The sequence below is a fragment of the Haliotis asinina genome, chromosome 4 (assembly GCF_037392515.1).
Source record: "Haliotis asinina isolate JCU_RB_2024 chromosome 4, JCU_Hal_asi_v2, whole genome shotgun sequence".
Taxonomy (NCBI): Eukaryota; Metazoa; Mollusca; class Gastropoda; order Lepetellida; family Haliotidae; genus Haliotis; species Haliotis asinina.
In genome coordinates, this window is record NC_090283.1 from 2,513,904 (window position 1) to 2,585,992 (window position 72,089).

At 39.5% G+C, this 72,089-nt stretch overlaps 2 protein-coding genes across 4 annotated transcripts; both read right to left on the reverse strand.

Moving 5' to 3' along the window:
* Positions 1 to 16,493: 16,493 nt before the first annotated feature.
* Positions 16,494 to 52,143, reverse strand: LOC137280701 (uncharacterized). Of its 3 annotated transcripts, none has more exons than XM_067811918.1 (14): positions 51,998 to 52,143; positions 50,078 to 50,139; positions 48,742 to 49,134; positions 41,279 to 41,623; positions 39,499 to 39,554; positions 39,018 to 39,114; positions 38,577 to 38,642; positions 38,227 to 38,283; positions 37,776 to 37,831; positions 37,388 to 37,496; positions 17,982 to 18,014; positions 17,689 to 17,738; positions 17,358 to 17,406; positions 16,494 to 17,063 (listed from the first exon to the last, which is right to left on the reverse strand). In XM_067811918.1, the coding sequence occupies exons 2-14, from the start codon at positions 50,136 to 50,138 to the stop codon at positions 16,648 to 16,650; spliced, it is 1,788 nt and encodes a 595-aa protein (XP_067668019.1). In that variant the 5' UTR covers position 50,139; positions 51,998 to 52,143; the 3' UTR covers positions 16,494 to 16,647. The 3 variants fall into 3 exon arrangements, with proteins under 3 accessions (XP_067668019.1, XP_067668021.1, XP_067668020.1); XM_067811920.1 differs by having other exon boundaries at positions 50,065 to 50,139; positions 51,998 to 52,141; XM_067811919.1 differs by lacking the exons at positions 17,358 to 17,406; positions 17,689 to 17,738; positions 17,982 to 18,014 and having other exon boundaries at positions 16,500 to 17,063.
* A 4,861-nt stretch (positions 52,144 to 57,004) lies between these two features.
* LOC137280715 (putative ankyrin repeat protein RF_0381) lies at positions 57,005 to 66,440 on the reverse strand. Its single transcript, XM_067811936.1, has 9 exons — positions 66,296 to 66,440; positions 64,877 to 65,920; positions 62,443 to 62,490; positions 60,696 to 60,971; positions 60,362 to 60,406; positions 59,954 to 60,089; positions 59,553 to 59,566; positions 59,207 to 59,245; positions 57,005 to 58,738 (listed from the first exon to the last, which is right to left on the reverse strand). Exons 3-9 carry the CDS (start codon positions 62,474 to 62,476, stop codon positions 57,402 to 57,404), a joined length of 1,881 nt encoding a protein of 626 aa, XP_067668037.1. The 5' UTR covers positions 62,477 to 62,490; positions 64,877 to 65,920; positions 66,296 to 66,440; the 3' UTR covers positions 57,005 to 57,401.
* Positions 66,441 to 72,089: the final 5,649 nt, after the last annotated feature.

Here is a 72,089-nt window from a genome sequence, read left to right on the forward strand (position 1 = left end):
TCCAAATAATGATACTGTTATATTTTTATAAGTTTCCACACTAGTTTTAATATTAACTGTGATGGTCTAGTGGTTTTACTGTCCTTCGTCGACAGGTTCTACATAATATGCACACATATATATTTTTTATGTCACGTATGTTCTCGTCACGATATGGCTGACGTTAAATCGTAACTCACTCACTCACTTAAACTGGTTTGCTACATATTATGTTTTCATCTCAGTCTGTGCATTTGTTTTTTTGTAACATTACACGATAATAACATTCATTGGAAAGAAACACATTTTTATCATCTAAAATTTGCCAGATGAATAATACAAAGATGCCGTATTTATAGCTGGTTCAGACATAAAGTATTATCTCACAAACAGGTCTACAACATTCTCCTGTTCTGGGAATCTGAACTTTAACCGATATCATCTCAGTCATATTTCATTCAATACATCATTATCAAGACATCAGTTCACACAGTAGATACCAGGATTTGGCTTCAAATAGCTCAGTCTCAAGTGCACTCAAGGAAATCTAAAGAGTAAACGTATATCGCTTTGCTGACAAAAGTATATATCGTCTTAAGAATCGGATACGTGACCAGTTATATGTATGTTGGTATGTTTCAGTTGTTTGTAAATTGATTTCAAAGCAAAAAGAAATATGTGGGTCAGTGGATTCATTTAAATATAAAGCTACTTTCAATGTGATGACACAGTCACTTACAGGATAATATGAAAACATTGATGGCAAGGAACATGGTGAAATGGAATTCTGTAACAGAAGAAATGTTAAAGAGGTAAGAACACCATTTGTCATGCAGCATACTTTGGGCACTGGGAAGTGGAAAAGAGGAAACAATCTTCTCTGCAGTGCAATAGCAACGGGTGTTGTTTCCTTACTTGCCTATACCACTTTAGTGTGATTTGTTCGCTATGATCATGGTCATTGCCATCTGTGTATGCGTTCAGTATAGGGAGTTGAAAGGACCTGATATTTAGGACAGTTAGGAACAGTAAGCTGTATGTGGTGGAGTGTTTTCAAATAGGTTAATGTGGCTTGTTTTAAAGCCATAAAACATTTTGCTACACTGTTGTCCACGCACCAGGACCGATAATCACAAACAATTACATTTAGCTGACACCTTTTGTGGGCCTGAGATAACAAGTCTGAGAGATCAGTAGAAGAATCCACGAAACAGGAACAGATGTACAAGGGTCACACTGATACTCCCTCGTCAGGTGGGAAAGTGCATATGTATTGAAAATGTCTATTTTTCCCTGGTAGCGTGGGAAGAAATTTATTTTTGGTAAAGAGTGGTTTTCTTTTTCAAAAATACCAAAATAAATGAAACGTTATGATGGTCTGAGTTTCTGGTATTTGCCTGAATTCTCACCTTCGTGATGACATCCTCATGCAGTAACAGATATAGCACACGTACACTGACATCAAGGTGATTTGTTCAGTCAGGAGAGAGATGATAAGGTACACCAAGTATGCTGACGACTTGATTTCTGGTTTGTTGCTGTTGATTCCATCATCTGTGAAAGAGAACAAATTTAATTTCCTTAAAATTGTTAGACTTTACAATGGATATATCATTCCATCGTCTGTCAAAGTAAACGCTCAAGAGGTTCATGACATTATTAGAATCAACACGTGATATACCACTCATGAAATGTACCATTTGGTGAATCATTTGCTGTTCAATTTCATACTCTGAAAATGGATTACGGATCTCCTTTCTGAAAGAATAAGTTTGGCTTTACCCCGCACTCATCCACTGAACAGCTATATAGCGGCGATGTGTAAATAATCGAGTCCGGACTAGACATTCCAGTGATCAACAGCACGAACATTGATATGTGCAATTGGAAACCGATAATATGTGTCAACTACGTCAGCGAGTCTGACCACCCGTTACCGTTAGTCGCCTCTTACGACAATCATACTCGCCTTTTATGGTAAGCACGGGCTGCTGCAGACCTATTCTGCCACGGATCTTCACGGACCAGGTCCTGTCTGAATGCGTTTAAAAAATATTTCCATATTGAAATACTTCGACAATCGGTATCTGTTGTCTTGTAATGGCTGCAAAAAACTGACCAACTTGGTCTTCGTATTAGACATTTAAACACAAACATCTCTTCGGTCTTAAGCTAGTATGTATTTTGAAGTGAATTAATAATCTACTTGAAACACACTTATGGTGACATACCTGTAGTTAACACACCTGTAGTACATGGCTCTGAGATGCACGTCTCTGTGCTGTCTCCAGTTTCATCACAAACATTATCGGTTCAAGTGTTACAGGAGTGGCCACACTTCTCTCCGTAGTATCCTGTGATGCATCCAATGAGATCCACTCTGCGAGTCACAAGTACCACCTGCACAGTTGATGGGGTATGATCTGCGGTAAGGTCCAAAGTATCCAGGATTACAACCTTCTAAACATGCACCCGTATTACTGCATCTGCTGAAGCAGTTCCTGCAGGACGAGCCGTAGTAAGAGTCAAAGCATCCTGACACACATGAGAATCCCTGGTAGCAGTATCCCCTTCAAATCAACCTTGACATCGTTTAAAGATACTTCCAGGTTCTGTACAGTTATCACCTCAAAAGCCCGGTATACAAGCCTTCGTGCATCTCCAGATCCCAGTACTTGTTGCTTTACACGTGTGATTTTGGCAGTTCCTGCTGCAGCTGCTGCTACAGTATTTATCAAAATATCCCCACTCACACTCGGTGAGGCATATGCCGTGGTCTGTATAGTGCTGGTTATTCTTGCACGACGAGGCTGGAAAGATACAATAGCAGACGCTATTCCCTTATATACTATGATATACTTTTTGTAGATTCTTGTACTCGGAACATCTTTATATTTTTCTCTATCTTTTCTCTATCTTGCAAGGCCCTTAATGGAAAGACAACGATTTAGTTCTACCTTGGGCGGATGTTACTATATGTGTCACACATATAATCTCCATAACGATCTTGATATTCCTGAAAAGAGACAGATATTACATATGAGTGACAGTGCATCCACAACGGTTACATTCCAATCTCTACACCTACATTGCATTTCAAAAAGTAATACCTGTCATTGTTTAATCCTCCAGGAAGATAACCGATCACATCGTCTATGGATTAATGTTGTATTTGCAGTAGCTGCCGAGGTGTCAAGCAAAGAGACACGCCAAGGCCTATTATTTATAATTGTGTTGCTTTGTCTATAAAGTGACATTAATTTTATACAAATTATTTTAGATTTAATTTCACTTTCCTACAATGAAGTGCCGTGTCTAAGATTTGAGACGAGATTTACATTTGGATATTTTGCTTTAGATAAAATCAGTTTCACACCTCGAATTGTAGGATTTCTTTTTTTTTATCAAGTTATCTAAAGTTCCCCACAGCTGAAATTTCACAGCAGAAACTCAAGTGACATTTTGAACTTTGACCTTGGAAGTCTGATCTTGTTCTCAACATGGTGAGGACTTTGCACTTAGACTCGCTGGTTGGTGGCGAAACTTGAATAAATTGCATCACGTGACCACGACATATCCACTTTAATGATGACCGTTAAAGTTAGTGCAAAAGAACAGCCTGAATATCTCCAGATACCAATTCTGTTTGTGAACATTGTGCAAACTGATGATTAAAAAAGTGTGATGACACCAGGCGTTCGAGAAGAGTTTGGGCATGACTTGCACTACCGGTAGCATCCACACATTCATTTTTTGACTGAAACGGAACGATAGTTTGCCAGACTCTCCATTGTACCCGACACATTCGAAGGGCGGCACATAAACAGTGTTTAACTGTGTCTGATCATCAGTTCATAACCTCATGTATTCTACCCCATTTTTCTATGGTGTTTTGTCATATGTCAGCAATATTCCAGCTACACATATGTAGCGGCGGTCGGTAAAGAATCGAGTCTGGACCAGACTATCCAGTGATCAACAACATGATCATCGATAGGCGCAACAGGGAAGTGATGACGTCTGTCAGTCAAGTCAGCGAGTCTGACCACTCAAACCCTTTGGTCGACAAGAATGAAATAAGCTGTATTGAAAATGGGCAGTGCGATGAGGTGGTCAATATGGGCGATTACAGTAAAGACTTGTCTAACCTGAGGCTTCCCCATGAGAGATAAACAATTACAAATGTTGAACGTGAGTGCAAATTGCCCGCTCCGGCCTAGCCAGTCTACGTTGGGTGTTGCACGTGTCACACAGAGCAAACAGAGGTCTGGGCATGTTATCCACAATACCCGCTCACTAAAGATCCACGACAGGTTGTGATAAGCAGTCTCATGTTTATTTCACAGACTGGGCTTTGTGTTGTTGACCATTTCATTCATTCCTAAATAGCTTTCTCTTCATTAAACTTTAGAACGGCATGCAACATTATGCACCATTCAGAATAAACATTAACACATATGTTGGTGGATGGTGCTTGTACATAGACCTTACCACATCTGTTGTGGATGGTACATGTAAATCTATTTTCATTTCAACGGACCAGGGACTAAATTTCGGCATTTGTGGGTACATTTACCATTGTTTTCAAATCTAGGCTTCTATTTCAGGATCAGGTGTCAAGTAACTACTTGAAATAGTTTTCATTAATTAATGCTCGTGGGGACAAAGTATAATTCCATGACAGCGACTTAATGTTTATTACAATTCAATATTTGTAGCATAGTGTGCAGATCCCACTGACTTGAGTCATATTTGAATCAGTTCCTAGTCAATGTAATGGCACAGTGCAATGTGCAGTTGTCAGCCCATGTCGCTGGTAGAGCAAGATTCACTTCCTCTATCGTTGATATCAGTGTAGACATACATGGACAAGGATTATTCCTCACTCAATGTCTACATGACTATCGCAGTTTGCTACCTGCATACATGCATGTCCCATTTCCTGTCACCACTAAGTTAAAACCATACTATACTGGTAGCAGGAAAACCTGGTATCAGTCAAGGTATTATGCTAATTGTTTGCCATGTTTGTGGCTACATTTAGCTCAACTGTAATACGTTCTCTCCTTTGAAATTGTTTTGACTATTGGTAACAGGTGATTTGACTTTTCCTGTCCCTTTCGAAATGTTCAATGCACAAGGTGTTTTTCAGCTTTGAATTGGCAGTAATAGTATGAGCTCAATATCCCGCGTGCTTGGATCCTTTTCATCTATGACGCACATGTTGGCAAACAGCGTCCAAATAAAGGTAATGGTATCTGACACTGTGAGGGCGTGGGAAGCATGTGGCTGCATGCTGTATGTTTTACTGTGTGACCTACCAGGGATATTCCTACAGAAAATATCAACGAATTAATAATGATAACGAGAATTCATATAATGCGCTAATGTCCACACAACAAGTCATGCTAAAAGGGCTAACAAACAGATCATGATTTTTACCCCGGATAACCCAAGCTGCCTCTTAGGCTAGAACGTTGTAGTCACATGACTTTATTCAAACGGGTACCTATTTTCAGCTGGATGAATAGAATAGAGTGAGTGAGTTAACATTTAACGTCACATCGGCAGTATTGCAGCCATATCGTGACGAGAGCATTCTTAAAAGAGGAATCTATGCATATGATAAAAACCTGTCGACGACGGACAGTAAAACAACTAGAATAACACAATAAGAAATAAAACTAGCGTGAAAAGTTAAAACTAATATCCATATTCAGAGAATACAATATAAAAACAGGCTATATGGATCACCAACAACTGAAGGTAGATCACCATACTAGGGGCCATGGGGACTTACAGTACTTCTGCTACCTGCATGGTCCCTAGCTGGATTTACATCATCCCCTCAGCTGCTGGTGATTGTATGCAAGATTAGCCACAAATTAAAATGACACATATTCTACGGCTAAGACAAAATGGAAGATCAAATTTGACTTGAAATGTTTTGGGACTTACGTACCCTCTCAGGAGGACAATAATTTTACAGTGCTTTAACCCCCCTCGAGGATACAGCCACTAACACTCTAAGTTACTAATTCAAACTTCCAAGCATAAAATATTTATATATTTACAATTCATTTAGCAAATCTAATTCTTTTAAAAATGCAATAATTAAATGAGAGCTAACAGAATTAAAAATATCCTTCAAAGTTCGTGAATTAAAATATTTATCCCTTGTGATGACGTGTAACTGTGCTCTGGCATTGCGTGTCATTTTGCACTGACAGTATGTGTCACTGTGCTCTGACATTACGTGTCACCGTGTCTGACATTGCGTCCCACTGTCCTGACACTTTGATGCCTTGACCTGACATTACCTGTCACATGCCCTGATAATACGTGTCACGGTTTACATCATGCCATTGTGTCCTGACATACATCGATACACTGACAGTATGTGTCACTGTGCTATGACATTACGTGCCACTGTGCTCTGACAGTATGTGTCACTGTCCTGACACTTTGATGCCTTGACTTGACATTCCCTGTCACATGCCCTGATAATACGTGTCCAGGTTTACATCATGCCATTGTGTCAGGAGTTCATTGTTCAAGCTGTCAGTCACTGGTTTGTTTAGTGCGGGTCACTTGTGACAGATCAAGCTGCCATACGGTCAGCGGCGGCGTAAAACGATATTCCCTCACTCACTCATTCTTCCGAATAGACCGGTCTCTATCAGTCACTCCACATCCGTGAAGGTTATACAGAAACTAACATGACTTGTGTCTTGTAATGGACATATACAAGGTTCTCATGGAGCAACGAGACACGCAGTGTGTAGTGTTCACGTTGCACAAACCAAATACCGAAAGTAAGGTAGCTTATGACCCTTGGTGATGGTTGACTGGGATAACATACCTAGTGGTACATACAGTGACCATATCATTGATCTACCGTGTATTTCAAACGGCTACCTTCCACCTGTATGCAGTGACGTAAAGAGCAGCCAAGTGACTGACATCATGAGCATTGACCAGTAACAGGTGGCACGGCTGGGATAGGAGGACAATACAGATTCAGCCATGTTCTCTTAGAAAAGCAAACGTAAGGAAATCGCCGTTGCATTTTCTGTTGCTGTGGATCTGTTACATCCTCCATTGTACTGGATCTGTCATACCTTCATTTGTGTGGACCTATCCCATCATCCATTATTATGGATCTGTTAAATCCTGCATTGATGTAAAACTGTTAGATCCTCCATTGTAGCGGATCTGTCTTATCGTCTGTTGTTGTGAATCTGTCAGATCCTCCATTGTTGTGAATCTGTCAAATCTTGCATTACTGTAGATCTGTCACATCCTCCTTTGTTGTGGATCTGTCCCATCTTCAGTTCTTGTAAATCTGTCACATTCCCCATTGTTACGCATCTGTTACACACTGCTTTGCTGTGGACCTGTCACATCTTCCATTGTTGTAGGTCTGTGGCATCATCCATCGCTGTGGATCAGTCACATCCTTCATTGTTGTAGATCTGTTTTATCCTACATTTTTGTTTATCTGTTACATCCTACATTGACGTAGACCTGTCAGATCCCCCATCGCTGTGGATCTATTACATCCTTCATTGTTGTAGATCTGGCACATCATCCGTTGTTGTGGATCTCTAAGACATTCTTCCTTTTTAATGAGGATTTTTTTGTTGTTCCTTTTTGTTTTCCTGCGGTCATTTTTTTCAATTATGGTTTAGTTTATATGGGTCACAAAAGGATAAAGCGCTCAGGTTCCCGATCCACCAAGTCGCGATAGGTATAGGGCTCAACGCGATCACTGCGACCAGTTCGATCTCAGCTGGAGTTTTTGCGACCGATTGTGACACATTTTGACTTCTGATTACACCAGGCCAGCTGTGCGATCCCACTACGACCACAAATTGTTCACGGGTCATTTCTTGGAGCGCGCTGAGACCGAGTTGAGGGGGATGTGATCGGTCGTTTAGTCGTCGCAATATGGTAATACTGTGGTACGTCAATATGGTCATACTGTGGTACGTCAATATGGTCATACTGTGGTACGTCAATATGGTCATATTGTGGTACGTCAATATGGTCATACTGTGGTACGTCAATATGATCATACTGTGGTACGTCAATATGGTCATACTGTGGTACGTCAATATGGTCATATTGTGGTACGTCAATATGGTCATACTGTGGTACGTCAATATGGTCATACTGTGGTACGTCAATATGGTCATACTATGGTACGACAGTACTGGAGATTTCCCATGCGAGCAGCCACAACTGGGTTGCGACTGACCTGTGACCAGAAGACTATGGAAATGTCTTATTGTAGTGCAGTCCAGTGGGGCCACAATGTCTTCCGTAACTGTAGCAAAAGTTGTGTGAGTGTATGGAACCGTTTCATACACACGCAGATCCCCCTGCGACTGAGGTCGAGCGAGTGCTAGTGAGGGAGATAGTGTCGAAACGACGAACTCAGTGCGAGTGTGCGTTAGTGAACGCGACAGAGAGGCAAAAACCTGTCGCAGTGAGGTCGCAAGCTCGATGTAACGGTGGTATTAGTGTGGATATGAACTCGCACCTTGAAATAAGGCTGCGGAATTTTGCCTGCTAAGATTAAGTTGAAGAACTATGATTAGAGTTACCTGCGCTTTCTTGATCTTATGTTCCGTTGACACAACACCAAATGTTTTCCCACACAGTTCTATAGTAACGTTGTATTTTCTTAAAAATCATACGGACTATCAACAGCCATTCCATGTACACACGGGCACAGTCTGGCCTCTAAGCTACAAAAAACATACGTTGCGGCCAACTTGTCCGGCACATTTGCCAAGCACAGGAAGCGGAACACATCAACCCCCAGCTCCGCACCAAACGTCATCTTCTTCAAAATATATGCACATACATAAGCATAACCCATGGTGATAAAAATGACAGTACTAAATACTTAAAATTCTGGTCAATTTTAATAATAGGGTGGATGTGCGTTTAGAACACATAAACATCTTACACTATTTCATCCAATCACAGCTGTCACAGGCCTCTGTCCATTTGAGTTGTTACGGTCCTCGCTCGGGGAGCATGTGATATTGACATAGTGTAGTGGAACCTGTAGAAAAAATGGTCTTCATCTGCACTAGGCCAATCTGTGATTTATGTACTGTATATACATGTAACTTCTCAGAAAAAAATAAAACTGCATGAAACTTCAATATTTTTTTCTGTCCAACATATCTATTATGGCACAAGAATAAAGAGATTTGCTGCACTGATAGAGGTGTAAGAGTTACATCATGTCTATTTCATCAAAGCTTTGCATTTCTGCTTTCATAGAGAGAGTTTTCAAACCATGTATATGCCATGGGAGTTTGCTCCTATTTCACAAAAGAAGGGGGTCATGGGTTGATTCCATACATGACTGGGGCTGTCCAGATCATATCAGCCCAGAATATATTTTGAATGACAAACATCATGGAATGCAGGCCAGAAATTGGAGAGATTTCACATGAAGCAACTTTCACAAGAACATCTTGAAATGTGTAAGGCTGGTTGATGAAGTTTGTCAGAACGTATTAAGTGAAGAGATGCATAATGCCTAGCAGTCCGAAACACTGATCGGAGTACCCTGCCGCCTGTTCGTCGATCAAGGCAAATGGCCCCTTAAACAGATGAAATCTCTTTTAGATCACAGCATGATAGGAACTTATGCTTGAATCAATTGATTAATCAAGCTAAGACTTTACAAAACTCCCAGGAAATCAAAACTATTTACTGTGTATTGTTTTGAGGTTGTTAGACTTGACAGTTTCATATATAAGTCAGTTTAAAGGGTACAGAGTGAAAATATCCTCATAATTTTGGAAATGTATTGGTTACCCTGCCCTAAACTGAATATTTATAATCACAGTTAACAGTATGTGACAGTATCAGCTAAAACAGTGTTTCTCTGCAATAGTGGGTTAATGGGTGACAGGAAGACATATTGTATTTGAGTAAACACTAAGATAATTTAAAGACATCCCACACTCTCATGTCAATAAAATGTGAGGTCAGACTCATTCTACAAGGGTCAGTTGTTATTATTTACATCTAATCAGCTTCTTGGGTTCATGTACAGCCCTTAATTCATGTCTGGCAAAGAGAAATACTGCACAGTGAGGCATTAAGATAGCATGGTTAGAAACTTCTAATGGATGACGATGACCGAGTGGTGGAAGTTGCCAGTCAGACATTGTGGTGCTTTAACTGGACTGGGGTACTTAAATGTACTGTATGTACCTAAATGTCCAAGTACTGCAACTTCTACAAGCTGCACGTGGTAAGGCATATCGAAGAAAAGGACGTGTGCTTGACTAGACGCAGTCAACAACAGACTTCAGACCGGCTTGTCGAAATACCACATTGGATGTGAAGGCTTCTGTTTCAGTTGTATGTGTGCATATACACCTCTCCATTCACCAACAGGCATTCTGCAAGCTGAAAATAATGTTGAGACTATATTACATGTCAAATCATAAAATCCAAAACAGCAATGAGACAGTTGTAGATGAAACAAACCATAATTCTGAATATCATATGTGTTACAAAAGGGGCATTTTTAAACACAGGAAAGCATGTAAAGTATGAATTACTGAAATGTGCTCGAACCCTACAGGTTACACAACACCAAATGTTTTCCCATAGACTTCTATAGTAACGTTATATTTCATATGTTGATATAGTGTAGTGGAACCTTGTAAGACTATGGGATTTATTCCATAGTTTTATGTAAGGTCGCAGTGTGGTCGCAGTGTGATATAAGTGGTCTTTTTGTATGTATTGTGTTGTCAACAACCGTCAGTCTATAAATGGTTTTGTTTACCGGAATACCAAGATTTTATTGAGTTTATATTTTAGATGTGTGATTTGTATTCCAGTTGTATTGTATGAAGAATCTGTACTCTCATTCATTGTACATAACGCTTTGGAAGTCCTTTACCTTCAAATATGATCTGTTGACAGTAGAACCGTACCCATGAATTTAACTTTAAACCAAAACGTCAATCGAAAAAAAGTGAAATTAAGAGTGCGAATATTCATACTTTTACCTTGCCAACTGAACATTTAAATCGCAGAATTTTATTCAGCTCAGGATAAAAAATCTTTAAGAAAAGATCACAGAATCAACTCGCTATTATTGGTTTGTATTACAAGGGGTATGCACATTAAATGAAACACCGAGCTAGAACATGTCAGTTTGGTCCAAACGCTCATCACGTACCTCGCGTGCATATATTTTACTGTTCCAGCTATCGCGCTTACCCCCCTGTAACACAGACCAATAACAGTGATTTGAATCTATGATGCTATCTGTGATGGTGGACGACTTCCAGGTCTCGTCTACGTCTGCCATTGAGCTGGCCATCGTCCACATAATATTGTCGCTTATTTGTTCCATGAAACCATAATGTTTTTTCAGACAGTTTTCAAACCGGTGAATCATCTTTCAACAATAAATCCCCATATTGGGTGGTAACACACACCTCCAAACGCAAAAAAAAATACCTGGACTGATTGCTGCTAAAAACGTTGGGCAGGCTCACTATCTAAATATCGTCGCCTGAGAACCAGAGTGTTCTATCTACACTTTTGGTGAAAATTAAGATAGGGTGTCTAGGATAATTACTGGGGTGTATTCTATCTCCAAATAAATTTTCATGGCTGTATGTGCCTTAGAAAGTGTTTTTCCAACAAATAGCATAGGTTCTATCTCCAGAAATAAAACAGCTATTTAGTTCCAGAGTGTTCTATGTCATTAACTAATTGGAAGGCTCCATTTTATCACGTGACATGGAGATAGGACACTCTGGACCTAAGACCTTATCTAGACACAATGAAATGTTGAGTAACATTTTGACACTGTTTTCTTAAAACATTAAATATTAAGTAAAGAAAATGCTGCACAAGTAATACTTAATATTCAGGATGCTTTTTAACTTTTCATAATTATTATTATCAATATAAGATTTTCATAAATATCATGTTAAGTTTTGAAATGGAAATGGAAGACTCTGGTTCTAAATAAATGAAGTGTTTATATTACTGTGTACCAAGGACATAGAACATCATTTTCGGATATCAAAAAAATATACATTCATATCTTTTGCAGTTCTGAAGTAATGCTGATAAAACTATCAGAAGAGATCCTCATTCAAATTTGAAGTTTTATACAAAAACAAGATTTACTTTTGAATGTGTGTAGAGTGTGCAAATACCTTAATGAACTAATCCAGAACTCCTCACGGATTTGGAAAGATACTGAGTTTCATGGTCTCAAACTGACATATACTGAGTTGCAACCTCTCTTTTCAAGGTCACGTTACTTCAGGTTTTTTACAAATTCCATTCACTAAAGTTGACTGCCCACTATCAGTTACAGATTTCATATTTGTAACAGGTCTGCTGCAGGCTGAAGCATTACGATGGTTGAACATAAATCACATGTAGATTTCAATTCTTGGCTTTCTTGTGAGTCTACCAAATCTGGAACTATTAAATACTGAACACTGTACCCATTTATGTGATGCAAATTTCATCATTATAAAATCATGCAAAAACCTGGAACATCTCAAAGTGAATTACACACATGACACGCCGAGGAGCTTGATGGCAATATTCAGTTCAACAAGAAATACAAACTGGAGGCATTTGGAGTAAGTTCACTCTAGATGATTGCATTAAATTTTTAAGCATTGCATACCTCTCTTCTCTACAGTTTTTGTCTTTTTATCTAAGATTGGACGACACATTTACTGAAGCTGAGTGTGCATACTTTATCGTGGAAGAATTCGTTGATTGTTGGTACAGGCTAAATCATGTCTGAAGTATTTGACGTCTATCACGTTTTTGCGCTGGTAACTGCTGCAGAAGATGTGCAAAGTAATTCCGATGATAGAGCTCAGACATGAGGTCAATGTTAAAGTTCATGACACCCACAGACAGAGTGTTCATGAGCAACTGAATATCATAATCATAGTGAAATGCTGACACTACGGCAGAGAATGTTTGTTCAGATGATGAGTGTTACTGATGTTACAGTCAAAGATTCAAGTTTGTGTTTTAGAGGAGTTCCAATACAGTTACAAAACGAGTAAACAATGATGTTTCTCTTGGTCATTAAGCTAAACTGATGAAGTTTATTGTTCCAAGATAATGTAAAGATAAAGTTTGATGTTAGTTCACATCTATACATTTGTTATTGACAGCTCTTGACTAGATACATGTCAAATCCACTATGTATACATGTTTTATTGAGGGCTATTATGTGAATGCCAAGATGAATAACGCCTCAAAATGTGTGATCCAAAGTAAAAGATGTTGCGTTAGTTTCTCGTTAACAAATTTGCTTATCAAATTCTTAGAAGCAAATTTTGGTTGTGCCTTTTGAAATGGTCATGTTTTCAAATAATGGTCATTAATTTTGTTTGGTCTTTGTGTCATTCATAGTGTTATTTAAACACACATAAAGATCTCATTAACTGGTTTGTATAATTTTGTGTGTTTTTCCTGGCCTTTAATGCCTTTAGAGCCACATAGAACACACTGGAACTAAGTAAAAGTCCCGTTGAATTTAGATAACCGTTCTATCTCCAATCAATATTTTGGTATTTTAAGGCTTTTGTCATTAATGTCAGCGATATGTGATGATTTTACTGGTTCTACATAACATACTGCATCTCTATACAAAGTTTCAAACAATTAAGTATAACATTAGTCAAACCACAGACATACAAATCTTTAGGGTCGTTTCTCTCGAAACAAGGTTTTGGGGACTTAGAACACTCTGGTTCTCAGGCGACGATATAAAGTTTTGCAACCTAACGAGTTTTCACGAATCAAATTGGCTTGCTATGCGCCTGGTCTACTCTCGACTGTTCAGGCTAATAACGTAGAAAACAACGGTCAGATTGACCGACATCCAAACGCTCTCAGACATGCAGCCAGAATGGAGACAGCACGCATGTGCTTATCTCACGTAGATACTAATGACGTCAGAGACGAAGTAGGGTTAGTATGCATCATTATTCCATGTAAACATCTGGAAAAAAAACCACTTGTAGAAAACACAAAGAACACAATGTTGCAATTGTTTGTAATGCTGTAACTACAATGAATGAGTGAGATGAGTTTTATGCACTCAGCAATATTCCAGATGTATGGCGGCGATTTGTAAATAATCCAGTCTGCACCAGACAATTCAGTGATCAACAACATGAGCATCCATCTGCGCAGTTAATGTAAAATTCAAAAAACAGAAAATACATATGTACTACTATTGAACGACCAGTGAAGCCTGTTGACAAAATTCCATTGGTTTCTATGGAACTATTTAGTCTCGCGTAATATAATGCCTGTTTAAGATAGCAATAATGCAATGAAATTCTTGGAAATGAAGCCACATCACACGCGTTGGTATATGGGGAATTCCCCACGTCGCAGATTCTCTCACAGAGAAACTGCTATTTTCATTTTAGCGTTTTTAGATCGAGAGCTAATATGTGCAATAAAATCAACACCCAACACCACCTTTCCCATATAATATTAAGTACGTGATTTTCGAGCCTTGGCGATAACCCGCTGCGAGAGAATTACCTAATTAATATAAGATAATTTGGAAAGATGATCTGTCATTCCCCGTCTTTCGCTTTTGTCCAAATCCACACACCAATGTCGTCTTTCTCCGACGTTACTTATACACAAAACACGCCATGACGCTAACTAACGTGGTGTCTCAGTAGCAGCAGTACACGTGATGGTGATGCTGGTACTCTGTTGATAATGGTGCAACATTGGTCAAAATACATCTTCACAGTCAAGACAGTATGGAAGCATAAGAAATAGTTTACATGGTGAATAGAACCATCCATTTAACTCGCCACACCCTTCTCGTGCTTTCTATAATTGCTTATAATTTGTGACACTTCGTATTCGGTTACAATATGAATTTTTGTATTGGTTACTGTCAACAACACATTACGAAAATATAGTGTGCGTGTGTGCGTGCGTGCGTGCGTGCGTGCGTGAGTGTGGTCTTTGTGGACGTTTGACGTCGGAGAGGAAAATCGGGACATATATGTCCTTCCTCTACATCCCTGACTTTGAAGTCCAATAAAATTGTACATATATACCACGCATATATAAACACTTCACACTTTTAAATTCTGCGGAAAATTCCCAGTTTCTTGATACTATCCACTATTGTCTCAGACCAAGCAAAAATGCTTAAAAGTGCCTTTCAAAATAAGCTTCAGCGTAAATGACGTCACTTTTCAAACTGCACAAAATTGAGATTCACAGCGTTATTTGCAGTACTATATGTTTTGAAATGTGAAAATCGGATAATTACTGGGAGTAATGAATTTCAAAAATAACATATTAATGGTCATTGATATCAAGTTTTCCTGTAACCAGTAATGATAATTCTGAAACGTCGCCGATGAACCCAGAATCGGTTGGGATGTTTTCGAAAATACACTTAGACGAACGCCGAAGTGCGCTTTCCGCCATATTCGTTAGTGTTTACAAAATCACGTTTCGAGAAGGCCTGTATTGAGACGCCTATAACATCACGTATATTTCATAGTCAGCTGCGACAAATGCATCATTGAATTCCCCACACATCTTAGAATCAAATCACAAATGGTCTTTGTCACCAATACGAACTGTCTAGATAAAACGAAACGAAAGATAATTGGTATGAAAACGAACGCTGTGCTCGAAAGACGGCGCTTGTTTGAAATGTAAACAAAGAAACAATCCAATTTTACACTGCATAGCATTTTCGGTAATATTCCAACATCCAGCCGTCTAATCATTGCTTACAAAGGCTCAATACGCTTAGTTTATTTAGGGGATCGTAGCAAAAGATAGCAAATTAAAAATAGATACAATGAAATAATTTGGTAATTCGTAAGAAACTGTCAAACTTTTAGTGCAGCGTGACGCCATGACTGACGCAAAATCACGCAGACTTTAGGAAACGCTTTATGAGTTTGGTTTTCCGCCGGCCTTATGAATATCCCAACAGTATTACGGCCTTCAACATCGGTAATAGGCATCACACATCGTATCCATGGGAATCCAAACCAGGTACTCGGCGTGATTTAACAACAAGGATACCCTGATCCGCCCTGTGCTGCTCTGCACAGGTGCTACCGTAACCCTGGCACTAAGCAGCCCTGAAACACAAGGCACAGACAACACCTGGCCACTTCGGTACCTTGATCACAACATCGTGACGTCATCAGCAGTGTGACGTCACTGTACATGTGGCACCGCGCCAGCTGGGTGAACCTCGGCTCAGTCTGAGGTCACAGAGTGCAGCCAAATGTAAACAAACATTTTGTTGTCTGTTTCACGATTAACGAGGAAATTATGACACATGATTAAAACAGAACTACATCACGAGATGCAGGGTTCATATACCGACGACATATCATCAACATTTACAGTCAACAATGTCCTTACCTGATTCTGTAAAGTTCCATAAACAACAAAATGTCTGAAAATATTCTCAACAAATTTTATTTCTCCTCAAACACAACAAATATTCTCACCTTGATAAAGAATTATAAACAACGCAACGACGTGAACGGCACAAACCACGACAGCGTCAGTAACGACATGTCCTCCATCATTGTCTACATCAACACTACCGTCACTTCACTGTGTACCACGTGACACCAGGAGATCCGACAGTTGACGATGTCCCCAGCGTCTTGCCACGTCGGCGGCGGTCTGCCCGTCGTTGTTCCTGGCGTTGACGTCCACCGCGTCCAGAGACAGCACAAACTCCACCGTCTTCATGTCTCCTCCCTCACAGGCGTAGTGAAGGATGTTGTTACCGCCATCAGTCACCAGTGACACATCAGCGCCTCGACTCACAAGCAGCTCCACCACATCTCTGTGTCCCCGCCATGCAGCCCACATCACCGGCGTCCTCCCGACTCCATCTCTACTGTTGACGTCAGCCCGACCTGTGTCCAGGATCCGCTTCACCTCCACCAGTTTCCCCTCCCTGCAGGCGTCATGGAGGTCGGCGTCTGCCCAGGCGTCTCTACGTGCAGGAGTCGGTGTCGCTGTAACACAAAGTAAACTCTGTACTCAGGTCGGACATCTTTATCTTACAGCTGCGTTGTTCACATCTTACACTGATGATACAAAACTCTTGATACATAATCTATACATGTATCATGGCTGACGACAAACTGTCAGGGAATGACAAGAACTAGTTCATACTTTTACACGTTAGATGCCTACATCATTAGAATGTTAACATCGTGAGAATGTAAACTGATTGTTCTAACACAGTTTTGTGAATATGTGGAGAGTTGTCTCCCCACTACAACACACGTGACATTGTCTCCACCCACCTCGTATGAGTTGATGGAGTCCCAGACTTCCGTGTGTCCCTGCTCGTGGCTGTGGAGATAAACATGAGGGTTAGAATAAAGACCAAATTCATTACATTATGTTAATTACATTACATTGATTGCGTTGTTTCTTAATTACATTTATCATCGATGGTGTTAGATTACAAATATATAACATATATATCAATGAGCAGAATGTATGGTACAGTTTTCGAGGAGATGACACCGGGATTGTGTTTAGAAAGGACAAAGGTTTCTGACAGATCTGAGAGCCTGACACCATGGTATACTAGTGACTAGAATATCTGCATCACCATACCCTCCCACCTACCAGGTACTTCGGTGTTCGTCCAGGTTTCAGTGCTTCCATCTCGCTCCAGGCTGTAACACACAATATGTCATGTAGTAGACTTCAACACAGAATATGTCATGCAGAACACACTTCAACACAGACTATATGTCCTGTACTAGATTTCAACACAGGAATCATATATTGCCCAGGAAACAACTTACACAACAATGTGGAAGCATAAACATGTGTTGACTTGCAGTGGTATTATTATTTATGGTGGTTTCACCTGAATTGACATCATACATCAACTTATATATAATGCTGCACGCTACCTTGGCTGTCTGCCTTCTTCCCTGTGACTGGACCTGTAAATAACAAAACAAACATCCAGTCAACTGTTATATGTTTATATGTATGACACCCAGTCTCCCGGTCGGCAGTCTCCCTTGACAACATACATCTAGGGTTGAGTAGGTTTTATTCTGGTAGAATGGGTTCCGTCAACCCTAGTGCTTGTGTGCTTGTCAGAATATTGGCGTATTGTTTTACATACAACAGGTTCACATAGTTCACATGCATTTGCCAGGACGTTCATTTATTGTTCATTACGAACAGTGATATAGAAAACAGAGCGACGGAGGTCAAACTGACTCTACTGTGGTATATACCGTTTAATATCTTGCCCCTGGATATAGAAGCAAAATTGTCATACCCACCATAACCAGGGCATCCACATCGGAAAATAACTAAACATGGGGTTCCTTTGTAGCCTGGGAACGTTTGTTGGTGGCAGGTTAAAGTGGAATTCAACACGCTCTGCGACATCTGCACTTTACGGGTCCCTGCTTTCGTAATTATTACAGGATTACAGACAACAGGTGTATTCTACAGTGCGCTGTGTAGACTTTCACAGTTCCATACTGAAGGTGTTAAGACTGAAAACATCACCTTCTTGAAAACCCGACTAGCTAACACTATAAACTCACCGCCGTGTTTGTAAATCATATATTGCTACGCTTTACAAAATAACGACGCTACAATCGCCGTCCAGTGTAAAACATGCACACGTAAATTATTTTTGTCTTGTTTAGTCAATGTAAATGTAGCCTTCTAAACATTTTATTTCTAAAGTCTATCAACAGTACTAGTCTATCAAGTTACATTTATTATTTTGTAAATGCTTATGAACAGAGCAAACTGGAGAAAGGTAATGGTGGCGGCTGTTTATTGGTGTTAGGAGTTTCTCCACGACCCCACAAGTTTCACAGCAATTTCTACTCATGAAGCTACCATGCACACGAACACTAATCCAGGGTTCCCAGTCAGGGCAGACCAAAATTATCTGACTTTGCCCTGACCTTTTCCTGATAAGTACAGATCTTCTTCTGACAATATATGCAAGTGTCAAACACTATCCCCCTTCCTCCCCTGCAGCCAGTCCCAAACACTTTTCCCTTCATACGTGTTATAAGTTCATGCAGTAGATTCTACTAGTTTTGTTAATTTATTACATTAACCATGGTATCCAGCCACATTTTAACATGCAAGTACCTGTTGCCTGTATCCTACAGTAGTATTGTCCACTCAGCTCTGTTCATAGCTGCATCTGTTTAACTAATGGTTGGAAAGACAGTGATAACAAACTTACCCCGCTACCGTCCTCACACAACAGACACCTCTCACTGCCAGCCGGGAAATGCCCAGACCAGCGACACTGGTCGCGCTGAGGTGCGAGTTATGACGTCATTGTGACGTGTCACGAGAGGAGAAACACCGACTTTGGCGCTCGATTGCATGTGGTGCTCGGTAATCCCCGCAGCCCGCCACGCTAATGAACGACCATACCCGCCCCCTTCCCCACACCGCCACGCCTGAATCTGCCCGATATACAACAGTCAACATTTACTGTGCTGCTTCATCATGTATTGCAGATGTTGGTGACATTTATAATAATAAGTTGAGAGATCTAAGGCAAGGCTGACTTTACGTTTTACAGTCACTAGACAGGTGCACACGCCAATGGACTGAATAACGAAAGTAGCGTGGATTTGTCTGCTGAAGTCTACATGTTACCCGAGATATGCGCTTATATGTATCTCTGTAGCAGTTATTGTCAACACCTATACTCATTAATTACTACCGCAATTTTAAGACAGCAGGTCATGTAACTTTGATGTCAAAACCGCCTATCCTTGTGTAATACGAGTTTAAGGAATTTTTAGTACAAACACCTCCGCGAAAAAAATGATAGCTCTGCCTTCAAAATACTATGGACATTTTCACCCCAGTCACATGGGACAAACAAAGGTTATGCTGCGTTCTATGTCTTAGTTATCTGGTTGTACAGATTCCATATGGGGTAAAACTGATCATTGTCTCTACAATATGCCCAGTGTAACGGAAACACAGATGCAAAGGTATAAAACACATCAAATGTCGTAAAGATTTATCACCAGGTATAACTGACTTCAAGGTTGTGACGTACGTTCTCTTACATTCGACACGTGCTGACGCGAGGTGCACACACCACACAATTACAGAAAACATAGTAACAATCAATACAACAACATATATGTATTTGGTGCTCTCGACGGTGTTCCTGACATCAATCACAGGATTGTCTGATCAAGTCACCATTATTTACGCATTCAAAGGCGTTATGAATGAAGATCCGGGTTAGAAATGATCTTCAGTAACCCATGTTTGTGGTTAGGGGCAACTAACCTGATCGGGTTGTCAGGCCGGCTGACTTAGTTGACACATATCATCATTAACCTATTTGCGGAGATCGAAGCTCATGCTTTTGTTCACTGGATTGTTTGGTCCAGACTCCACTATTTTCAGGTCGAAGCCTGGAAAATATTGATCAGTACATTTAAGTACCCCAGTGCGTTAAGCAACAGCCAATACCAAGTGATGGATAAGTCATTGAGGCTAAACCTAACTGAACCGCAACACCAGCATCGTGTACTAGCACTGTCTCCAGTAATTTGTGTTGTCAGATAATATTCTGAAACTGTATTGGCTGTAATCAAAACTCAAACGCGCATTTCAAGTAATCAAAACTCAAACGCGCATTTCAAAACGTTTTTCTTTTAATTCTTTCCTTGTATGCGTATTTCTCTGGGCGTTAACGGTGAGAGAGATAACACCTTCCCTCCCCACCTTAACGTTTTCTTAACCACCAGACTAGTGCAATAGTTTGACAAGCGCCCGGCAGTTACATGTATACACAAACTATATCGGTGCCTTGTGTAAACACAGATTCAGGAAAAGTACGTGTTATGGTGTTAAGATGATCAAAACCTTTTCCCGGGAAGGGGAGGTAACTCGTGACAGACCACACTGAATTTACAAGATCAGATAACGTACCGTCAGATCATTCCTTACTATCCCGAGAAAAAAATGTTTTGCATCATAAGCAGTTCTTCAGTTTTTCTTTCACAAAGTACTCACACATTGCTAATGGTAACCATAGAACTATCGTTTTACAATCTTCCGGATATTAATACATCAATAGAGTACACAAACATAGATATTGACTACAATCCTGTCAATTTAAAGACAATTCATTCCATGAATTATGTGTGGCTATACAACTGTTCTGTATTGGGGGTCTGGTGAGGTACACAGTATCATGTGGTTATAAAGCTGTTCTGTATTGGGGGTCTGGTAAGGTACACATATGATGTGGTTATAAAGCTCTTCTGTATTGGGGGTCTGGTAAGGTACACAGTATCATGTGGCTATAAAGCTGTTCTGTATTGGGGGTCTCGTAAGGTACACATATGATGTGGTTATAAAGCTGTTCTGTATTGGGGGTCTGGTAAGGTACACATATGATGTGGTTATAAAGCTCTTCTAAAATTGGGGGTCTGGTAAGGTACACATTATCATGTGGTTATAAAGCTGTTCTGTATTGGGGGTCTGGTAAGGTACACATATGATGTGGTTATAAAGCTCTTCTGCATTGGGTGTCTGGTAAGGTGCACATATCATGTGGTTATAAAGCTGTTCTGTATTGGGGGTCTGGTAAGGTACACATATCATGTGGCTATAAACCTGTTCTGTATTGGGGGTCTGGTAAGGTACACATATCATGTGGTTATAAAGCTGTTCTGTATTGGGGGTCTGGTGAGGTACACATATCATGTGGCTATACAGCTGTTCTGTATTGGGGTCTGGGAAGGTACACAGCATCATGTGGCTATAAACCTGTTCTGTATTGGGGGTGGGTTGAGGTACACAGTATCATGTGGCTATAAAGCTGTTCTGTATTGGGGGTCTGGTAAGGTACACATTATCATGTGGCTATACAGCTGTTCTGTATTGAGAGTGGGGTAAGGTACACATTATCATGTGGCTATACAGCTGTTCTGTATTTGGGGTGGGGTAAGGTACTCAGTATCATGTGGCTATAAAGCTGTTCTGTATTGGGGGTGGGGTGAGGTACACAGTATCATGTGGCTATACAGCTGTTCTGTATTGGGGGTGGGTTGAGGTACACAGTATCATGTGGCTATAAAGCTGTTCTGTATTGGGGGTGGGTTGAGGTACACAGTATCATGTGGCTATACAGCTGTTCTGTATTGGGGGTGGGTTGAGGTACACAGTATCATGTGGCTATAAAGCTGTTCTGTCTTGTGGGTGGGGTAAGGTACACAGTATCATGTGGTTATAAAGCTCTTCTGTATTGGGGGTGGGGTGAGGTACACAGTATCATGTGGCTATAAACCTGTTCTGTATTGTGGGTGGGGTGAGATACACAGTATCATGTACCTATAAACCTGTTCTGTGTGGTGCTGGGGTGAGGAGCGGTGAGGCACACAGCATCATGTTCCTATAAAGCTATCCCAGGTTTAACTCTCTAGATGCCACAGGGATATGTTCGTCCTTCCTCTGCAACCCTCAATTTCAAGTCCAATAAAATTTTAAATATACCACGGATACAAACACACCTCATACTTTTGAATTTTGGGGGAAATTCCCTGTTTCTTGACACCATCCACTAATATCTCAGACAAAGCTAATGTGCTTAAAATTACATTTCCAAATAGGCCTCATCGTAAATGTCGTCAAGTTTTACACAACACGAAATTACGGGCCAGTTCAATTACTGGGTCAGTTGAACTTCAAATATGGCATATTAGTGATATCTGATATCGGTTGTACATAATCCCACAAAAAATAAATCTGAAGCGTCGCCGATAACTCTAGAATCGTTTGGGATGATACAAAAATACACGTACAGGAACGCCGAAGAGCGCTTTCCGCCATGTTAGAAAGTGTTTACAAAAATACTTTTCGCGAAAGACGGTATTGAGACGCCTATTTCATCATGTATATTTCATATTCAGCTGCGACAAATGCATCATTCAATCCCCCATAAATTTTAGAATCAAATTACAACTGGTCTTTGTCACCAATACCAACTGTCAAGATAAAATGAAACGAAATACATTGGGCGTGAAAACGAAGGGCTGCCCTTGTTTCAAATGTAAACAAAAATAATCCGATTTTACATTTTCTGAATGTTTCCGACATCCCGCCGTCTGTTCATTGCTTTGAATAGCTCAGTACCTTTGGTATATGCATGGGAAGAATATCGTAGCAAGATATAGGAGATTAAAAGTAGATACAACTCACTGATTTGAAATTAAAAAAAAAATGTCAAAGTTTCCGAGCAGCGTGACGTCATGACAGATGCAAAACCACGCAGAATGAATACGGCAGATCTATATAACAATACACAGATAGTCAGAATCATTCTGATTACTTACATCTCATAGTTATCTACAAACGATCGTCGTATCAAAGGAAAAGTGCTCGCAAAATCTTGTTTACCCTTGCTAGCAAAGCCTCCATTTTGTAAGAAATCGGTCAGCGGTAGTGACGGCAACATTGTTGTACATACTAGGCAATTTCTTTGAGGTGAAGGTCGGTGGAACCATGACATTATTACATAATTATACATCTGAAACCAGCATTAGGGGGAACGTATGTAAAAACCAGCATTAGGGGGAACGTATGTAAAAACCAGCATTAGGAGGAACGTATGTAAAATCCAGCATTAGGGGGAACGTATGTAAAAACCAGCATTAGGGGGAACGTATGTAAAAAAACAGCCTTAGGGGGAACGTATGTAAAAAGCAGCCTTAGGGGGACCACGTGTATATTCTGTTGTTAAACAACTTTTATTGACAAACAACCAGAATTGTTAGTGAGAGAGCTGTGTACGTGATGTATGTATCATGCAGATAGCGTTATACACGGATATACAGATGGTATATGTTATTTGCGCTCGCGTGGTCCTGGATCTACGTACGGCTATAAAATTGCACAGAAGTGTAGAATATTTAATTTCCTAACCGTTGGTATAAATATAACTGCGGCTACCTCAGGGGTTTGAGAAATAGACTCTGCTAAAAGTTGTACAAAACATTTGTGTGTGTTGAAAAACAGTAAATTTCTCCGTTTTTAATCGTGCACTTTTTTAATTTGGCATCTTTACGGAAAGTGTGAGCGAAGAAAATACAGCTTGGTATCTGAACGACATAGGTGTATATGAAATGGATGTGTGTGCTAATGCATAACGTCATACTCACAGAATCAAACATTACCTGCAATAAATGTCAAAAATCGATTTTCTTCTATGACGTCAAAAGTCGACAGAGAGGTCATGCACGTATAAAGAAAAGGGCGCATAACTCCGCTATGCTTTACATTAGGTCAATGTAACTCAGATCACATGGAGAGAATTTGCTGTGGATACGGACAGTATATTTCCGTTATGTTTTGTTGACAGTGAACCAAACTATTCCAATACAAAGTTCCCCTATGTGAGAGGATACGTTTTGGTAGTTTCACAATTTGTAAGAACAGACGCCAGTGTACTACATGAAAAAGCAGGTAATAGCGATTTGGATGGCCCTATCCGATACATATTTTAGTTCTTAGATTCCCATATTCTCCTGTTTGTGTACTTGTATTTGTATTAATTTTGTATCATTATTAACGGAGTTACAGCCACATTTTCAAATGTAATGAAATAACTGAAAATAATGCGACATTTTAGTTGACGTTAGGGCATGTTCTGTGCATTTCGTGTCGTCCTAATATGCACTCAGTGTGTAAAAGACCTCGGCTTTTGTGTCAGAATTCAACACTTTTTAGCCAGAATATACAATGAATGGTTTTATCACTGAAATAGTGTCCTGAATATATCAACAATTAGACGGTTTTACTACATAACTACTACACGCGCACTGTCTAGAATCAGTTTAGCGTAAATCACATTTTCACGACACCTGAATATTCATTGAGTATTCATTTAGGAAACAGACTTTTCTTCTTATGATTATGAAATCATTTCACTTCATAAGTATGCAATGAAAGGTACAAAGAGATCGCTTTTTCAGTACAGTAGTAATAGAATATGGACGTAACGCTTGTCCAAATTAAGGCATGACCTGGTTCACATATTCTTAACAATTTTCGTATAAATATTGTTTGAGTTAGATATTCTGCCATCAGATATATTTTAATCGAATTTGAATTGACTTTATTATCGAAAATAAATGATAATGAATCATGAAACGTTTTTGACAATATAAGTTGGAATTAAATCGCTGTTTATTAACCTGTTCATATGAAACTGCAATATTTGTCCCAACGTATTGAATATTGTACACCACGGGAACTAAAGCACATGTTGCAGTAATGGCTACGTGTGATCTTCCAACACTTGTGTAGAGGTTTAAAATGTGGTATAGTACACTTACCGAGTCAATTTCCCATGTAAATATTATTCAAACAATTAAAAGCTTACAAAGAATAAAAACGCATACCTTATATCCTTATGTGATACGGTGCTGAACATGGATATATGTACATACTGAAATCAGTTTCATGAAAAAATATCGGAACGATACGCAAAATAGACATCACAGTATTAAAAGTGCAATCGGAATGGTATGTGCATTGTGTTTACTCTTGTTCAACCGACGTTCACCTCCAAGAAATTGCCTAATATGTGCAACAATGTTGACGTGTGACATCACTACCGATGACCGATTTCTTTCAAAATGGCGGCTTCGCTGACAAGGGTACACGGGATTTTGCGAGGACGTTTTCCTTGATTCAGGGATCTTTTGTACATAAATGTGAGATGTAAGTAATCAGAATTATTCTGACTATCTGTGTATTGTTGTTATATGTTTTTATGGTTTACATTGTAAATGACGGAAGAAGCCAGAAATGCCGATAAGTACCGTTGTCGTTGTGCGTGATTTTGCGTCAGTCATGGCGTCATACTGCACTAAAAGTGTGACAGTTTCTTATGAATTACCAATTATTTCATTGTATCTATTTTTAATTTGCTATTTTTTGCTACGATTCTCTTCCCTTGAATATGCTAAGCGTATTGAACCATTGTAAGCAATGATTAGAAGGCTGGATGTTGGAATATTACCGAAAATGCTACGCAGTGTAAAATTGGATTTTTTTCTTTGTTTACATTTCAAACAAGCGCCGTCTTTCGAGCACAGCGTTCGTTTTCATACCAATTATCTTTCGTTTCGTTTTACCTAGACAGTTGGCAATGGTGACAAAGACCATTTGTAATTTGATTGTAAGATGTGTGGGGAATTGATCGATGCATTTGTCGCAGCTGACTATGAAATGTACGTGATGTTGTAGGCGTCTCAATACCGGCCTTCTCGAAACGTGATTTTGTAAACACTAAGCAAAATGGCGGAAAGCACACTTCGGCGTTCGTCTAAGTGTATTTTCGAAAACATCCCAACCGATTCTGGGTTCATCGGCGACGTTTCAGAATTATCATTAGTGGTTACATGAACATTTGATATCAATGATCATTAATATTATATTTTTGAAATTTATTAGTCTCAGTAATCATCCGATTTTCACATTTCAAAACATATAGTACTGCAAATAACGCTGTGAATCTCGACTTTGTACAGTTTGAAAAATGACGACATTTACGATGAAGTCTTTTTTGAAAGGCAATTTTAAGCACTTTGGCTTGGTCTGAGATAATAGTGGATGGTATCAAGAAACAGGGAATTTTCCGCAGAATCCAAAACTGTGAAGTGTTTATATATACGTGGTATATTTAGAATTGTATTGGACTTCAAAGTGAGAGGTGAAGAGGAGGGACATATATGTCCCTGTGGCATCCGGGGGGTTAATGGTTTATTGCAACTCTAAATCATCTCAACAAAAAAGATGATGCGAAGAAAAATCATAAAATACAGCATATACGTGTTTTTCGGTCTCCTTAATTCTCATATATACAGAGCCAGCATTAGGGAGACCGGAATATATATCTGGAACCAGCATTAGGGAGACCGTATGTAAAAACCCGCATGAGAGAGACCAAATGGTACATATGTTTAAAAACAAGCAATAGGGGGTCCAAACAGAAAACATTTTTAAAAACCAGCACTTGGGGAACCAGATGGTAGATATTCTTGTAATACCCAGCATTGGAGGGACCAGATGGTAGACACATTTAAAGACTGGCTTAAGGTTACCAGATAGTAAATTTTATTTAAAACCAGCATTTGGGGGACAGAGGGTAGATAGCTTTTTTAAAACCCAGTATTAGGATGACCACATGGTATATATATTTTTTTAAAAAAAGTATAAGGGAGTGCAGATGGTAGATATATTTAAAAACTTGCGTTAGGGAGACCAGATGGTATATATGTTTAAAGACCAGCATTAGGGGAACCAGATGATACAATTACGAATTGATTACCACGGCCGGACAATTCAATCGAGATAGCGTTTTGTAACGGCGACCTTACAGTTAGTGAAGGCACATGGACACCGCATAAGTTGGCATACAGAGATCAGGCGACTATGAGAACATGTATTCAAGCACGTCATTCCCACTGTGGAATTCGTCAGTTTTTATTGTGACTTTTCTAAACTGAAGTTGTCATTTGACAAGAGCCAGGCAAGCGGCAGATGTGTGATTGGCGACATGTGAATTTCACCCACAAAAGCAGGTTTTAATTTCACGGTAATGACAGCCGGATTTGTGCTCGCAGACGAGTAGGTAAACGCTTGGTGCCTGACTGCGTTCATAAAGCCTGACCATTTGGAGCCTATAGCACAATGGTGTCGAGTGAGCTCTGCGCGACCTAAATCAAGGAAACAAATCAGGAAACCATCACCTGCACTTGCACCTGTCAACGCTTAGCAACTGGAACAACGTTCCCTTCAGGAATGGCAACGGACCAGGTGTAACGTCATGCGTCCTGTTGCGTCATCATTGGATCGACGTGGTTTGGGGTGTATTGAAGCCTCTGACACTCACGACTGATTCAACATTCGATGACATTTGTTACAAGGAACAGATGCCTACCGATGTGAAGATATACTGAGTACTGATCGTTTAATAAAGAGCTGTATTGGCGCAGTTGTATACGACATGTGTAACAATTTTGTACATTGTTTTTTCGTTCACTATGACAGTAAAGTGCTTGTCTTATTGGTTCAACATTGTTTGTGTTTGTTACAAGTATTCAGCGATCCCAGCGTCAGAACACCATTGCTTGTTTTGGTAAGGGGAGCAAAAATGATATAAGAATCAGGTACCACTATATATGACAGTATATTAATTATAGAGTATAAGAAAATACAAACTACTTTGTACAATAGATTGAGTGGGCCATATACGAGGTTTGGATAAGTCCGTTGTACTGCCGTCAGTTTGCGATGTTTGTGAACTGCCAACATCGAAGTGTAGGCCATGTCCGTGTAGTTGGCTCCTGATCCAAAGTACTCAAGAGTCCTGTAAAACCCCATGTAAGATGGAGTCCGTGTACCGGGCATGGTTCTATGATTACATGTACGTTCTATGTACTAACTGGGGCATAACGAGTATTCCAACCTTATCTGTTAACTGGATGGGGGTCCATATATCGAGCGGTTCCCTGGATATTGTGGCACTGTCTGAGCTCACTTCAGACCTGTTCCGGTCGTAGAGACGACGGCTTTGTTCGGCTGGTTAGTGGTTGTAGCTAGGTCTTCAGACCTACCAACTCTCACGCCTTTGGCTTGAGACTCACGGTTTTTAAGCATTTGTCACGCTCTCACGGCAGACATTGATAATCTCACGCATTTTTTAAAAAAAAATAACGTAAATTAATCAAAGCCACTTTTTCACTAATTTTAAATCACTTATATGGTGTTAAAACACTACTTTTCTTCAGCTTCATGGGGGGCTTCGCCTCCCTGACCCCCGGCCAGGTCTCCGCCCTGGACCCGGCCTGGGGCTGCAGCCCCTGGACCCCGGCTTCTCAAGCTTTTTTGCTTTGGGGGGTTTGAAGCTCTGGGTCTTTGATGTCCAAATATCTATCCAGCGGCGTGTTGATGTGACAAGCACGTGATTTTCGGATGTAACGTAGGCAGTCATCCTTTCTAAAATATCCGTAGACACACGCAAACGTGCCTGGTGTTGTTGTGTATCAAATCAAGGTGTCGTTGTAAAGTGTGAAACACTTGTAGTACAATATGCCATATCCAGACATCCTGGTGGCTTTCTGATGCGACATAGGTTGATGACGTCATAGTGTTATGACGTAATAAATGAGTACGGGGGTACCCCCACCGTCGACTAAACTGTAGCTTAACCTATCAAAAGAGATAGCTGGACCAAAACTGCATACTTCAGCTAAAGCATTTGTCAGTAGGACCTTGCGGTTGGAACGTGAGTGTGGCTAAAATCTGATTCAAAACACGAAAACGTAGTCTTAATATCTTCAGCTCCAGTTTGTGAGAGCACTGTTATACATAACCCATGTGTCTCTAGTATTCGGCAGTGGATTTGAAGCTTGAGTGTGACTCATTCAAGTATTTGATGAATGTTCCTAGGCGTTTTTCCCTACTGTCAAAACTTACTTCGTCAAGAGTAATCGTGCGACAGCTTGAAGATCATTCGCACATTTATAACACATATAACAGGAAGTGACGCACACGGCAGCAAATTGCAAAGTATGTTTTAAGGCTGCAAAATTATATTTTTAATATTTTGTTACATTATTGTTACCCTTTATCCAAATGAATAGACGTTTCAGATTCTTTGGTTAAAAACATGTTAATAGTGTTACTAATGTGAATGAAATTTCTTGATATTTTTTGGTAAAGAAACTATTTCGCGCGATTCTTTACTTGTCTTAGTAAACGTTTAACAGTGTCATTTGTTTGTACTGTGTGCTACAGAAAAGAAAATGGCAATACCGCGATAGCAGAGAGTTACTTCAGCTTCAGTCGGTATTGCGGCAGTCATGTTGAATGAATTGTGATTATGTGGCACATTTTTTTGACAGAAATGAAGATTAAACATCAGTCAATTGAAAATATATATAAAATGTCAAACGTCAGTAGTCCTTCCCGATGGCGACATTAACTACCGCGATAATAGAGTCCCATGTTATTTTTGGGAGCAAATAGAGAAAAATTGTCTTTTAGCGGCATTTAGAAGTTGTTATATATGACCAAGATCTTTTGTGGATAAATCTTCTTTAATAATTTTTGACACACAGCGGTTTGGGTCTATTTCAGACCCCTTCATCGGGTGAACTCATATATATACAGAAATATAGAAGCGGCCAACAGAGCGATTGTTCGGAAGAAGACCTACAGGAATGTTGGCAACATGAAATTAAAAACGGATTCGAGGTTCCAATCCCGAATTTGATTTTTTTATTAACATTTGGGATTCGAATCCCGAATTTGATTTTTTTTTTTTGTGCGTGTGTTTTGAAACGGATTCAGAATGGGGGTTCAAGTTCCGAATCTGGATCTTTTGTTCACATTCCGGATTCGAGTCCTGAATTTGAATTTTGTATTTAGAATCGGATTCGGGCTGGGCATTGGGGGTTCGTATCACGAACTGATCCGTATTTGAACTCTTACTATTCATTTCTTTTACACATCTGGAATTCGGAACTTCTGAGTCCTTGTAGCTATGCTCTTTGCACTTCACCTGTCAAACGTATCTATCCTCGACGTTACAATGCACCCTCGGAGATAGTGAACGGTCCTGAAGCTCTTTCCAGCTTGCAGGTGTCAAGCTTCGATGGCGATGGAAGAAAGACGAACAATGTCAGTATTCATTATTCCATCCCCCTTCTAATGTACTTGGTGCTCCTCATATGTATACCTGAATCGTCAAATCTTTTTCACAAACTGAGGTTTTTGATAACCTTCACTCTGAGTTTTGTTAACATTCGGGCTTGGGGATTGAATCCCGAATCTGAATAGTTTTTTTCCACATTCGGGATTCGAATCCCGATTCAGATTTTTTTGGATTCGAATTCAAAATCTATTGTTATTATTATTATTATTTCATATTCGGTATTTTTGCAGAATCGGCACTCGGCTTTCGGTATTTGATATTTGAAGTCTACATATGTATTTCCTTTACACATCTGAATTACGAACTTGAACGTCGTTGTAACTGTACTCTTTGCCCCTTCACTTGTCAAAATTCGGAATTCGAATGTATATCCTCATATAATGTCTATGTTCGGAGCAATTCCAATGTAAACAAAACAAAACCTCAAAAACTTGATGTTTTCATTCAGCTAAACGTCCAACTAAGTCACCCACCCTATATTATATAGAACCAGTGACAGGAACCAAGGAATGAATGCATAATTGAATGAACAGAGGAATCAAGTTTTGAGATTTTTACGACTAACCATAGTATTTCTGAATACGGGTTTGTGGGTTAATAAAGATTGATGTAGCTTTGAAAAACCTTGCTTAACGGGAGCAATTTTGCATTAAATATCCGGTTTCCACACGAAAATCACTCCCAAGAAACCGTTAGCATTATTTCGGTGATAATATATATTTAACTGTTTATGCATAGTTCCTGTAACATATGTATGTTTAAGTGAATAAGTAGAATTTTCAGTGATTACGTATAATGTCTGATTAATTCACCGATTATACACAATCACTGAAATTTTCATTGATTATACACAATTTTCCAAAAGTAGAATAGCATTTTAGACCTTTTTCTGAAATCACTAATGTATAGTTTGAGGTACATTTCTTCCAAGAAGAGTGAGTGAGTTGTAATTTAACGTCACATCGGTAATATTTCAGCCATATCGTGACGAGAACAAACATGATTATAAAGAATATGTATATATTATAAAAGGCGTCGTCAAATTACTATAAAATAACTGAACGACCCAAGACAAAGTCTTAGACCTTGGTGATGGACAGAATTAAAAAGTTTAAGATTACTTTTGCAGGCTCCACCATAGACAATGGAGCCATAATCAAGTTTAGAACGTACGAGTGATCGATATTGATCGAGAAGGGTAGCTTGATCCCCTCCCCATTTAGAATTTGAAACAACTTTCAACAAGTCAAGTGCTTTCAGGCATTTAGTTTTAAGTGATTGAATATGTGATTGAATATGTGGTAAAAACGTTAAATGTGAATCAAAGATTAGACCCAAGAACTTGGCTTCCTTCACAACTTTAATGGGCGTCCCATCTAGAGACAGTTCAGGGTCTCCATGTGGTTTGTATTTACGACAAAAATGTATGCAGTTAGTTTTCGATTTAGAAAATTTAAAGCCATTTTCGAGACACCATTTATCAATCTTGTTTAAACACAACTGTAATTGCCGTTCAATGGTATGCATATTTTTACCACGACAAGAAATATTAAACTCATCCACAAATAACGATCCATCAATTGAATCGTTTAAAACTTTTGATAAACTGTTGATCTTGATGCTGAAAAGAGAGACAAATAAAATACTGCCTTGTGGAACACCCTGATCCTGATTGTAATGATTAGACAGGGTTAAACCCACACGGACCTGGAACTGTCTGTCATTTAAAAAGATGGCTATAAATTCAGGCAAACGACCTCGCAACCCAAAGTCATGTAAATCTCTCAGAATGACATATTTCCAGGTTGTGTCATATGCTTTTTCAAGATCAAAAAAGATAGACACAGGATGTTGTTTATTAATTAGTGCATTTTTCACAAATGATTCTAAACGCACTAAGTGATCGACAGTACTTCTGTTTTTGCGGAAACCACATTGTATATCAGTGATAAGGTTATTTGTTTCCAAGTACCAAACTAGTCGGTTATTTATCATGCGTTCCATGGTCTTACAAACACAGCTAGTTAATGAAATCGGACGACAATTGGATGGATCCGTATGATCACGTCCAGGTTTAGGTATTGGTACTACTATAGCGTCACGCCATGAAGAAGGAAATTTACCTGAAGTCCAAATATCATCAAAAATATATAAGAGCGTCTCTAAACAGGACTCTGGTAAGTGCTTCAGGAGTTGATAATGTATGTTATCAGCTCCTGTAGCAGTGTCGTGAACTTGATCAAGAGCAGTATGGAGCTCATGAATAGAAAACGTTTCATTATAATCTAATTTTGGTACATAATTAGAAGAGGAAGAGTGTTTAGCAAGAGTTTTACCTAGTTTATTAGCAATATCTGATTTATCAGTAAGCAATTGATCTCCATGTTTAAGATGATGGATAGTAGATTTAGTACCTTTACCTTTAATTTTCTAGGCCATGTTCCATACCTTGGACATAGGTGTCCGAGAATTTATTTTGGATACATAATTTTGCCAAGACTGGCGTTTGTTCTGTTTAAAACTACGCCGTGCTTTAGCATTTAAAATTTTAATTTTATTTAAATTATGCACCATAGGATGGCGACGGAAATAATGTTCTGCATTTTTCCTTGCCTTCCTAGCTTGTTTGCACTCATCGTTGAACCATGGTTTTCTTATGTGTGGAACTACAGAGGAATTCGGTATACATTCATCAGCTATGGAGTTCAGTTCATCAGAAAAGGATTTAATAGTATCGGGAACGTCAATAAAACGTTCAGGTGTAAGTTTTTCAGCACACGGTGTCTCATATAAAGCCCAGTTAGCCTTTTTAAAATTTCGTCTTGATGATGGAGGAACATCGGATGGAGTTAAAGCAGCTTTTAATACAGTAGGAAAATGGTCACTTCCACAGAGGTCATCGTGGACTGACCATCCAAATTCATTTAGTAGTTCTGAATTTGTCAATGACAAGTCAAGAGCAGAATAGGCCCCTGTACCAGGGTGTAAATATGTGTTGGAACCATCATTATAAATGCATAAATCATTGTCAGAACAAAAGTCCTCCAACAATTTACCTTTAGTGTTTGTATTTACACTACCCCAGAGTGGGTAGTGCCCATTTAGATTTCCCATTATAATACAGGGCTTCGGGAGTTGGTCATAGAGAGCTTGAAGATCAGTTTTGGCAAACGTCGAAGATGGCGAAATGTATAGAGAGCATAGCGGAAACGCTACATGTAAAGTAATTCTCACTGCAACAGCCTGCATATAAGTATTAAGTGAAACAGGGCTTTGAATAACGTTTTGTCTGACTAGAACGGATGACCCGCCAGTGGCTCTATCACCCGGAGGTGAAAAACAATAACATGCATTAAAATGACGAAGGTCAAATGTATCTGTTTGTTTTAAATATGTCTCTTGGAGACATAACACTGAAGGTGTAAAATCTTGGACTAATAGCTGTAATTCATGTAAACTAGTCCTCAAACCTCTGCAGTTCCACTGTACAATATCATTGGAATAAACTATCTTTTGGGGGCATTTATGGGGATCTACCCGGCACTCTTTTGGAGGGCGACAAGCTATGTGCCCTAGAATGGACGTTTTCAGAAACATCCATGTCTTCAAGAGACCCGTATTTATTGAACACTTGAATTTTGTTCTGTGATCCTTTAGGAGCTCTGCCACTTCGTTGTTTTGAAGCATCAGGCTTTGGCTTCGGTTTACTTTTCACCGTTTGTTGACTATCAGATGTCGATTGAGACTTTGAGTGTGACTGAGATGATGATTTGTGATCAGAAGAAGACTTTGATGCACTAGGAAGAGATTCCTCAGTCTGTGATGATATAGCTGGGTACAAAAGCTGTGGAGAATCGCAAGGTAGTTTGGGACCTTGTGGTTGATGTTGTTTTAGAGCTACACCCCGATGATGTTTTTGCTATTGTAGCATAACTTTCTGGAAGATCAGATCTCTTTACCAGTTTTTTTGGCTCAGAGAAAGAGATATTTTGAGTAAAATTGATTTTGTTTACCTCCATTTGTTCTTACCAAATTGGACACTGTTTAGAAAATGAAGAATGGTTGCCTGAGCAGTTGGTGCATTTTTAAAAATCACTGTCACAATCTTCTGTTGTGTGTGTCTTCTCACCACAATGAGCACACACAGCAGACAATGTGCAAGTACTAACACCATGACCAAACTTCTGGCATTTAAAACACCCTAAAGGATTGGGTATATAGGTCTTTACATTGATGTGACAATAGCCTGCCTTTACTGATCTGGGAGCTGTTGAAGAGGAAAATGAAAACAGGTACGTATTAGTCTGAATGGTCTCCTGGTTTTTACGTGTTGTAAAATGCTTAACATATGTCACCCCTTGATCTTTCATTTCTGAAACAATATCAAATTCAGACATGTCGGCGAATAATCCATCTCTATCCCTGATGATTCCTTTGCTTGTGTTAAGTGTCCTATGCGGAGACACCGATACTGGAATGCCGACGAATGTGGTGTTAGACATCAGGTTAGTTGTCTGTTGTTTTCTGTTGCACTCAACGAGCAATGCACCTGAACGCAAACGTCTAATATTTTTAACGTCACCAGCAATTCCTTGTATCCTTTTCTGTATCGCAAAAGGGTTCAACTTAAGTCTGTTGTTATCTTTAGTCTCAATCACGACAAAACGTGGCCAGTAATCAATAGAAGTGGACAGTCCTTGGTCGTTATCATCTGGATCATTGTCAAATGGTCGTTTTTTTCTTTGTAATGGGGATTTGAGAAGCCATGGTTATCGTTGAATAGTTCATCATCCGAGCTCCCCACTCACCACGGAGTATCACAAGGACAGTGCTAAAAACAAGCGGGTCTCCAACTTGCAGCACCAAGGATACTCGGATGATATACTCCAACAGAAAATTTTAAAGATTAATGATTCTACCAGATTGGTCCATGAGCCACCGCCTTCTGCCATGCGACTCTAGGCATTAATAAACAGTAGCTTTTTCAAATTCTGTTTCAAAATTCGCCAAGGCTACAAAATATAAACATACAATTCTCAAATTTCTGTGCAACACTACAGAGTTGTAGCACAGGGCTTGGCGTGACCAGCCGATTGATAGAATCGGGCCGATTCTACCACCCGTCTAGGTGAAGTAAGGGCCAAAGTGGTGTGATGAGCAAAAGGAACACGAGTCAGGCACCCAGTGCCCTCAACCACCAGACTACCGTCCTCCACCGACACGGGACGCAAGCCACAGCAAACAGGTTGCCCAATTTGGTCGCCTCTTACGACCAGCAATGGGTTGTTGTGGACATATTCTGTCACGGGTCCACACGGGAGCAAGTTCAAGTGCTTCTGTTTCATGGCTACACCACGAGAGGATATCAAACTGGCAATTAAAATCCCCCATAAAGATAACACTTCCTTGTTCGTTGTACTGAAGAAATAGATTCCAGAGCTTATTGATCTATTCAATGAAGACTGTCACATTGAAGTTTCTGCAAGGTAGATATACTTGAAACATGTAAATATCACTTCTCTGCATAGACATTTTTATACCAACGATCCGGTCATCCTGGACGTCAATAACACTGACACATTCGTTGAGCCACAGAAGGGCCAGGCCACCTCTACCTACCTTCCTGTACAATGGTAGTTTCAGATCTTTGTCGCAGACACCATGAGACTTGTATTGAATACTTATTTCATTTAGAAGCCTGAGGTCCTTTTCAAAGAGCCAATGCTCACTTAATCCATATGTGAATATTTCTACCATGCAAAAGTTTTCTGAGATATGGTATACTTGGGAGTATCCCTGTTGCATTCCAGTTCGTTATATTTAAGGATGTCCGGTTCATTGGGTTTTTGTAGTTAGGGCCTAGAGTGCAACGACATGAAAACATGCCTGCTGAGCCACGGTCGACACATCACTCCACGGGGCTAGAAGTGTTAACATCACCTAGGAATACATTAAGACCTACTGAAATAGTACCTTTCCTCCTGCTGGAGAACAGTTTGATAACTGATACTGGAACATCTCTATCCAACAGATATTCCTAGAATCGCTCTGTTTGCTCTGTGTCAGCGATCCCACTCATGACAAATCTCTTTGTATTGACTTGTCTCAGTACACCACCGTCCTCAGTCACCTTGTCAAGCGTCAAGTCCATCACCTGTATAGATAGACTGTTCCATCACTAAATGAGGTTCTACTGGAGCAGCGTGCATAGGAAGTCGTTGCTCTTGGAGTGTAACAGTGGCATTCTCTTGACCTTGCTTTGTGGACAAGCTCAGTAGAAGTTTACGTGACCCTGAGGTCATTATATTGGCTTTGAGTGTAACTGTTCTTCATTCCTCTAGAAGCAGTTAGACGTTTGATGACCTGTTATCTTGTGAACAAGATGTGCTTACCGATACATTATGAGAAGGATATATGTTCTACATTTCCGATCAGGAAACTAAAGATTATGGCATTGACGTTTCATAAAAAGGTAGTGCGAGCTTTTGCAGTGGTCTCAAATGAATATTTGTCGTTGCATAATGATTGTCAATAGCGGGTTATGTAGTAATTGTCGACCAGGGTTACCTTTCTTGTGTGTGATCTCAAGTCTGTGCATCCTCTCCTTGATGGCCTTCAGTTCCTGCCTCGTCTCTGCAAGTTGTCTTCTCAGATCAGTGACGGTTTCAGACATGTGCTGCAAGACATGGGTTATGAACATGGGTAAATGAGCTTGAATGAGAAAGGACCGCTTATTTAACATTAACATCTTAGACACAGGAAATATTTGGTTCAGCTGCAACTAATATCCCCTGGAACTGTCTATCGATTTACGTGTATTTGAGAGATACATGTCAGATCAAGATCTTGCAATGTCACTTCTCAATAGGAATAGTGAACTCCATGGTCTTGAACATCACTAACATGGGAGTGATGGAGTAACAGCAATGATTCAAACTTATCAAATTGACTATACCTGTGGTTTACTGGCGTCCCCATGTTTCCTGTGGCTGCCTCCAGGTTCCGATAAATCTGTAATTTACAGACAAATTTTATTTTATATAACAACACATTTACTTACAGAAACCAGTAACTATGCATCGTTTTATCATAATGAAAACACAGGACGACATTAAGTCATTTTACCCTAACGCTTTCAGAAAGGAACTCGGGATTATACGTGATCGGATTAAGTTTATTACAAGTTACATGTATCAACTTTAGAATCGAGTTCATCTGACTTCACAACCATTGTCTGTTATTCAGGTTTGTCCTCAAAGGGAGGATAAACAATTCAGATGACATCCATTTATATATTCTACTTGTCGATGGGGTGATGTATCACTTGCTTCTTATCGGTGTTAGCATCTACTGCAACATTGAAGTTATCCATACATAAAACAAATACCGATCCTTTTCCAGCTTACCTGTGGTATCCTGAAACTCCTCACCACCAACGTCTGTCATTGTATCTGCTGCAGTAACTGAAACAGTAAGATCTGCAGCTATAGGATTTACAGTTTTACTATAATAATATAAGTAAGACGATAACAAAACAAAATTTCTGATATTTTATTGATTGAAGTGGAAAATGTCTTCTGCGTTCCAACTCTTCAAAATGTATTTTTGTGCATGTTATTAATGAGGTGAACACAATGGAATGTCTTTGTCATCTCATGTACCCCTAACCCAGCTTCTAGGTGGGTCTTGTCTTGTAGCTGTAGTTACGTACAGATCTTCTTGAGTAATGGTGTTTCTGATGACAGTTTGTACTCACAGATTCCACTGGTTTCTGAGGACTGAGGAGAACCTGGTCTTGTCTCCCACATTGAGAGCCGAATGTCTGAAGCAATCCGGGTAACATGGGAGAATCAATACATAATAAAGTACTGTAGAAAACAGGAAAAAAACACCCTGCTTTATGCTGTTACTCTGTATCCCTAAAATGTACACACCTACAAATATGATATGTCGAAATAACTCACTTTGGCCTAACTGGGCATTCAGTGGAATGTGTAAAAGGTTGTCCAGAAAAGCATGTTTACACGTAAAATCGAGCAAAACCTTGAAAATAAATACTAGCTGCTGAAAACAATAGATCAGACCCCAAAGCCAAGTTCAGAACAAGTCACTCCGTGGACTTAGCCACTGTTTTTTAACGATTAGTTAGACTTCCAAACTAGTTCACCTTTTCAGACATACGACCTACAACATGTACCTGCCAGCTGTGCTCGTTCCATCTCCTTCATGTCCTGTAATTGTTGCTTCAAGTTTGCCACTTCTTCTGACAGGTCTTGTACCACTTTGTCGTGTTCCTGCATGTATTAGATATTTTGTCTTTGTTAATATATATACATATATATATATATATATATATATATATATATACACACATACATACATACATACATACATACATACATACATACATACATACATACATACATACATACATACATACATACATACATACATATATATATATACAGGTCTTGTACCACTTTGTCGTGTTCCTGCATGTACTAGATATTTTGTCTTTGTTAATATATATATAAAAAACGCAGGACTTTAAAATAAATTAGAAATTACGGCGGGAAATTTTACGAATCCTAACACATGTGGTTAAATACCACCAACATTGCAACATTAAACTTGATGCTATAAGCTAGATGAGTGACAGGCGTGTTGATCACAGATACCTGCTTGTCCACGTATCTTCTATCTTGGACACCATGTGCAGGCAATGAATGTGGATCTGAAATAGAGTTCTGAGTCAGCAGTTTGTTCGTTTAGCAATTTGTAACATACAATGGACATTACAGTAGACCTAAAGTTGGATTGATTCCGTTTGTAACATCATCTGTAAAGACGTCAAAAGTGGCATGCAAATAATCAGAAAGGCAGGTACACTGTTTTCACAAGTTAACCATTCTTAACGAAAGCATTAATAAAGAGTGAAAATGGAATGTGCATCGTAGAATTCTACTAGATTCCTGGAGGATATGGAGAATTCTTTATTTCCAGGGATCACGGAGCATAGCGTCATAGCTATGGCCAATAAAAATGAAGCATGCCTTTATGTTGCTTTGTATGCTATAGTTATGATTAAATCAATATCAACATTACTTGGCGAATCACTCAGAATTATTAGGGCTGTTATAGACGAGGGGCGACAACTAAACGACCTTGGCCTAGAAAATGAAATGACTCAGGTATTGATCTCCCTATCTTGAATACAGCATGCATGTATCAAGTCTATGGGCACCCGATCCAGTTTCTCGCTTCCCGTGTTAAGCCTGTAATGCTGAAGGACAATTTTAACTGTGATCTTCACAGGATATATCACTATATGTCACACGTGTTCCTGATTGTACTGGCCCTGCCAGTTGAGATACCATGTCACAGATAGCCATGGACACAGTCACACACTGACCAGTCACACACTGACCAGTCCACTACTGCAGAGCGTCATCCAGGCTACGGCGTTGTTAGCAACGTATAAGAGAAACATTAGGATGACTGCTCTGACATGTTACCCACGGAAAGGCCGAACTGGCTTGCATCACACCGAGTTGGAATATGGGCACGATATAGTTGATGGTATTAATATACAAATGATGTGCTGGGAGTCCAAACTGAAAGTACAGATAACTTACTTATGAAAGATGCTACAACCATGGCCTTTAGCTATAACCTATGACCGGAAGTGACGAAATGCATACTAGAATATTTACTTTTTATTATATTATTTGAACAAAGATCCTGGTTTAGAGTACTAATGCAGAAATGATGACATTACCCAAATGAACAATATTTCAAATAGAAGAGACTAAACCCTTTCCACATCCATCACCACATTCGAGTGTAAAACTGTGGCTATTTCATGAGTATGTATTTGTTTCGGCAGAGTTACAGCTGTATGATGTTGTGTGTAAAACAATTCGAGCCTGGACCAGGCATTCCAAAAATCAAAACAAAAGCGATTCGAAGCAAAGATGCCAAGTAAGAATCTAATCATTTCTGAACAGGCCTTTCGTAAAAATGTACGAATGAACAGCATATGCTTATGCTCTAGATTAAACGTATGCATAATTCTTTATGAAAACATAATAATAGAATTACAAGCAGATTTAATACACTTTAAGACTCATAATTTCTTTCCAAACATTTGTTCTCATTAAACCCCTAAGATTAATGTCATATAACATATCCAAACATATTACAAGCATTTAATTGTACGTGCTATTGGTGATATTTTAAATATACTGAACGATTCCCGTTAGGACGACACAATAGTAAATGACAAGCGTCATTGTCAGCCTCATTACACAAAAGTAGCAAGCAAGTTTCCTGATACTGACTTTCATTTGATCCAAAACACTTGTGCATTTACCAGCTCACCTGACATACACGTGTTTAAAGACAGGAAAAAACAAGACAGAGTCTGCTCCGTGTCCAGCACGTACACTCGTCCCTTACCTACGAAGTCCTGCAGTTGGACTTCAATCTGGATGTCTTTCACTGTAGAATCTAACCCTTGGAGGCATTCCAGGATCATTGCTCTCACATCTTCATGTTTACTGATCATCCCCAGGGCGTCTTCTGTGCTTCTATGATGAAAGGTAAATATCACAGAACCAGTTGTAACTCTCCCTAGACAAGCCTCAAAAGAACGTGTGAAATTTTCTTTAAATCGAGTAAAATGACTGTTTCTGGTCTCGTTGTCGACCTGAAGGTTGAGGGTGTCTGGTTTGCAAAACCACGTTGTTTCTGATTTATCGCCCTCAGAATAATCTGCCGTCGAATCAAATATACATCTGTATTCTGAAATGAAAGAAAGTGTTCTGAGAGTATGCAACCCATCAATATCACAGAGATAATTTGAGACTTTTGCTTGAAATATGTGCCGTGTGTCCTGGTAGAAGAATTCCCAGTACAACAAATTACCTTGCTGTGGCTATTTCATCCGGTGTAAAGGGCAAAACAGCCGAAAAAATCACAATGGTTTACAATGGTTTAACCCCCTGGATGCCAAGTGTTTTTCAGTCGCACATTTTCGTAAGGTTTGAAAAGTGAACGTTGTGCGAGAATGCACTCGCGTGGTCCTGGATGTGCGTACGGCTATAAAATTACACAGAAATATAGAATATGCCATTTGCTATCCGTTGGTATAAATATAACTGCGACTACCTCAGGGGTTTGAGAAATAGACACTGCTCAGTGTTGTCCAAAACAGTAAATTATCGTGCACCAATAAAAGCACTCTGCTACGATGTTTTTAATTTGTCATCTTTACGAAAAGTGTGAGTGAACAAAATACAGCTTTGAAATCTGAACGACATAAATGTGTATGAAATGAATTTATGTGCTAATGCATAACGTCATAAAAATAAAAAATGACCCACAGTAAATGTCAATTTTTTTTTCTATGACGTCAAACGTCGACAGAGAGGTCATGCACGTATAAAGATAAAGGGGCATAACTCCGCCATACTTTACATTAGGTCAATGTAACTCAGATCACATGGAGACAATTTGCTGTGGATACGGACAGTATATTTTCCATATGTTTTGTTCACGGTGAACCAAACTATTCCAATACAAAATTCCCCAGTGTGAGAGAATACCTTTTGGTAGTTTCACAATTTGTAAGAAAAGATGCCAGTGTGCTACATCAGAAAGCTGGTAATAGCGATTTGGATGTCCCTATCCGATACATAACTCAGTTCTTAGATTCCCATATTCTTCTGTTCTTGTAGATGTATTTTGATTGATTTTACATAATTATTAACGGAGTTACAGCCACATTTTCAAATGTAATGAAGTAACTGAAAATAATGCGACATTTAGTTGACGTTATGGAATGCTCCGTGCATTTTGTGACGTCGGAAAAAGACGACACTGGTTTGCTGATTAGTATATATCTCACCTAATTTCCACTCAATGTGTAAAAGGTCTCGGCTTCTATGTCATAGTTCAACACTTTTTAGACAAAACCTAAAATGGATGGTTTCACCACTGAAATAGTGTCCTGAATATATCAACGATTAGACGGTTACGTATCTTATTGTGAGCAACACGTGCACTTGTCTGGCATCAATCTAGCGTAAATGAAACATTCACAATACCTGAATATTCATTGAATATTCATTGAGGATATGAACTTTTCTTCTTATGATTATGTAATTATTTCACTTCATATGTGTGCAATGAAAGGAACATTAAGATGTTTTTTTTAGTATGGAACAATCAGAATATGGACGTAAGGTTTGTCCATATTAAGACATGCCCTTGATCTATATGAAATATTGTTTGAGTTAGGTATTCTGCCATCAGATATGCTTTAATCAAATTTGAATTGACTTTATTATCTGAAACAATGATAATGAATCATTAAACGTTTTTGACAAACTCGCTCCTAGTCAGTCAATATTCATAATTGTTTTGTCTATAAAAACAACACAAACCAATGCAATGAACAAGACAATACCTCTAAATATGTGTTCATCTAATTTCATAAAATGTACAACTAATCTTCGTTAATATTATCAGTTTTAGTTATAAGTTGGAATTAAATAGCTGTTTATTAACCTGTTCACAAGAAACTGCAATATTTATGTCAACGTATTGAATATTGTACATCACAGTTAACAATAGCACATGTTGCAGTAATGGCTACGTGTGATCTTCTAACACTTGTGTACAGGCTTAATATGTGGTATAGTACACGTACTGAGTCAAGTTCCCAAATAAATATTATTCAAACAACCAAAACCTTTCAAAGAATAAAAACGCATACCTTATATCTACATATGATACGGTGTTGAACATGGATATATGTAGATACTGAAATCAGTTTAATGAAACAAATATCTGAACGATACGCAAAATATACATCACAATACTAAATGTGCAATCGGAATGGTATGGGCATTGTGTTTACTCTTGTTCAACTGACATTCACCTAAAAAAACTGCCTAATATGTGCAACAATGTTGACGCGTGACATCACTACCAATGACCGATATCTTTCAAAATGGCGGCTTCGCGGACAAGGGTACACATGATTTTCTGAAGACTCTTTCCTTGATTCAGGGATCTTTTGTACATAACTTTGAGATGTAAGTAATCAGAAGTATTCTGACTATCTATGTATTGTTATGTGTTTTTATCGTTTACATTGTAAATGACGAAAGAAAGCAGAATTGCCGACAAGTACTGTTGTCGTTCTGCCTGATCTTGCGTCAGTCATGGCGTCACGTTGCACTAAAAGTTTGACAATTTCTTATAAATTATCAAATGACTGCATTGTATATATTTTTAATTTGCTGTTTCTTGCTACGATACTCTTCCTCTGAATATTCTAAGCGTATTGAGCCATTGTAAGCAGTGATTTCAAGGGTGGATGTTGGAAAATTTCCGAAAAAGCTACGCAGAGTAAAATCATAAAATTTTTCTTTGTTTACATTTCAAACAAGCGCAGTCTTTCGAGCACAGCGTTATTTTTCGTACCAATTATCTTTCGTTTCGTTTTATCTAGACAGTTCGTATTGGTGACAAAGACTATTTGTAATTTGATTCTAAGATGTGAGGGGAATTCAATAATGCATCTGTCGCAGCTGACTGTGAAATATACGTGATGTTATAGGCGTCTCAATGCCGGCCTTCTCGAAACGTGATTTTGTAAACACTATCCAATATGGCGGAAAGCACACTCCGGCATTCGTGTAGTGTATTTTCGAAAACATCCCAATCGATTCTGGGTTCATCGGCGACGTTTCAGAATTATCATTACTGGTTACATGAAAACTTGATATCAGTGATCATTAATATGCTATTTTTGAAATTCAATACTCCAGTAATTATCCGAATTTCACATTTCAAAACATACAGCAGATAGTTCTGAATCGCGATTTTGTGTAGTGTGAAACATGACGACATTTACGATGAAGACTATTTTGAAAGGCTTTTGAAATTTTGAACTTTTAAGCACTTTAGCTTGGTCTGAGATAATAGTGGATGGTATCAGGAAACGGGGAATTTTCCGCGAAATTCAAAACTGTTATATAGATATATATGTGTGTGTGGTATATTTGGAATTTTATTGGACTTCACAGTGAGGGATGAAGAGGAAGGACATATATGTCCCTGTGGCATCCAGGGGTAACTTTACTTTGAACATATCTATAGTCCAAACTTTGAACTTAATAAAAAAAAATGTTATGAATTTAATATCATTTCATTTGTCTCTGACATCTAGATGCTCACTCAGTGGGATACATCGGGTTTCAGGTAACTTTATTTGTTGTTTATGGATACGAACCCGGGCTCTCAAATTTTCTGATTGAGCAATATACTGTTCATTACAGCCTGTGCATGTAATGGCATATATACTCTCCCAAAGAGAACCGCATAATAAAAATTGCAATTTCAGGCAGCAATGAAGTAAGCGTGATTAATTTTGCAAAAGAGTTTGTTGTCTTTGTTGGTCCTATGGTGTGTATGTCTTGAAACATCACAACAACACGCACCATCCGTAAAATACCCGACAGCGTATTTAACAGTAAAATTTTCAATACCGGCGTGTAGTGTCACAGAATACACAACTCACATGCAATGCACGTGAACTTTGGGGATCAAATAGTCTCAATGATAGGTATAAAAGGTTGATAGCAGTCTGTCGATTATTCACAGTGACTGTATTTTGAATATTGTTAACGAACGCAACATGCCACTTCTAACTGAAGCCAACCGTCACATCGCCGTTGGTCTCCTCGAAGCTGGCTAGTCTATACGTGCAGTTCCCCGACGCATGAATGTTTACCAAAGCACCGTTTCACAACTCTGGGAAAGATATCGAAGACAAAATTCGGTAGCAGATGTCCCTCGTATTGGGCGACCTCGGTGGTGGGGTGGAGAAGTGATTTTGTGATGATGCAGGGCAACCCGCCAGCTCAAAGGTAGTGTGACGAAATCCTACGCCAACACCTCCTTCTAATCATTGATCTCCAGAGGGAGTTGTTTTAACAGGGCAATGCCCGGTCCCCTACAGCACGTCACACTAGAGACTTCCTCCAGAACCACAATATCAATGTGCTACCCTGACCATCGAGATCACCGGACTTAATCGAACCTCTGTGGGGTGCCCTGGACAGACGGGTGCGACGCCGTAACCCTCAGCCTCAGACACTTCAGCAACTCGCACAGGCAATAGTGATATGAAGTCTGTTTTATTGAAGCATATGCGTTTGCATGCCTGTCTACTAATGACAATATGCAGTGCAGAACGTCACTCACTGATCCCATGCAATTTGAACTGAACACCTATCAGGATATAAAACCATACACAAAATACACTGCTTTCTGTATCTGTCACATTATGCAATTACACAGACAGGCACATGATATATTATAATGTTGGTTGTTTGCAAACGAACTGCATCCATTTTTCTCGGATGATTGGATCAAGTGGAAAATGGTGCAAACTCAGATTGTCCATTTCAATTCCTGCATTTTACCGGGACTAAAGACGGTGTCCCGCCACGCAGTAGTTCACCGCGTCGGTATTTCTTAACAGGTTTGAACGGAAATGAAGAGAACATTTATTTACAAACCCTAACATAACTCTTGCTTGTCAACGGTATAAGACTCCACATCGAAACGTCGCATCGTATACAATAAAAGAATGTGTTATGCATAAAGAGTCATACTATGTTATGGCTCACCATACTTCTAAAATGCCAAGTGTCTCCATATGCACCCACAATGAAAAGTCAGTGTATCGACAAATGAACCAGGCAATGGAAAGTCTCCCATACACTAGTACACACCCACCCACTCTGACTGGGTTCGGTCTCAACGATCTTTCGTTTCGAGTGAAGTAAAGCCAATTACAACATATTGCACGCTTGATTCGCTATTGTACGCTTATGATTTTGTTATTAGTTTTTTGGTGACAATCAGCAATGTATACTATATGTCATGACCAAGTGATAATTGTGTTTCAGTTATGTTTGAGTTTGTGGTTGCACGTGACCTTTGAAAGATATAGGAGTGCTAGATAATTTTATTAAATGGTTTGAAAAAAAAATATATCATTGGTAGATTAGATGAATAACTGAAATGGTTAGTGGCTGCACTATCAAAGAGTGTTGGTGCCAAGCAGGATATGGCAGAGTAGTTGGTGAGGAAGTTTCTTGTTGAATCTTTTAGAGCAATAAACAAAATATGTCCGTTTGCCTGACGTGATCAGAGGGCGGACGGTTTGTATCATGCTAGGGTTGATGATCTCTCCAAAACGATAATAAAGTAATGTATTATTGATAAAATTGAAAGTATTTGGTAATGCCTTTTAGTGACAATCGCGTTTGTGAGTATATGATCTATTGTTTCCAGATGTGTTTTGATGGCTAAACAGGCATCGTGTGACATTCACGTGTATAACCAAAAAAACATGTTAAGATCACGCATCCCCTGCCAAGGCCACCTCCACCGCCTCCGCCAACAAAGAAAGAACAACAAAAAGTGATGCGCAAACAAGAACATCCAAACTGCATGGTCGAGTCGATGTTTTCGTGACTATACTTTTGTGCAGGGTGTATTGCATTTTCCCTGAATGCTTTGATTCAGTGTAATGTTTGTTTGTGTATGTTACAATTTGTAAATGAAACATCTTATGTTTTTTGAAGAAGTAAATGTAAACTTGTAGGTTAATGCATTATTGCAGACTACGAAGTGAAAGTGTATACAGTGTGCAGACTTTACATGTAACGACGTGCGGTGTGACATGTAGCTTGGTCTAGTGATCTGCTATATGTCGCTTGTCATGTCCTGTCTGAATGGCAAGTGTTCGTTCAGTAGTTCATGGATGTAGTTGTCATGGCTGTATTTACAGCGATATGTCACGCAAATAATGGTATTTTGATATTTGTGCTGTATTAAATAAGCCTTGAAATGTGTATCAAATGTGCTTGTGTTTTTTCCAACACTTACTGCGTCATCCCAAAACTCAAATAGTCCATCAAATTCGACGGGAGATTTCGCAATTTTTGTCTTAAAGGTCACATGCAACCAACACATCAAACATAATAAAAACACAGTTATCACTTATTCATGATGCATAAAATCTATTGCTGATTGAGAAAAAACAAAGAAACAAAACTATAATTGCAAATCAAAAGAGCAATATTTTGTACTTGGGTTTACCTCCCTCGAAACCAAGCGACCGCGATACCGAACCCAGTCAAGTGTAACGAAGCCTTCTCATTGGCGCTGGTTAGCTGGGGCTCTTTGTTTATGGCTTATAAGCCCAAAAGGTGTTAAGTGCAAGTTGCATGTGGTCAGTGATTGACGTTGTGCATTGCATATTGTCATTAGCAGACAAGTGGGCAGATGTATATGTGTCATTGAGTTTTCTCTGTGACAGAGTCTGCTTATCACAATCAGCATATTCTTGTTGATGTAACGAGTAGACTATTTACTTGTTTGTGTACACAACATAGATTAGACTACTGCTCACGACCTCATACTCCGTGCAGGCATACAGTTTCAAGCTCCGCAAACCTATTCACTTAGCATTTTTTTTTTATCGCAGCGCAGCACAGCACAGCTGTTGTAGCCACTTTTTTCCCAAAGGCGCAAACTAGTGAATCGTTTGAAATCCGATTTTGCGGGTGTTTTTTCATTGCGTTTTTTTTCAACTTTATAGGTTGAATTTGTTGAATTTGCATTTTTGATGATTCATTTCGGTAAGGGCATACCGAAAGTTACCAGAATCTGCAAAGTTGTGTTTAAAGTTGCATGTGACCTTTTAAGGATGCCAATCAATAAGTCTGCTTCATGTTTCATATATGAAAGTATACATTGGTGGAAAATATTAGAAAATAGTGGACATAAATTTGAACAAAACCTGTACAGACACGTTCAAAATGCAGTTGTCTTACCTTGGTCTTGCTGCCTTGCTGACTGAATCGTTCCTGTAAGCCGTACTCTCACTGTGATATCCTCCACGGTTGTTGTAACTTTCTTCAGAAATGATAAGACAGTGTTTCTCAGATCAGTGAATTTGTTAAACATGTTGAAAGCGTCAGCCTCTGTGTCATGTCCGAAGACAAGTGTGACCTTTTGGTCGAGATTCCGTAAACTCGCCAGCTTCACACCAGGAGGTCTGTCAAAGTGACGCATCATATTACACAAATGTTCATTGATTCTTCGTGTAAGTATGATCTCACACTGCCCGGATTTCGGAATGCATGTCCATTCTGTAAAATATGTCCAAGACCTGCCCTCGTTGTTCGTGAAATCCACCGTAAAGACGTCTTCTTTATCATAATAACCTGACATTAAGAAATACAACAGATATTAATCTGGTAACGGTACGAAAATCAGTTTTCATCTGTGCAGTGCAAAGAAATGGCCAAGTTTTTGTCAAGTGGTGGAACTATACCCCTTCAGGTGAATTGTGCTCCAGTATCGTGTGTTATTATGTCACTATAAATACTCCTACTGTCAAACAATGTGTGTTATTATGTCACTATAAATACTCCTACTGTCAAACAATGTGTGTTATTATGTCACTATAAATACTTCTACTGTCAAACAGTGTGTGTTATTATGTCACTATAAATACTCCTACTGTCAAACAATGTATGTTATTATGTCACTATAAATACTCCTACTGTCAAACAATGTCAACAATGTCGCACATCCTTGTTCTTGGCATCATCAGAAGATTTCCTTGGCATTGTGACACTTGTCATTATGAAGTTCACCGAAGATTTCAGCTGAACAAAGTCCAAATTCATTACGTGTGCAAGCACTTCATCGTGTACCAAACGATATGAAGACAATACACAAAGCCGGCATTTGGAATACTAACTTCCTAAAAAAAACTCTAAAAACTGTGTTCATGCTCAATTTAGACATCAACAACCAAGCAAAGAGCGTGCATACAAATTGGCCAATTGCTTACGAGAACATTGCTGTTGTGCATAGAATAGGGCGTGTGTGCGTGCCTGCATGTGTGCGTGCGTGCGCACGCGCGCGCGTATGTGTGGAGGGGGTGGTTGTATTTCTTAATTGTGAGGGTCTATTGTCTTTAAGAAGGAAGAAACAGATTAAGGTCTGTGGATAGTAAACATCTCTCTTTATTGCAATGGGTGCGACGTTTCGGTGAAGGCAGCACCAATACCAAGCAAGGGATACAGAGAGATGAATCAAGGAATATATACATATATATTCTATATATATATAGTTTCAGTACATACATTTAAAATTTACCTTTTGGTATAATGTTGGTAGATGATTCAGGTGTTCGTGTAGTTTCCTTCTTGTTTGCCATCCTTAATCACAGAAAAAGAACGTAGTTATAAAAATGTGAGAAGCACACATACCTAAAGGACATTATAGAACGGGCATTTGATCCAGCTTATTCGCATGCACGATGACCCGTTCAGTTTAACCTTAAAGGCTCTAAATATTCAGAAACAATGCATCTACACTGAGTCATGTGAACTTCAAAACGCGTCGGTTACAGAGTCAGGAATGTCTAGTCTAGTCACATGGAACAGTCGTACATCGTAAACATCATATATAGTATTATATATACTACCCATCAAAGGTTTAATCTCACTAGTGTAAAAGTAGTCACTTACTTCAGTCCACTGTTCTAAACTAAATTTTGCACAATATCCCATACTCTTTAGAGGTATTGTTTACACATGAGCTGATGTATTGCAAAAAACAATTAGTAAAAAGATTGTTGTCATAATTTCAGTAAATAATGAAAATCAGTGAAAACTGGCGAACTGTACTTCAAAACGTAGCCGTTTACATGCACGATTTTCGCACGTGATTCTAAAAATTTCATTGCATGATCTTGGTGCAATTCATCTGCATACGGTTCGCAGCTGATTCTCCCAAGTGAATGGAGAAAATATCATCGACATACATTAGTCCCCACTAGTCACCATTAGCCCTTCCCGTAACCTCTAAGAAGACTCGTCCCCCACTCGATGCTTGTTAAGTGTGAACATACGACAAAGCAATCAGAACGCGCGTAATGGATGCCGTGCTTTGATAAAAATAATCCTGACAATTTAAATCCTTCCTGGCATTGTGTTTTTGCTATGAAAATCAGGACAAATCTGTATGATCATAATGAAAGTACAAAGAACAGAATCTAACAGAATTGTCCTGTCTAATGTGAACGTTTCGGTTCAGTCTCTAATCGCCCACATCTCCACTCGCCAGCAAAAACAAAGCTGACTAATTAGGAAGAAAAAAATGCACCACCACGCTTTTAATGAAATTGCCCGACCATAGTGATCTTGACTGATTGTTCATTTAAAAATATTCAGTGGAGTAGGAAAATAAGCATATCCAATATGAAATCTATTATTTATTTAGATGAAAAGCATTGGTGAATTAACGTTCTTCTTTTAGTAGTGTTTATTTTTATAAATGACCCTAACATTTCAAAGTATAAGCAACTTTTATTCAAAGTTCTATTTCCAAGAGATACATTTTAGTTTGGCAATAAATTTACATAATTTGTAGTAACTAGTTTTATTTCACTTTTGATCTGGTGAAAGTCTGGTTTAACTTATTTTCTGAACATAGTGTAAATATGCTTCCTTACTATAAGGCATATAATGTTCAGAGGGTTGTTATTTTCCCCTTTGAAACTAACTAATGTATTATCTAATGTTAATTCCATTCGCCTACTCTCCCGAGCCATGAGGACAATTCTGTCCACACTACCTTCACAAAACTACACTCAAACAGTAGATGCCGTGCAAACTTTCGTGCCTGTTGACAAAATGTGCACACTGGTGGTTCTCTAATTCCAATCTTTCAAGAACAGGGGCGTAGGAACTGTTTTCAGAGAGGGGAAGGGGGTGGTAATTTTTCTGAATAGATGTGAAAATCAAAATGAAATTGTAGTTACGGTAAGGTATTAATAATAAATTAAAGGTAAATTTAATGTATTAAAGGTAAAATACAAGCTCCTTATCGAAGTCGACGTCTGTAGTTCGGAAACACGGGTAAGTGTTGTGTTGAGAAGAATACATGACTTGAGTAATCAGACTAACGGCCTCTGTATAAGGTAAATGCATAACAAACTCGCACCTCTCTCCATGTTTGCACCAAGGTGCTGTCGATTTATCAAAGTAAGCCTTCGGCATGTATCCACCTTACCTTGCTATACATGTAACGCTGCTACCACCCTCCAGCCCGGCTGCACACTACCTGTAGTACAGGGTAGACCGCTTCAACATGTGTGTCGCTGAAAGCCTCCATCCGGGTCTCGGCGCCAGTGTAATCAGCAAAGAGTGTTGCTTGCGTAACATCGGAATTGAAAATCTTTTGTCAGTGCAGTCTGCGTGACTCACATTACAACGACCGAAGGTGCGACAGGTGCACTCTCTGTTAAATTATTTAGGCCGCCTCTGTCGTCATGTGACTGAACATTGAATACCCCACAACAGGTTAAAAATACACAGCCTTGTACCGTTTCACATGGCGACGTAGGCAACACGTATGAAGTAGGCTGACATCATAATGTAGTACTGAAGATATGGGAGTGTTATGAATAAAATATCATCATGCATATGCAGCTATTGATTCTGTTTTGAGAGAATGAGTTCAGATTGTGTTGTGGTATCCAGAATAATACCAGAAATTACCAAACCACCAAAATCCTAGTTTGAACAGATCAGCCCATATTCGTGTCAAGAGACGACTAACGGGATCCGGGGGTGATTCTCGCTGACATGCTTGATGAGTCATCGTGTCCTAGTTGTGTAAACTGATGCTCATGGTGTGAATCACGCGATTGTCTGATCCAGATTCGATTATGTACGTCGATACAGCGGGAATTACATCAGACATTGATTATTTATATCACTGGCTGTCAGGTTTGGAAAAGTGGGGACGTGACTGTTTCATCTGATATTAAACATTTTCAGCAAATGTCATCACTCGTTGACATTGTATAGGAGAGAAAATGATCGACTTTATTTTTTAAAGGGGAAGTGTACACGAAATAATTGCAATTGCATGTGAAACCAAATGGAATTTTGTCGGTAACTAACAACAATGATTGAAAACATACACTCGTTTGTTCTTACAATGAAGTTATTACCCTCGATATAAGTGCTGAAATGTTATGTCATTATGAGACCTTTGTCGAGAAAACCAGGCCAGAGTTACCCCCTTTGATCATCATTTTGTATATCAGTGCAACAAAAGTATGTACAAATACGCAAGAAGTATTTGAACTGAAAATGTGAGCAACAGTAAGACTGATCAGGTGTATATTCAATCATAAAACTTACCTCAGTTGAAACACTAAGTATGCCTCGTATGTGTAACAATATTGATGCATCACTACGGGCAGCTACTTTCACAACTGTGCAACTGTGGTCACCGATAGGTACGCAGGATAGTTGGAAGAAAATGTTCCTTGTTTCAAGGACCTAATATGTATAAATATGACATGTAAGTAGACCGACACATTCTGACAATCTATTGGTTGTTATTTTCTGTTTCTTTTCAATGTGCACAAGGGAAACAGTTAGAAATGAGGAGATATGTTGTCAACGTCAACAGAGGAGTGACGTCACGCTTAGGAAACTGTAACAGATTGTGTTCAATCTAGGAATTCATTACAATACACTTGCTTTCATTTCCTTTTTTCTTGCTAAGATTGTCTTCCAATGAATATCCTGAAACTCGTGGGCTTGTTTATGCAATGCAAAGACGAAGGGATCTCTCAATGTATGATGAAATACACGGTATGAAATATCGTTTGGCTTTGTCTAGATTTCAAACGTGGTTTTTTTTTTGCAAGAGCGGCATTTGTTTTCACATCCGGTATATATGGGCAGCTATAGATTTCACTGAGACTTTGTATTGGTTGCAAACACCATTTGTCATTCTATTTTAACCTACGTGAGGTAATCAGACATTAGTGAAAGAAAACTGATATCGAATTTTATCATCCAAAACTGTGATCCACAGGAGATATCGCTTGTGTCAGAAGAGACGATATCTCCTAAGAGATATCGCTTTGACAGTAGATTTTGCGCAATGCCCTGACGATGCTATGACGTCACAATACTATGACATCGTTGCACTGCAAATCTAATGCCAGTGCTGTGTTCAGATATCTACATTTTTTATTGAAAACTAACGAAGAATAACTTTGGATAATAAATAAAGTCTCACCCTCGTGTCTACTGATATCGATTATACCAACACTGGTTGATAAAGGCAAAAAGATATCCTCGGCAAGCCTCGGTTATTTGTTACTTTATCAACTAGTTTTGATATATTTGATATCAGTAGACACTTGGTGAGATTCTTTATATGGTAATGAACAAAACTAAACCGACATACGTGTGACTTATCTTTATAACCACAATATGGTTGAAAGTTCTTTTCCGCAACATTCTCAGCGATTCTCGATTCATGGACGATGTTTTCATGATGGTAATTCAATTAAACAACAACAAGAACATCGGTGTTCACAATGAAGCAGATTATCCTATCCCCCTCAACCCAGCTACATTTGTACTTCTTCAGTATCTAAAATAATATACGTTTCTTACATATAGACATATCTGTTTGATCATAAATTTTGTCAGTTCAGCTAAAAAACCCAAAACACTTACACTGGTACAAAATTACTAACACTTATCACGATTCGTTTATTTGGGCTTAAAGAGAACCAACTCACAATACAGTCAAACCTCGTTAATCCGACCATTTGTCCTACAATCGACTTTATCGGACGCCTTTGTTGCTAACGTATTGAATAAACGTAACTTTTACGTCTCATTTATTCAGTCCGACATCCTCGTTAATCCGATATGTCGGAATAACTTTCGCAATATCGACTTTCTTGTCGTATGCACTGTCCTAATATCGCCATTGTTGTACACAAATTGCAAATCTGGGCCCACTTGCACAAAGCGATCCTAGCGGTATAATTATTGTACATCCTTACGATCGTGATCTTAGGCTTCGGCTACAATCGCCATCCAGTTGCACAAAGCGATTGTAGGCTAAGATCATTGTAAGTTACAATCAAAACTTACAATTGGTCGGAACCAATTGTAAGGAGCTAAGATCATTGTTGTAGCAAAATGGCGTTGAAGTTGGTGTCAGTTTCACGCAAATAATTAGCTTTACGTTTGGGGATTGCTTTTATATTGGATAAAACTGTATGATTCGCCTCGACACTTCAACAACACGGAGAATGCAACATCGATTTAACGTCTGAAATACCGTTATTTGCGGTAGTGAACAACATCATTATCGAATCGATATCATAGAGTACAATTCTCACCCGATTCAGTGCTGGAAAAAGTATGAACACCATACCTTTTTGATAAACAAGGAAAGGATAGTAACGAAAGGTGTCTGCATGCGATTAGCAGTGGCCATAACCTTTTCAATAACTCAAGGGCATCTAATCTTGGTTTTTAGCAAGATGGGAGTGGTTTTCCTTTGCGTATTATACCGTTGCTGTGAAATCTGCCATGCCCAAATACAATGAATGTTATATTGCGACAGTGCAGATCTCCACATATATTTCTTTCAGTTAATGATTTTATCTTAGTTTATCATTGAAATATTCTACAGTTGGATAACGTGCAGAATTATGGTTTTTTTCTAGTTGTAAAAATTGAATCTGACGAGAGACAAGACTTGTAATCTGTGCATTTTAAATATAATACAAGTATTCTTCAGACGGGAAAAATACACTTGCTGGGATATGTGAAATTTGCATAAAACGTATTTTTAGCAAAACGAAAAAATAATTATCAACAAAATATCATAAAGTAATTAATATACTGTGGATGAGCATTCAACAACACACACGAAATAATAACGTTTTCATATTTCCGTCATGAATTTTCCACAACACTCCCACAGTCATGTCACACTCTCCTATCTTTACAAATCTAATGCTTGTGGAATATATTTAGGATTTTACTCCAAATAACACCTAAGAGATGCCAAACTATGTTCAACTGACAGCCACTGACAAATCATAGTGCATTTAGGTGTTATATCACAAGGAAATTTTATTTTAATGTGCTATCTTTTAATTTCATGATTATTAGGTCAATAACTCAAGACCCAATTTGTTAACGTATTTGTTTGTATTTCATTACTTGCAGAAAACATGATATTTCTGTGGTTGCAGTATCACATGTTTAGTTCATAAAAATATAGAATGTAGAAAAATTAGAGAATAACCCCTGAGGTACGAGTGATTATACATGTTACCGTCCACCTTATCGCTTCCTTCTTCAACGTTATCATTTCCTTCAAAGATTTGTGGGTTGGGGTTTTTTTTATTTTGTTTTGTTTTCACGAAAAATCTGAGCGATTAAGGAACGGATGTCATTTGCGTGCAGTAACCAGTTCCACGTTTTATTTGCGCTGCATGTTATGCGCACTTGAAGACAACTGTAGACAGGAGTCGAGTTTAAGAAATTTCAACGTTGAAGCGTTCGATCTTAGTTAAGATTGCGATCTTAAATCCATGTTGTCTTAAGATCGTGTTTGTGCAAGTGGATTATAGCAATTGTACGGTGATTGTAAAGTTGATTGTAGGGGCCTAAGATTGATTGTAACTAAGATTGCTCTGTGCAAGCGGGCCCTGCAGTATTTATTACTTCACAGATCATATAGCACACTTGTATGTATGTATGTATGTATGTATGTATGTATGTATGTATGTATGTATGTATGTATGTATGTATGTATGTATGTATGTATGTATGTATGTATGTATGTATGCTCTGTGCAAGCAGGCCCTGCAGTATTTATTACTTCATAGATCATATAGCACACTTGTATGTATGTATGTATGTATGTATGTATGTATGTATGTATGTATGTATGTATGTATGTATGTCTGTATGTCTGTATGTCTGTATGTATGTATGTATGTATGTATGTATGTATGTATGCTCTGTGCAAGCAGGCCCTGCAGTATTTATTACTTCATAGATCATATTGCACACTTGTATGTATGTTCTTACGGAGGGTTAGTTTCTCTGGAGATCAATGCATGTCCTGGTGTCTATAACAGATTATTAAACTGTTTGTGGATCCTGACATTTATAACGTTTACGGACATACTGACTGAATGTTATAGAATCATGGCATCAATTCATAAATCCATGCAACTTTTAAAAGCCTTTATTGAAATGGATAAACACACATCAGTGTTCCTCTTAAACCCATACATTGTGAGACAATATTGTATCATTATAGCTAATAACCTAAACCACACAGAGCACATTGCTTACATAGTATATATATGAGTGATGGATTGATGTTTTCTGTAAGTTAGAGGTGGGTAATGTTCCTTGTATCGACGCCATTATTCTGTGAACTAACAACTTGGAGCGTGAACATGTGTCTAAAGTAAACCTACAGACTGTAGACACGATATAATGAGGTGAAACTGACCACACAGATAACACAGTATGTGTATCGCACATACTGTAGCTGGAATATATTACAAGATCATTGGTATGAAGCATGTAACTGGGACTGTCAGTCCGACTGTGCATCTGTGTTAAAGTACATCACTGTCACGAACACCTACAATGTTCTGAACATGTTGCACCATTGGCAAGTATCCGCCCATGCAAGCCAGATGATAGACGCCAAACCCTCTTCCGTCCAATAGTGTCAGGTCTGCTCCTCTGTTTACAAGTACGTCAAACGCGTCTTTGAGTCCACATGCTGCTGCCATCATTGCCGGCGTCCCCTGAGACTGTCCTCTACTATTGATGTCAACAGGTTCCTTTGACAAGATACGTTCAACAATGTATTTGCTTCCTCCGATACAGGCCATGTGAAGGACAGTGTTTCCATCTTTATCTTTCTGGGACATGTCACACCCGTTGTTCACAAGTAACTCAAATATGTCTCTTTGTCCATTCTTTGCTGCAAACATTACAGGTGTCATTCGGTTTTGTCCACAACTGTCGATATTAATAAGACCCCGCGTCACAATATGCTTTACTATGTCAACGCGACCCCGAGAACAGCTTGTATGCAGGATATTGTTCCCATCGTGACAGGTCTTGTGTATGTCACACTGTTTACTCACTAGCAGCTGAAATACGTCTGTATGGCCAGACTCAACAGCAAGCATCACTGGAGTCTTCCCCATACTATCCTCTCCATCCACAGAAACAATGCTCTTCTTGAGGATGTGTCGAACCATGTCAACATTTCCTTTAACACATGCCATGTGCAGGATATTTTTCCCGTTCTCTTCCACTATTGGCAAGATGCTCCCCTTACTTACAAGCAGTTCAAAGACTTGTACATGACCAAAGTTGATTGCAAACATCAGTGGAGTCTTTCCGTTAAGTCCCCTGCTGTTAATATCAACATTGACGTTTGAAAGGATGTGCTTCACAATCTCCACATTTCCTCCGATACAGGCGATGTGAAGGATGTTGTTTCCATCTGAGTCAACAGTTGTAAGATCACTTCCGTTCTTCACAAGTAAGTCAAACACTTTCCGATGTCCAAACCTTGCTGCCGCCATCACTGCTGTCCTCTCACAGTGTCCTGTAGTGTTTACGCCAACTACTTTCTTTGACAGAACATATCTCACTATCTGCAAATGTCCTTTGATGGAAACCACGTGAAGCACGGTGTTACCGTCATCATCTGTCAGTGACAGGTCACCACCTCGTTTCACAAGGAGGTCAACTAGTTTTCGGCGTCCACACTCAGCAGCTATCATGACTGCTGTCCAGCCATACTCTCCTCTGCTGTTTATGTTCACCAGTTCGTTAGATAAAATTTGTCTGACTTGAGCAAGGGTCCCCCTTCTGCAGGCACTATGCAGCATGGTATCCTCTCTGCGACTGCCATCCAGATTTGCGGCTGAAACTACACGGAATTTATGCAACAGCTGTAACTCTTTGAGTGATAGGGAGATAATTAATGTAACTGAAACTAACTGCCAGTGCAGCTTTATATTATACAGACTACGACAGTGTGGACAGTTGCACTCTTTGAAGAATATACCACAGTGGTACTGACACAAACACATATATTGAAATTTTATTGGCAATGGAAGGCATTGAAAACAATGGCGAATTCTTTACAATTAGCGCTAAACATTTGACAGGTTTAGTGTCATCTTGAGAGTGGTAAATGTACTCGTGGAGAAACTGGACGACAAACAAAGATAAAAGTATTAAATATTGGAATTAGTTTCTTAGAATGTATATTTCACGCCATCTGTTATATTGTTATGAATTGCATAAATTACATCTTGAACATAGTAATCATCATCCTTTACAATACAATTGTACTCTGGGTCATGTAGGGTAAACTACGGAATAAACTTAATACCCGGAAGTAGTCTCTGGCCACTATCAGGGTCAGGGTGACCTGGAAACAACAATTATAACATGACATATGTGTTGTATGGTTTTATGCTGCAGTTCTACAGCAGCCATGCCCCTGTTCTATGACTAGATGTTCTGATATAATTATGCTCAATATATCAAAGCACGTGTATAATGAAAGATCTGATAAACACAGCCTCCTGATGCCACATTGTTATTTAATCAGTAACGGAAATTCTGTTCGGGAAATACGTATAGCCTTAATGACAGATTAAACAAAAAGTAAAACACAATGATATGAGTCACGTTAATGGTGTTATTATGAGGTTACAAGATATATATTCACTCACCCTTCTTTTTATGTCTGAAAACAAACATGGAGGCAATTCATGAGAAAAGCCCTCATAAAATGAATGTATTATTCATATCAATTTAAGTATAAATAGATAGATAGATAGGTAGATAGATAGGACCTGGTAGATAGATATGTAGATAGATATGTAGATGATAGATAGATAGATAGATAGATAGATAGATAGACAGATAGACAGATAGTATAGATAGAACCTTTTTTATGATATGATGAATTAATATAACAATATGTTATCTTTACTCAAAGAAAACGTGAAAGGTTCCAGGGCATTGTGCCCCTACTACTTATATCTTGAATTTTCCTTGGCGAAACAACGAAATGATTTGAATTTGCTTTCATGAACTATTTCACATGTTACAAGTGCTAAAACTTACTTACCTTAGACAGATGATTACTGCAATGAAAATGACGACACCCACTGTGACCGCTACTGCCACGGAAATAGCAAGGACTGATTTATCTGATGGAGGTTCTGTGGTAGTAGTCTTCGTCCGCTCATTGCTCTCTGTACCTACTGTGAATATAAGGTATTCTCTTTCATTATGGCACCAATGCGCACATACCGTGATATATGTTGACAGCAACAAAAACCTCCTGTGTTATATAATGACACCAATACGAACATACCGTGATTCATCTCAACACTAATAATAATACCATGTGATTTATCATGACACCAGCGAGAATGTATGGAGCTTCATAATGATAATTGATAATGCCACACCGCAAGAAAATCTCTATTTGAAGGCAACACTCCTGATATTGAAGCTATTAAACATCCACTACCTGACGTTGTGTCTTCTTCGGGAGTCACAGTTGTTGTGCCAGGAACTGAAGTCAGGAGACGGATGACAGTTAACAAGGGAAGAAATGAACAATGGTCTGGCTCTTTGTCACCAAGTAAACACAGAACTTCATTTGGACACACTTCACTAATGTAAACAGTCAAGAGATGTGTTTCAAATGGTGCAAAAAGGTCTTAGTTGTCTTGTTGATTTAATACGTTACTATCAGTACACGGTCGAATACATTTCAGATGTATCAACACATACACTATCTTCGTTCGCACCTTCAATCGATAACAGAAGCTGTGATCACACTAAAAATGTGTTGTGCTTACCAGTGTCACAGAAAGGGCCAACATAGTTGTCAATACAGCCGAGGGCGCAGTGCCCATTTTGCTGATTACAGACACTTCTCGAGCAGCTAGTGTTGCATGTTTGATTGCAGTAGTTGCCATGCCAGCCTCTGATGCATCCTTCAGGACATATTCCGCTGCTCACGTCACAGAATCTGTCCAATCTGTTCAGTGGAACAGCGCATTGTGAAGGACAGGACTTGTCACACAGTTCTCCAAATGAACGAATGTCGCATTCGGCATCAGTGAAAGCCCTAACTGCGGAGCAAAAGGAAAGACACAGAGAATGATTACATCGAAACCCAAATAAAGGTTTTCGTACAAATAACAACATTTTCACAAATCATTTGTCTATTTTGTAACGCTATGCGACAGTTATATTGCTTGGAAAGACAAAACTCAATCATATCACCCTCCCCAGATATCAGTTCACAGAATAGATACCAAGACCTGTCTTCGAACGGCAACGTCTGGGATGTCACAATTGTTTCGAAAGTGATTTCAGAGCAAAAGAGGAAACACAGAAGAACGTGTCAAGCTGGATTCATGTAAATCGAGAGTCACCGGTGTATGAAATTACGTCTGCCCGACGGCCTGCTGCTTGCTAGGTACATGCCTGGATTCATGTAAATCGAGAGTCACCGGTGTATGAAATAACGTCTGCCGGCGGCCTCCTGCTTGCTAGGTACATGACTGGATACATGTAAATCGAGAGTCACCGGTGTATGAAATAACGTCTGCCCGACGGCCCGCTGCTTGCTAGGTACATGCCTGGATTCATGTAAATCGAGAGTCACCGGTGTATGAAATAACGTCTGCCGGCGGCCTCCTGCTTGCTAGGTACATGACTGGATACATGTAAATCGAGAGTCACCGGTGTATGAAATAACGTCTGCCCGGCGGCCTCCTGCTTGCTAGGTACATGACTGGATTCATGTAAATCGAGAGTCTAGTGTATGAAATAACATCTGCCCGACGGCCTGCAGCTTGCTAGGTACACGGCTGGATTCATGTAAATCGAGAGTCACCGGTGTATGAAATAACGTCTGCCCGGCGGCCTGCTGCTTGCTAAGTACATGGCTGGATTCATGTTAATCGAGAGTCACCGGTGTATGAAATAACGTCTGCCCGGCGGTCCGATGCCTGCTAGGTATATGGCGGGATCACAATCTTATGTTATAACCCGCCCCTTGGGCCAACGCATTTTTAATTGGTATACATTTGACCATCTAGTTCACTACGGAAAATATTTCAAGCATAGTTAACAAATGTGATAACTGGACGATGTCTGCATAGATCATGATTAATTAAACCATACCTTCCACAGAGCAGCCTACCCTTTTATCTAACACTAAATGTGATTGGTCTAGGGAATTCGAATGCATTCTTTTCTTCTTTTCTGATTCAGATGGTAGTGACACTAAACGAATCAACAGTGACCCACAAGTTATGATTTTATTAAATCTGCTTCTGCACATGTTTATGTTTACCTCACTACAAGTAATTCTTTGCTTAATTACATTATTTTAACACCTTATATCAGTTTCTCATATTAAATACAGGAATGGTCACACGTCAAAAGGGCCAGCAACATTTTCCAGTTATCAGTATCTTAGGAGTTAGTATTTTACTGCCAGGGGTATTTTAGGAGTTAGTATTTTACTGGGTATTTTAGGAGTTTCATACACTGATAAAGAGTTACTGTCATGGTCATGACATAGTTACTCACAGGATAATATGATGACAATGACGGCAAGGAACATGGTGACCTTGTACACTGTAACAGAGGAAATGGTAAACAGCTAAGAATACAATGTGTCCTGCAGAGTACTGTAGGACATTGGGAAGTGGTAACGAGGAAGCAAACTTATCTGCTGTGCAATAGTGAAGTTTGTTGGTAGATTGTTTCCTTACCTGCATTTACCTCTTCAGTGTGATTTGTCTTTTATGAGCATGTTTACTAACATGCAAGTATATGTTCAATTCTGGGAACTCTGGGACAGTGATGACCCTGTTAGAGGTAGAGGTGGAGTGGAACATAGCATAATGTCACCTGTTTAAAGGCCATAAAACATATTTTTACACAGCCTTCCAAGTGCCAGAACTGAGAGACATAAGCAACCACGTTTAGGAGAGATAGCGTATGGGTCTGAGATATTAACAGTAGATACCCCACTACTCGCCACAAGGGTTGCCTAAATTTGGAGAGACACAGCAGTGATGGAGCTAGTTGTAGGGGGTAATAAGGCGGATTTACCGATGTGACTGATCCAAGCTGTCGTACACGCCTCCACAGATGTATAGAGACTTGCTTAGCGTGTAGTAAGGGTTGTTTGTTGTAACAAATATACTGGTGGAAAGGTTCATCACTGATCAGTTCCTATTATTACAAATTGTAACAGACAATATATTGATGATCACAGAACATGAATCCCTGTTTGTTAGGTGACAGAAACAATGGAGTAGAACACTGTGGATGCTCTGAGTAAGTGAGTGAGTGACTTAATATTTATTGTCATATCGGCAATATTGCAGCCATATCCTGACGGGAACGGTAAATAAACCCATCAATACATGTATATCTAGAAACCTTAAACTTGCTTGGAACTAAAACGCTGTTGACAGTGAATAGGTAAACCACTAGTATTTCACAGATATCCATTTAACACAAGTAATTTAATCTAAAATAGTTTGACTATGGAGGACAATACAATATCAAAAAAGGACTATAGATTGCCAACAACTGAAGGTAGATCACCCTGCCAGTGACCATGGTGACAATACAGTACATTTGCTTCCTGCATGGCCCCTAGTTGGATTTACACCATCCCTTAAGCTGTTAGCAGTTTTGACATGTCTAGCCATATACCTATACTAAGATTGAAACATGAAAAGTTTTAATTTACTTCGAATGTTTTGGGACTTACGTACGCTCTCGGGAGGACAATAATTTTATCGTATTTTAAGCCCCCTCGAGTATACGACCACTAACAATCTTAGTTACTACGTTAAACTTCCATTCATACAATATTTATCTATTTACAGCTCAGATAACAAATCTAACCTCTGTAAAAATGCAATAATTAAATGAGAGTTCTCATTAATAAAAATATCCTTTAAAGGTCGTGATTTAAAATCTTTTCCCCTTGTACAAAACAGTCAATCAAAATATGCTTTGCTGTGATTCGTTTAAAACAAGGGATGCAGAACGAAGGATCTTTACCTTTCAGTAAATATTGATGAGAAAATCTTGTGTGGCCAATGCATCGTCCTATGATGACCTCCTCAAACCTGGACTGACAACCCAAGTAGGTGTAACCAAAATAGGGTTTTATTTCGTGTAATTTATTGATACCTATTTGAATGTGTGGATGGTCTGACGTCAATCATGTGAACTCTCAAAGGAAGGTATTTATTGTACATCAGTAGAGTGATGTGGCGACTGTGGATTTGCAAACACGAGAGGAAACCAGGACAGGTGACTTTCTTACGCTGACACTGAATTTATTTGCAAAATGCCTCACAAACCAAGCCTAAGATGAGAACACGTGAGTGAGTGAGAATGTATCGTCACGTCGGCAATATTGCAACCATTTCGTGACGAGAACAGTTTAATTCTAACCAATGTTTAATTCAATTGAAAATGTAAAAAAATATGCCATCGAAAGACAGTAAAAACACTAGACTATCACATATATGAACATAAATCTAGCACTTAAGATGGGAACAAAATGACGATGAAGAATTGCGAAGATGGGAATTAAAGAATGAAATATATTCATAATACAAAACCATGGAAAAACTGTCATGGAAGTAATAGAGGTGTCCCGAATCATTACATACAGTGGGTGAGTGAGTGAGTTTTACGCCGCACTCAGCAATATTCCAGCTATATGGTGGCATTACATACAAGTATAAGCATAAAAAATTCTGACATCGCAAGACTCATTCTCTAGAACCTGTTTTGGAAACAGATACAACAAGTTAAGACACGTGTCAGCAATATAAAAACACATGACAACCTATGCTAAACATGTCGGTAGAAGATTCTCTCAAATAGGAACACATGCACACGGGCTGCCCTGATACTTCCTCGTCAGGCGGCAAAGGCTGACATGTGTCATATGAACAATACGCCACTCAGTAACAGTATGTGGACTTACCGAGCACTAGAGCACTTCACAAATTACACACGTTTCAGTTTGTACTCATGGTCTGCCGGTCAGACTAGATGAATATGTATCAGGAAACATTTCACCTCCGTTTCCCAACACGGCTTGCCCTGGTGGACAAGGACGGATATTGTTGACAGTAACGGAAGAAAGCGTCTTGTATCCATACAACTGTGCACCTTGGATTTCGTTGTTGCATTGAAACTCTATTTTTAGCAACGATTCATGCTTTGAATATGTTGACTTCACTAAGGCATAGCTGAACTACACACTCGGGCCTCATTATACAGTATATGGACAGAGCAATTCACATAGATGTTTTTAATATATATATATATAACTATTTTGATCGAAATGAAAGTAACATCCATATATTCTAATCGTGCATTGTACTTTCAGAACACATATTAACTAGTTTCAACAGGTTAAGCTGGTTTCAACTAAACCTGTTGGTCACTTTCGCTTTCAGTTGGCGAGATGTAGTTTACTTGATCGTCAACAGGGACGCTCGTCAGGTGCGTGTATGTGTGCGAGTCTCTGGTGGAGTTGCCAGATGCTACACCAGTTCCGTCATCTGCGTCAGCTGCTGCTTGAAGGACGTCAGCCAAGACAACCATATTTCCTATGCCTACCTCAGGGTCTGCTGGTCTCAGAGGTGGAGTCACACACTCCGGTCTGTCCATACCTCCTCCATGGTGTGCCGGTCTGAGAGGTGGAGCCACACACTCCAGTCTGTCCATGGTTACCTCAGGGTCTGCCGATCTCAGAGGTGGAGCCACACACACCAGTCTGTCCATACCTCCTCCATGGTCTGCCGGTCTCAGAGGTGGAGCCACACACTCCAGTCTGTCCATGGTTACCTCAGGGTCTGCCGATCTCAGAGGTGGAGCCACACACACCAGTCTGTCCATACCTCCTCCAGGGTCTGCCGATGGAAGAGATGGAGCCACACAGTGCGGTCTGTTCATGGCTTCTTCGGAGTCTGCTGATCGACGAGGTGGAGCCACAGGCTTATCTGTGTCCATGTCCTCCTCCCTAAGAAATTATGGAGTCTAGGCAATTAAATGGCATACATGTAAACAGCGTTTGTCCAGTGACATATTACGACATCTGAAATCAATATTACAAATATCAATGCACGAATTTGTTTTTTCCCAGACTGTAATAATTATTAATTAGTACTACACGGAAGTAACTCATGTGATATGCCCCATGCCGAGTTCGTTTCATTGATGTATCATGGCCGTGTTTGTAATGGTGTGTGTTCACTACGCTATGACATGTGCTCCATGGTTACAGTGGGAGAAGTTCAAGTCGTGAATCTTGTCGAATTGTTTTTGTTTTCAGAACTAACAAAAAAATGAAAGGTTATGACGGTCTGAGTTTCTTCAATTCGTCCTGCCTTCTCACCTTCGTGCTGACATCCCCCTACGGTAACAGAAGTAACACACGCAGACTGAGACCATGACGATCTGTACAATCAGGAGAGAGATGATAAGGTACACCAAATATCCTGATGACTTGATTTCTGGTTTGTTGCTGTTGATTCCATCGTCTGTGAAAGAGAACACGCTCAGGATTTTGACAATGGACATATCATTAACAAACGTAATTCTGTGAACTGTTTCTTCATCTAGTTTATGGTGTGAGAATGGGTTACGGATATCCTGTTTGAATACTTCTAACAAAATGTACACATGAGCATCAATTAAGCACCACCCATTTTCATTCTACAAGAATAACACAACACACTGGTCATTCATGATATGGAAACTAAACATATGCTTCCAATTTCGTTAACTGATCCAGCTAAAGTGTCAATCCATCAACTACCAACAGTGCTGCTATTTATGACTGTAATTTATTGACGATCCAGAACTATGCTCACACAGACAACGTCTGTAGTCCAACGTACACAAATTTTTCAAAGAACGTTCACTGTTCAATCCTAAGCCAACAGTAATGGTGACATCAGTATTTGGTGTACCCTCCCCTCGCACGGATAACGGCTGCGACCCTTCTCCTCATGCTGGAAATCAAACACCGTATGCACATCACTGGAATCCTCTGCCTTTCCTCGTGAAGAGCCGGGGCTAATTCCTGTTGATTTTGAACAGGCGTATACCTTATTTGAATTTGACGCCCCAGATGGTCCCATAAATGGGTTGAGATCAGGGCTTCTCGCATGCCAAGGTAATCTGTCATCTGCGTTGTTCTGCAAGTTTGCGATAACAGCTCTGGAACGATGGGACTTATCATTATCGTCCATAAATACTGGCTGACTGGCTAGGAGTGGTTATTCAAATAACATCAGCTGCCAGTGCTTCCTGTTGGTATCTCTGACCATTGAGTGTCCTTTGAATGGTGGTAAGATTCAGCTTACAGTCATAGGAGATATACCCATACACCATTACAGAGCCACCTCCAAAGGGTTCAGCTGCATGGATCATCCACTGTTGATAAGCCTCATTATTCCTTCTTCAAACTCGCCAACGACCATCAATCAGTAACACGAAGAAGAAAACGGCTTTCATCGGACCAGTGGATCCTGCGTCATGTCCGTTATGGTTTTGTCGCTTATTAAATCACGCCAAACGTTGAGCCTTGTGTCTATCAGTGAGAAAGGGACGTCTGATTGGACGACGTGTGTCCAGCGAACCTGAGCCTCCTTCTGATGGTGCTGGTTGAGAGACGAACACCCACTCTCCATTGTTCTCTGAGATCTTTGGCAATGGCCATGGGCCTGCGTCTCACTAGGAGAACGAGGGTACGGTCATTACGGGAAGAGCTCTTCCTCGGCCTTCCTGATAGTGGACGATCCTTGACGTAACCAGTGCATGTTTCCTTACAAGGCGACCAATGACAATGTGATTGATTTTCAATCTAGGCCCAATGCTTCGACAGGACAAACCAGCTTCATGCATACAAATAATCTGCCATCTGGTAGTTCCAGAACGCCTACGCCTGGGCACGTAAAAAAAGGTTCAGTTTCAGCACTGTTCACTTATTTATGCGTCGATCAGAAAGCAATGAGAATACTTCATTTCACCTTTTTATACCCCTCCTTTGTCTGTACCTTGACAGAACTTAACCCTGAAAGGCATGCATTTGAGTCTGCACGTGAATTTCATGCTCACTGCATGTACATTTAGATATAACTGGTTGACTTCTCTGTTTGATCCCATTTGGTTAAAAATGAACAATTATTTTGGGTGACGCTTAATTAATGCTCGTATGTATATTATCGTAGCAAGTACACCAAAAACCAATGTCTTGTTTTCTTGTAATGGCCGCAAACGTACCACCAACGTCTTTTGTGTATTAGATATTCATACCCATCCATGTCTTCAGTCACGCCTTTATCTTTAAGTATTTTCAAGTGAATAAATAATCTGTTTCAAAGCAAACACACCTGTGGTTATCACACCTGTAGTACATGACTCCGAGATGCATGTATCGACGCAGTCTCCAGTCTGATCGCAAACACCATCGGTACAGATGTCGCAGGTATGGCCACACTTATCGCCATAATATCCTGTGATGCATCCATGGACACAAGATCCATTCTGCGAGTCACAAGTACCACCTGCACAAGTGATGGGGCATGATCTGCAGTAAGGTCCAAAGTATCCAGGATTACAACCGTCTAAACATGCACCCGTATTACTGCATCTTGTCCCATGACACTGAGTGCACTGAGACGAACACTCGGCTCCATACCAGCCAGGAGTGCAACCATTGATGCAGATTTTGCTGTGATCGTTGCACTCTTTTCCACAGATGCTCTGATTGAGGCTTGACGGACATTCCTTTACACATTTCGCCTCACATGGACCTAAGCAGTGTTTACACAAGTCCTCACATTTCAGATACGATGGCAGACATTCTTCACACGTCCCTGTTATCCTATTACAAGTCTTACATCTGCTGGAGCAGTTCCTGCAGGACGAGCCGTAGTAAGAGTCAAAGCATCCTGACACACAGGAGGATCCCTGGTAGCAGTATCCCCCTTCACATCGGCCTTGACATCGTCTACAGGTACTTCCGGGTTCTGTACAGGGACGATTACAGTTATCACCTCGAAAGCCCGGTACACAACCCTTCGTGCATCTCCCGATCCCAGTACTTGTTGCTTTACACGTGTGATTTTGGCAGTTCCTGCTGCAGCTGCTGCTACAGTATTTATCAAAATATCCCTGCTCACACTCGGTGAGACATATGCCGTGGTCTGTACAGTCTGAACAGTGCTGGTTATTCTTACACGGTGAAGCTGAAATGACACAATAGTAAAGGTCATGCTGTTAATAACAATGATATGTTGTCATTGTTCTACCCATAGCTGCACCCTCAGCCTCTTTAGATCTGTCTGAAGACTCGCGTATAACAATACGCATTGTGTGAGACTGGGTAATTAAAATCATGCAATCTCTTTATGGAAAGGAAATGATTTAGTTCTACCTTGGGTGGATGTTACTATATGCACCACACACATAATCTGCGTAACGATCTTGATATTCCTGAAAAGATATATACATACATACATAATCCCTCAATGAATGTGTGCAATGCCTACACTTAAAAAATTACAACTACATTCTACTCTCACAGGTGCCTGGAAACATAACCTTGAGTGCAGGAATATATAACTGGCCAATCGAAAACGTTATTTCTGCGTAGGCCTTACATTTAAAGCACAGACAAAAATTTAAAGTTGTTCCGATTTAATTGGAAGGAAAAAATAAGCCAACGAGAAAAAAATATGAAAATGTAAATATGAAAATACAGGAATGATAACACTGATCTATCACATCCAAGATGTGGCCTGAAGCTACGAGCCCAGTTCTTCAATGCACAGTGTTTTCATTGACTGATCTGTAGACGTAGCTGCAGTATTGGCCCTATATATAAAAGTTGTTTCAGGATGGTTAGCAGCTACTGCAGCAGGTCAGGAGGAGGCCACACGGAACTCACCCATCAGTCAGAGCATGTTATAAACATGACATCTCTCCATAGTTTTGAGTGTGTGAAATGATTTCGTATCTTGATAAAACAATCAATGTTAGTTTTATGTTTATGTGAATGAAGTTCTCTTTGAGTAAGTACCGCTGTGATACGAAGTAAAGACTTTGTATGGATAATGCTTCAGGTAGATACCTGGTGGCAGCGTCTATAGATTAATGTAGCATTTGCTTACTTTGCCGAAGTGGCGAGCAAAGAGACAAAACCCGTAATACTCTTTACAATGTCGAAGTGGATGCAAACATCGGAAATGATTTTTAAACCACTGAAACTTGATTAAAAAGATAGATACACTTACATTTCTAGGGCGGTATTCAGACAGATGCGTGTGGGGCGATATCGCATCTGGTATATAAGTCTAACTGTTATTCCGTGGCCACTGAATTAGTTTCTGTTTCCTTGTGTTGAAAAGGGACAGGAAAGAATACAGTCACGTGTGTTTGAAAAAATGTTCCTTTGCCCAAACATGTAATTACAAACTATATTCATTTTCAGGTTCCTGAAATACATAGCCACGTTTAACAAGACAAGATTGAAATATGATGATACATTGACATTTTGCTATAAATGAAATCAGTTTCACAATCTCGAATTTCAGGATTCATTTGTTATTGAGGTATCTCAACGGATTCGTGTGGCAATGTCACAGCTTAGACGCATGTTACACGTTGAACTTTGTTCAGGAAGTTTGACCCTATTCACAACATGGTGAAAACTTGGAGCTTTGTGAACGTTCACTGGTAGTACGCAAAACTGGTATCAATGGAATCACGGGACGTAAACATCTCCAGTGTGATGATACACGCTGTCGTTTTCAAAACTATAAACTTCACCTCAAACGGATAGCATGACTATCTTCAGAAACAAATTAAATTTGTGAAACTTGTATGAATCGATTACTGAAGATCGGTGATGACGTCAGTGTGAAAAGTGTGAACATGTCCAGTAGTACCCACACATTCACAAAATGTGATTAAACAGTATCCTGTCACATGCAAGGTTTAAAGGTGTCAGAAGGTCAGTTCATATCTCCAGTAGTTGCACGGGACATCTCGGAACATCCACATTGTGTTGAAGTATCGCCATCTAACCTTGTATGGCGATGGCTGTCACTGTAACGCGGTCTTACCTAAGATGTTAGTGATGTGCCGTTAACTGTTTAGATCTGTCTGATCGTTACAAAGTCAAGTTTACTGTCACGGAGCAGGCACCCCTTCATCGTCCATCAGTTCCCTCTAAACGGTACATACGCAAAGTTTTTTCACTGGCTTTATGCAATATTTCTATGACGCTACACAGCAGATCCATTGTTTCTCAAGAAGAAAGAAAATCCGGCCAGTGGACTTTTCATTACACTGACGTCGAACTTGACGCCAGCCTTGCCATATTGCCTGAGGATGAGGTGTCGTACTGGGAGGCTAAAATGTATATTTCGGTTATCCCGGAGAAGTTAATTAGAGAAGAACCAGGAAGGCTAAAATGTATATTTCGGTTATCTCGGGAGAGCTAATTAGAGAAGTACCGGGAAGAGCTAATTAGAGAAGTACCTACCAGGAAGGCGTGACGTCACACGTTGTCTTCGGAAAATTAACAGCGGACAGCATTGTCCTCAAAGAGTGCCGTGATCAGCTGGCTTACGTCATCTGCACGTTATTTCAACGCTCCATGGATAACCATTGTATCCCTAAGATCTGGAAACTTTCCTGAAATAATCCCCGTGCCAAAGAAATCCAAGCCATCCTGTTTGAATGATTATAGACCTGTAGCACTTACGTCTGTGTTGATGAAGTGTTTTGAAAGAATCGTTCTCAACTTCCTCCTCAGTGACGTCAGCCACAAACTGGATCCTCTCCAGTATGCCTACCAGCCACGGCGTGGAGTAGAGGACGCCACACTGAGTCTCCTTCACAGAGTGTATGAACACCTTGAGAAACCACGCTCCTACGTTCGCATCGTGTTCGTTGATTTCTCCTCTGCATTCAATACCATACAGCAGAATATTCTCCTTCAGAAACTTCTTGATCTCTCCGTGAACATTTCTATCATCAGGTGGATCTCCAGCTTCCTTTCCCATAGAACCCAACGTGTTAAAGTCAACAACGTGCTTTCCGACGTCACTCCTATCAATACTGGCGCCCCACAAGGTTGTGTGCTCTCCCCAGTATTGTTCATTCTGTACACCAAC

Excerpts from the sequence above, each read along its gene's own strand:
- LOC137280701 (XM_067811918.1), bottom strand. The coding sequence starts at position 50,138 with ATGGCAAACAAGAAGGAAACTACACGAACACCTGAATCATCTACCAAC. Across the intron at positions 39,555-41,278 it reads CCAACTGCAGGACTTCGTAG|ATCCACATTCATTGCCTGCA; the intron begins GTAAGGGACGAG and ends ACTCTATTTCAG. Across the intron at positions 38,643-39,017 it reads GGAACGAGCACAGCTGGCAG|ACATTCGGCTCTCAATGTGG; the intron begins GTACATGTTGTA and ends GGATTGCTTCAG.
- LOC137280715 (XM_067811936.1), bottom strand. The coding sequence starts at position 62,476 with ATGTTCCTTGCCGTCATTGTCATCATATTATCCT. Across the intron at positions 60,972-62,442 it reads CATTGTCATCATATTATCCT|TTAGGGCTTTCACTGATGCC; the intron begins GTGAGTAACTAT and ends TTTGCTCCGCAG. Across the intron at positions 58,739-59,206 it reads TGGCCAGAGACTACTTCCGG|TTTCAGCCGCAAATCTGGAT; the intron begins GTATTAAGTTTA and ends AATTCCGTGTAG.